The 71,488-nt window shown below is 43.6% G+C and overlaps 2 protein-coding genes across 4 annotated transcripts; one reads left to right on the top strand and one right to left on the bottom strand.

Annotated features, from left to right (window-relative positions):
- Positions 1–32,923: 32,923 nt before the first annotated feature.
- On the bottom strand, positions 32,924–45,514 carry LSM3 (LSM3 homolog, U6 small nuclear RNA and mRNA degradation associated). Its single transcript, XM_072598374.1, has 4 exons — positions 45,369–45,514; positions 44,042–44,152; positions 34,781–34,876; positions 32,924–33,312 (listed from the first exon to the last, which is right to left on the bottom strand). Exons 1-4 carry the CDS (start codon positions 45,387–45,389, stop codon positions 33,232–33,234), a joined length of 309 nt encoding a protein of 102 aa, XP_072454475.1. The 5' UTR covers positions 45,390–45,514; the 3' UTR covers positions 32,924–33,231.
- Positions 45,515–45,648: 134 nt separating this feature from the next.
- XPC (XPC complex subunit, DNA damage recognition and repair factor) lies at positions 45,649–71,228 on the top strand. 3 transcript variants are annotated; one of them, XR_011964686.1, is made up of 17 exons: positions 45,649–45,785; positions 49,842–50,034; positions 53,566–53,684; positions 55,169–55,292; positions 56,117–56,201; positions 57,087–57,244; positions 57,452–57,572; positions 59,297–59,386; positions 60,307–61,176; positions 62,495–62,655; positions 63,750–63,831; positions 65,554–65,688; positions 65,766–65,935; positions 66,788–66,881; positions 67,185–67,291; positions 68,646–68,735; positions 70,238–71,228. XR_011964686.1 is itself a non-coding variant. In XM_072598366.1 (16 exons), the coding sequence occupies exons 1-16, from the start codon at positions 45,713–45,715 to the stop codon at positions 70,451–70,453; spliced, it is 2,535 nt and encodes an 844-aa protein (XP_072454467.1). In that variant the 5' UTR covers positions 45,649–45,712; the 3' UTR covers positions 70,454–71,228. The 3 variants fall into 3 exon arrangements, 2 of the variants coding, with proteins under 2 accessions (XP_072454467.1, XP_072454466.1); XM_072598366.1 differs by lacking the exon at positions 67,185–67,291 and having other exon boundaries at positions 60,307–60,930; XM_072598365.1 differs by lacking the exon at positions 67,185–67,291.
- Positions 71,229–71,488: the final 260 nt, after the last annotated feature.

The following is a 71,488-nucleotide window of genomic DNA, read 5'->3' as shown; positions in this document are numbered from 1 at the left end:
TCCTCTCCAGGTAAATTAAAGTCCTGTTTTGTGACTCCTGTCCTGGGCATAAAAAATGGCTAGTTATGGTTCTGATCCCACTCTCTAATTTGCTGAGGAAACTGAGGCCCAGAAAGACTCCCTCAAAGTCACATAGCAATTTAGTGACAGAATTGGAACCAAGTCTCCTGACTCTTAGTCTATGACTCTTCCTACTTTACCCCTCTAATTCCCAGACTTTTACTACAGCCAAGATGGCTTCATCATCATCTTCTCCTTCATTATGATCAATAACATGTATATGATACTGCATATAGGTATGCCAAGAGTTTTACACATATGATACCATAAAAAAGCTCAGACCCTGTGGTACCAAGAAGACCAACCAGCAGACCAATGGACCAAACTTTTTTAGAGCATCTACTATTAGGCTCTGCCCTAGGTGAAAGGGATAAAGAGCTAAAATCAGCTCTGGAAGCAGCCCACTCCCCACCTCCACTTCCTAGGTGGAAGAGTGATTCATAAAAGGGTGTAATGGCATCTAGGGATCTTGGATCCCTGGAGCTGCCTGGACCCAGAGGCCAGGTTACTAACTAAGCTGATGCCAAGCCCTCACAGCAGGAATTCTAGCTCCAACAACCTCGAAAGCAGAGAATTCTACTGAAGGCCTAGAGAAGGTCAATGTCATCTATTTATTCTCAAAGGTTGAGTAGGCTGGGCTTGTGCCCAGCTGGACCATACATTCTGTTTAGTTCATATCAGGCTCTCTGGGTAGGGCAGCAAAATGCCCAGGGAGACTAGAAGAATGCCAACTGAGAAATGGCTACCTGAAACTCCAGGCCCTCCCCCCAAATAGCTCTCTTAAAAGCACTGACTACAGGCACAACGGTGAAGCTAGGCCCTTCAGGGCCCCTCCAGGCCCTTCAGCCTATTTTTGGTGCCTAGATTCCAGGCATAGCCTATGCCCACTCCTTCCAGGCACCATGATATCAGTAATAATGCTACCTATTTCTATTGCACTTTATGGTTAAACAGTATATCACATACATTACATCCTTTGATCCTTACAGCGGGTCTGGGAGCCAAGGAGAATGAGAATTATTAAGGGCCATCATGGAGGACTATATCAACAGTATTACTACTGGTGTGGTCCATTCCCTTTACAGAGAGTTCTAGCATGGCACAAGGGAAAGTATGCTGAATATTCTCTTTACAATTTTGGACAGGCCTCATAAACTCTGGGGGCCTCAGTTTCCTCATCTATAAAAGGGATTGAACCAGATGGTTTTGAAGGTGCCTTCAGGTTCTAAGTTTACACTCTTATGCTGGATGGCTGGAGGATATAACATCACCATATAACAAACCACTCACACTTGGTCTCCAAGATAGAAACCTCTAGCCCTCTCTTCTACTAAGAAAAAAACAAGTCTTGGTTAATGAGAGAACTAGAGGATCATTCAGCCCTGGGTCACTGTCCAAATGATGCTGAGCTTGGCACTGCTCACTGTGAACCCCAGACTTGGGAATGGGAGTCCTGGGAATATTGGAATCATATGGTTGATGTAGCTGTCTCCTGATCCTGTGTATCCTTGAAATAAATATCCCTTCAAACTACAACTCTGACTGCCTTATATTTCCTTCAGCCATTAGACTAAATATAAACCTGCAAATGGATAGACCAGCATGTCCATTTTATAGATGAGGCAACTAAGGCTCAGAGAGCTAAGTGACTCTTCTAGGGTCACACAGCTACAGTATTTAATGACAGAACTTGGATTCAAAACCCAGGTCTCCTGACTTAATATTCAGCCCTCTTTCTAAGGTAACATCTGAATAGTCCTGCCTCTCCCTAACACCCGCTCATTCTCAGGACCTAAAACCACACAAACACAAAGCCTTCCTGTGACTCATCCCTTCAGAACCTTCCTCTCCCACTTGTCAAAGTAGCAAAATAAACTCATCAGCCCTGGGAAGGCGAGCAGCTTAATTGGGGAGGGGAATGGGGGGAGGGAGGAATGGGGAATAATATTCTGGAAGATGATTTAGAAAGATACAAGAAAAGCGTAAAATGCTCTCAGCCTCTGGGAATCCATTCCTGGGATTTTTCCCCAAGGAGGTTATTGCCCTCAGGAAAGGAGCCACATGCACAGAAATGTTCATGTCTGCTTTCTTGGTGATAGCAAGAAACTGGAAACAGACTATTGCCCGATGACTGGGTCATGGCTGAACAAACTGTGGTCTATGAATGCAACAATATTATTCCACTGTTTGGAGTGATGAAGGGGAAGAAGTTAGAAAAATATGGAAAGGTTTGTAAATGCTTGTGCAGAGTAAAGACAGAAAAGCAAAAATATCTATATTATATTATCTTATATATAAATATGTACATGGGGGGAGAGAAGAGACAGAGAGAAAGGGAGGGAGGGAGACAGAGAGACAGAGACAGAGTGGGTGGAGAGAGAGTCTACAACAAGTAAGTAAAGTTAGCTTGGAGAGCCAACAAACTTTGGTGAAATGAACATCAATTTTAGTGACACATTTCCCCTTGCTAATACTAGATGACTGTTTTGGGGAAATACATTTTGCGTGTTTTGGAGAGTGGGAAGTTTTGGTGTTTTTTGGTATAACTAACCCATGTTATATAGAAGCCCAAGTGATAGGCTGGCCTGGGTTCCACTTTTAGCTCATGTTCCTATCCACAGTTTCTTCTGGGGAACAGAATTTGGCTCCTGTCCCTGAGTCTTCTGGTGCAAGTACTCAGGATAAGGGTATATAGTGAACATAGGACGGACTTGACTTTACCCCACAGAAAAAACAAACTGTTAAGAAGTCACACCCAAGCCCCAAAGTGGTCAAATAATACTTCTCTCTTCAATGAGTTCTACTTCCTATATTGTCCTCTGGACTTACAGGTAACTAAATACCTCTTAGACTTAGACTTAGAGATGCAGTGGATAGAGCCCTGGATGTGGAGTCAGGACAGATCAGAGTTCCAACCTAGCCTCAGATACTTGGCTGTATAAGCCTGAGCAGGTCACATAACCTCTGACTGTCTCAGTTTCCCCAAATGTAAAATGAGGATCATAGTAGCACCTATCTTCCTGGGTTTTTGTGAGGATCAAATGAGACCGCATTCCGAAAGTGCTTAGCAGTTCTTGGCACTTCATAGGTGCTCAGTGTTTGTTCTCTCCTCCCTTCCACCATTCTGTGAATAAGACGCCCCCAACAAGGAAACATATTTACTGAAAAGTAAATCCCCTCCACCCCTAAAAGCACAATCTGCACAATTCACAGAAGCAACAAAGGGCAACCTCTGAGTTGCTCCTTGTGCATTGTGGCTTTGTCCTGTCTCGGGGGTCTGTCTCTCAGGTCATGATGTTGCTCTTTTGTCCAGGAGTCTTGGTTCAGCCACTTGAATAGGACTTCTCTTTTCTTCTCTCCCCAGAACGAGGGTCTAAGAACAGCCTCCCTCCTCTTCCAGGCACTCCCTCCGTCCTTTCTTCCTTGACCCCAGTCTTCCATAGTGGCCATCTCTGGGGCCTAGAAACTCCCTGGAGAGGGGCATGCTAGGCAGACCACTCTGCTTCTGCAGCCTTCCAGGGTTCTTTTCTGTATGCAGTCCTGTTCTCATCTCTGACCTGACTACACTCAACTCTCTTAGCTCTGATCTCTCCAACAGAGTCATTTGTTCGCTCTAAAAGTCTTGACTTATAATACCATGATTCAACCAACCATTCTTAATGGAGTCCATGGGCCAACAAGTCCCTCGTAAAAGCACACTCATTCACGCTGTATTAAGGAGATGGCATGGATCACCTCACTGGTGGTGTTAATGGGCACACAGGCATGCTTGAGCCAGTTCATATTACTTGGGAAAGCAGATTGTACAATTTTCAGTGTGAGCATTGGAAATAGGCAAATGTAACAAATCAGATCTTGATTTATTGTTTTGCTAATTAGATTTTTTTAAAGTGATGGAGAAAATTTTAATAATATAGATTAAGCTTAAAAGTATATGGTGTATACATCCCCCCCAAGAGAGCTGATTGTTAAACATTTACCATCACACCTCTGTGTTCCTATCTTATATATGGAGATCTCTTCCAAACTAGAACAAAGGTTTCATCCTCAAGTCCTTTACCTTGGCAACTATCTAGTGGTTTGAAACAAAATGTATTAATACATTTAAAATAAAAATTAATTGGCTCCAGTGAGGTGGCTGCTCAACATTTTTGTCAAGGACTTAGATAAAGGCACTGAAGATATTATTGTCAAATTCAAAAGACGAAAAGTTCAGAAGAGGGGTTAACCTGTTGGATAGCAGAATTATGATGCAAAAAGATCTTAACAGACATGAGTGGCTACCCAAATCTAATTAGATGAAGTTTAATAGGGATAAATGTAACGTTCTACATTTGGATTTAAAAAAAAATAACTTTACAGGTAAAAGATGATGGAAGTTTGAGTGGGTAACTGTTTGTATGGGGAAAAGATGAGGAAGAATTTGGGTTGCAAGCTCAATTCCAGTCAGTAGTGTCCCACTGCTGACCAAAAAGCCAATGCTGTAAGAGAGGCCAAGCGTTCAGGACAAGGGTAAGCATGTTCCTGCTCATATCTGTTCTTGTCAGGTCTATCTGGTGCTCTGTACTCAGGCCTGGGGGTCCTGCCCGAAGAAATCCTGGACCTCCAGGGTGGAAGCAGAGAAGGATGGCTAGATGCTGAAGGATTAGAGGTCAGGTCACTGCAGGTTGAAGGCTGAAGAACCTGGGGATGGTTTAGCTTGGAGAAGGGAAGACATAGAGAAAACGAAAGCTGCTTTTGATAACTTGGAGGAGGGGCTGGATTTCTCCTATTTGTTCCCCAGAGAGCAGAATCCAGAGCAATAGTTGGAAGGTGAGGAGAGAGAGATTGCAGCCCATGTAAAGAAAAACTGCTTTACATTAAGTGCAATGACTGATGATATCTCCTCTATGGGGTTGAATAAGTATTCTTACTTGTTGGCCCATGGATAACACACTGAAAAAGAAAGAAGAAAGGAAGGAAGGAAGGAAGGAAGGAAGGAAGGAAGGAAGGAAGGAAGGAAGGAAGGAAGGAAGGAAGGAAGGTAGAAAGGGAGGGAGGAAGGAAGGAAGGAAGGAAGGAGGGAAGGAAGGAAGGAAGGGAGGGAGGAAGGAAGGAAGGAAGAAAGGAAGGAAAGAAGGAAGGAAGGGAGGGAGGAAGGAAGGAAATAAGTCATTGTTAAGCACCTACTATGTGTACTGTAAAAATATTATCTCAGTCAATTATCACAACAACTCTGTGAGAAAGGTGCTATTATTATTATTTCCATGTTACAGTTGAGGAAACTGAGACAGAGGTTAAGTGACTCGCCAAGATCATTCAGCCATTAAGTGTCTGAAGCTGGATTTGAATTCCAGTCTTCCTGACTCCAAGCTCAGGATCCTATATATTGCACCACCTGGTTGCCAAGCCATGGTTGACTCATGGCTATCATAAATCAAGACATTTTGACAATTGGAGCTGTCCAAAAGTTGACTAGCTTGGAAGAGAAGGGGATCTATGACTACTTGTCAGTGTGATAATAGCACTCTCCTGAATGACACTCCATTATATGATGCACTCAGAGGTCAAAGCTGGCCAGCACCTCAGAACTGCCATTGAGCCCAGTTCCGACTCTGCAGTGATTTACATGGAGCAAGTCTCTTCCTCTCTGGGCTCTGTTTCCTTGTTTGTTAACATAGGAGCATTGGACCATTTGATCTCTAGAGCCCTCTACCCCAGTTCTACTTTAGTTTATGGCTAATGAAAAGGAGGGTACAAAAGGATGAGTGACTCATCCAACATCATCCAGCTATTGCTTTTTTCCCCACATACCATGCTGACTTTCAGGACAAACTTTCCCAATGGTATTCCATGCTAATAACAAATTTTAAAAAATGAGTTTCTAGTAGTGGAATTTTAATTGTCATAGCAGGTATAAAGGGGATGCTATTTTAGGAAGGAGACCTTCAGGACCCCTCAAATTCCATTATGTGTATACCTGTCTACATATATACTGCTTGCATACCTAGGCTCACAGAATTAAGACTAGAAAAGTACTCAGAATCATCTATTCCAGGGGTTCTTAACCTTTTCTGCATCCTGGACCCCTCTGCAGTCTGCTGAAGCCTGTGGACCCCTTCTCAGAATAGCTTTTAAATACACAAAATAAAATGCAGAGAATTACAAAGGGCATTAATTATACTGAAATATAGTTGTCAAAATATTTTTAAAAGCATGTCCACAGATGCCAGGTTAAGCTTCAGCTCCTCATTTTCTATGAATTGAAAGTGAAATCCACTGAAGAGGAGACATTTAATTGAACAGTACAGCCAGGTAATTGATGGGAATGGCTTTCTCATGGATACACGGAATCTTCCTTCTCACACATTATCACTTCACAGGCAATAAGAAGCCAAGCTGAGATTCAAACCAAGTCAGTCCATAAGCATTTACCAAAGACTTTCTATCTGCTAAGTTCTGGGGTACAAGGAAAGTCAGTCTGTGTTCTCAAAGAGCTCATAGTGTAATGGTGGAGACAACATGAAGACAGCTCTGTACAAACCAGAGAACAGACAGGCTAGGCTGGAGATGGAGGGAAGGCACTTCAGGAGAAGTTTCTTGTAAAAGATGGGATTTTAGCTGGGGCTTTTAGGAAGCCAGGAGGCAAAGATGAGGAGAGAGTATTTCAGACATGAAGCAACCCCTGTCCAAGTCCCCAGAGACTGGAGATGGAGTCTCTTGTCCCGATCCAGGATGTAAGCCTGCTCACTGACTTTCTACCCACCAACCTTCCTTCAGAAATATCCTGATCTCATTCAAAATCAGCCATGAAATTGCCAAGAGAGGTCACAAAGACTCCCCATCTCTTTCTTCCCCATGGGGCTAAGTCAATCTGTCCCTGAATATACAGCCAGGAATCTGATGCCACAGCTTTGTTGCAGAAGGAAAGACTCCACCACCAAAGAATAATTGAAAGCAATGACTCCTGTAGCTTCATGGAAGAAATGAACCTTATACAACATGTTCCCTATGGTGATGGGGACTCTGATGGAGAGGCTTCCCCCTCACTCCTGCAGAGTTTTAATAGTTTATTTAACCAAGCAGGGCTTAAATTTTTTCTACTCAGTTTTTCCCAAGCATTGCTTGGTAAACAACTTGGCCATTGCCAGAAAACAAACAGGAGCTGTATGTGCCCCTGACAAGTGAAAGGATCTCAGCTGGGCAGCAAAGGAGACACTGAACAAAGAGTGCCATGCTTAGGTTAATGCCAGGAAAGGATACTGGTTCCTGGTGCCCAGCAGTAAAAAAAAAAATAAAAGAACACCACATTACCTGCTCCCCTTCCCCACCCCTACCTCAGGTTTGGGGATGGTACTAGAGTGGCTGATGATGTGGCTTCCATTACTGATACCAACTCTTAGAATGTCAGAGAAAGAAACCTTAGAATATGGAGCCAGAAGGGGCCTTAGAACATGGAATGTTAGAACACAGAATGTCCTTAGAACACAGATGGGAATTAGGACTTATTAGAAACCTTGGAGGTTGATACCATTTGGCAGAGGTGGAAGGGAAAGCATGAAGGGGGTGACTGGGTGACTTGTCCAACACCACACAGGAAGGATGAGCATCCAAGTCTAGTCCCCTAGGCCAGGTGCTGCTTCTGTGCCATGGCTGCCTGTCACAGGTTCCAAAGACAGCGCAGAGGCGGCTAGTGACCATCAGGTTCTGCTTCCTATTGCCTCTGGAGAGAGGCCAGAGAGATTTGTGCTGGTGAATTTGTTTTGGCAAATATGCAGAATAAAGACAGTGTGGAACAGGGACAGAGGTCCGATGGCCCTTCCAGCTTCACCTGGTCTCTTTGTTCTTGGCCTTTAGATGTATTTGCATACCAATTAGGGAGCACTGTAGGAGCCCTGTCACCACAGAGTTCACACATTTTCTGTTTTGGTGGCTACAGACTGACACCCGGGTAATTAACATGAGTTATAAGGAATTTTGTAATCCCAAATCAGTTAGTTGGCCAAAGGTCTTGAGAGTAATGGAGGAAAAACTGTCGAAAGAATAGATGTTATCTTAACCTGGAGGCTTCTACTGGTTGCAGAGCTATGCATTAACCAAAGCGTTAGCTCTCCTTGGCAGGGATGGGTTGAGCAAGGGCTACCTCCAGAAGATGGTAGCAGTGGATAAACTGAAGGACAGCTGAGAGGACAGAACAGGGATCCAGAAGAGGACACCCCAGAAATGGAAATGCCCTGTCCCTCTGTATGTGAAAGCAGCTTAATGACACCATCAGGAGACATTGGTTTGAGTCACCTTGGCCACGTGTCCCTACATATGTGCTCAGTGTGGGTCCTCCAAGGTCATGCGCATTTTCTTTGTGTTCTTCTCCCTATAAGAGAATATTCTCCACATATGCATGAAGAAATCTGCTTAGTCAGTTATCTTGCTAGGCTGTTGAATTGAACATCTTTTGCCTTAAACTAATAAACCAATCAATCAAAAAGCATCTATTAGGTGCTTACTTTGTGCCAGGAAATAGATATGTCCCTTCTGGTTGTCTCATGAATTGTAAACACCTTGACAGGCACTCGAGCCATGGCTCTGAATGGATGCTGATTCATACCCATAAGGTGCCCCAACCTGGGAGAGCATTTGGGAGCCCATTTGTAAAGAGAGGAAGGAGGGCCTTCCTGCTACACCTGTGAAATGCTGGACCTGGGTTTCCTAACATCTAAAAGGAAAGGGTCGAATTGGATGATCAGTCAGTAGGGTCTCTTCCAGCCTAGTGTGTACAGTCCTGAGAGAACTGTCACAAAGTGACCAGCCCATAGTCTCCCCCACAACCAGTCAGAACCTAAGCCAGAAAGTGAACCCCAGTCTACCATCCTTTCCAATGACACAGTGATATCTGGAACACTAAGGACCACAGCAGGCACAACAAATGGATGCCAAAAGGACTTTCTAAAAGCAATAGCGATTAAAAAACAACAATCTAACTGCCCTCCCTCCCCCCAAAAAAACCTCAGCAGAGATTGAAATACCAGAGAAACAAAGGGGCTGTGCTGGAGATTCTTTCTCCCTCTGCATTCCACAAGGACAGCCCCACAGGACTTGGCTTTATTTACTTTTCCCATGTTTAATGTTTGTCTACAAAGTTAACATTTCTAGCATACACTGTGGTGAGTTTGGAATTAATCAAAACAGATGAATTCAAGAGTAGTCATGCAAAGTTTGGGAATGCAAGGATGAGAACCAGTAGGCTCCTCGAGGTTGCAGGAGGAGAGACGGCTACACTATGGGCAGTGTGGACAACATGACTTTTGATGTCCCCTCAACACTACAATTTGTGAGAATGTTTGAAATCCGTACTGAAACACAATGGAAGAAGGCTCTTTCAGGGGGCCCTCTGACTTTCTCTTCCTACCATTGGCCAAGGCTCCATTCCAGGAGATTTGTACCTTACTGGCCTTCCACCATTGTCACCCCAACCCACATTGCTCCCTTGGCCTGAAATGCCTCATTTTCACTTGTTGGCCATGCTACATATCCCATGAAATCCAGATTAATACTAGGCTGGCAGCCAAGAGAAATGTGCTGGAGTTTCATCTTTGTCATAAATTCATCATATGACCTTGGACAAGTCATTTCCCTTTCTGGACCTCTGTAACATGAGAACATCTGAATTTAATTTCATTCAAGTTATTGGATGTTTATAAGATAAGTGGGTCCTGAGATTCCTTCCAGCTCTAATCTTCTGAGTTGCTTTCCCCAACTACTTTAAACAGATCAGTACTTTCTGTTTTCCTTCCTTTGAATTCCTACATTTATAACCTCTATCACCTAATCAAGATTTTGCTTCCTTACTTTTTTCACTGTTGAGTTTTTTCTACTCAATCACATTGGAAATTCTTCTAGCAGTCCACTCACATTGCCACCTTCATATTTTATCTTTCACCTGGCCTGTGATAATAGTCTCCTAATTGCTTTTTCTGCTTCTCTCCAAACTCTTCTTTGCACAGCAGCCAAAGTCATCTTACTAAGGCCCTTCAGGGGTACTATGGGGATGAAAGAAACAGAAAATAACATAAAAATTTATTTAAAAAATCTCCAGGGGATCCTTATTGCCCCAAGAACAATAAGCTTGGCATCTAAGGCCCTTTCCAGACTGGGTCCACACTGGCTTTCCAACCTGATTTCTCTTAGTAAATATACTCTAGTAGCCAGGTTCAGCTCACATGAGCCCTCTGCAGGAAGCTGGCCCGCATTCTTCATTACATTAAAGCCTTCCTCCCTCCAAAGTACTCTGCATCTATTTGTATTTACACATATCTATACATATACATGTTAGGGTAGGGTACATATACATACATGTATATATCAAACACATATAAAACACATGCATATATATGTGTGTATACATGTATATATACACACACCCATAATATATACACATATATACTATACACATATATACTATACACATATAATACACACACATATAATATACATATATGTGCATATATGTGTGTTTATATATAATATACATATATATACACACATATATAGTCTCCTTCAGCTAGATTGCAAGCTCCTTCAGGGCTGATGCTTTTGGTTTTGTATCTAGTACCTAGAATGTCTGGAATGCCCTTTTTCCTCTCAGCCACCTCTCAGAATCCTTATCTTTGGTCAAGCCCAAGCTGGAGGGCTACCTCCTTTGTAAGTCATTTCTAGTTTTCCCAGATGTGAGTTCTTTCTCCTTTCTCAATTTTCCTCATCTGTAAAGTGGGGGTAATAACATGTGCACTGATTGCATCAGAGAAACCATGGGGAAAGTGTTCCATATAGGTGTAAATACTATATGGGGAGAAACAGAGCAAAGTCAGCAGGAGCTGCGATGTCAGTGGGAGATGACCTCCCCAGAGCAGGTGCAGTGAGCCAACCTGCGGGCCCCAGTGAAGGCTGCTTCCTCCACAGCCAGGGCTGTGGGCTGCACAGCATCAAGGCCACTCTCAACAGACATGCCGAGCTGTCACTTCCCCAGGCCGGTGCTGGAGCATGCAGCACAAATGAATCATTTCCCCTTCTTATCTTGCTGCTTTTCAGAAACCAGAAGCCCCTGCTCAGCAGAGATGTGATAACCAATAATGCGACTGAGAACACTGGCATTATTCTCTGGGCTCCCAAAATAGCCAACTATCAGCATAACAGCCATGTTTACACACACTGAGGAGTTGCAGGGCACCAGAGCATCCAAACGATGCCATTGGTCCTTCAGTGAAAGAGGGGAGAGGAGCATGCTGGGTGCAGAGATAACAGTTTCCATATTTACCAGACACCTGCCCCTCCTCTCAACCACAGAGATTGCTTCCATTTCTCTAGCACTCAGGGCTGAATGAACAGCAGGCTTTCCTCATAACAGAACTGTGAAGGAGTCAGGGGGAGTTTACTTATCCTCATTTTATCGAGGAAGAAACTGAGGCTAAGAGAGGAGATGGGACCATCCTCTGGTCCCAGGGTTGGTAAGTGTGCAACTAGAGATTCAGACCCAAGTCTCCTGAGTACAAGTCGAGAACTCAACTCAGGGCGAGGGACTGCACCACACTGCACCACACTGCCTCATCTGCATTTCACCGATGAGGCCAATGACATCTGGAAAAGTCGGGATTCAACCAAAGTCCACTGGGGGTAATCATAATGAATAATAATGGCTGTTGTGAGGACCCAAGCAGATAGTGAACAATGATAAAATAATGAATCTTAAGGCCTTAAAATGCTACAGATGACAACTATTTTTATAATAATTGCTAGCATTTACATACAGCTTCGGGATTGTAAAGTACTTTACATATAGTATCTCATCTGATCCTCCCAACAATCCTGTGGTATAGGGGGCTATCATCACCCCATTTTACAGATGAGGAAACTAAGGCTAAGAGAGTAACTGTCTCAGATTCATACAGCTAATAACTATCTGAGACAGGGTTCAGACTCAGGTCTTCTTGAGTCCAAGTCCAGTGTTTTCTCCAATAGGCCCCTACTGCTGCTTTTCCTATGGAATTCATTATTTGTAACTCGTAACAGACCACGGATTCCTCTTCTGCCCTTGGGTTGGTCTTCAGCTTTAGTTTTCCAGAGACTTGGGTTGTCCTCATGGCTGCTCAGCTTCTGGCCAGACAGCATCACTGACTTCCCACTGGGTTGGAAGCTCCTTGAGGCCAGACTACTTTTTGGGTTATCATTGTATCCCAATCATTTAGCACAGAGCTTGCCACACAGCAGATGCTTATTAAATGCTTGTTGACTTGACTTGACCAAAAGAATATTGGTTTTACAGATATGGACCTTTGTTTCAGAGAGAGGCTTGGGATCACAAAAAGCTATGAGCTGTAAAGTAATATACACCTGTTTACAGATATATCATTAATAATATACATTTATATGGCACCTTGAGGTTTATAGCTTACCATTATAAGAGTAGTAATAAAAACAATAATAAACAGCTGGTGGAGTAGTCAATAGAGTGCTGACCTTGGAGTCAGGAAGACAGGAGTTCAAACCCTGCCTCAGAGTAACTGTGTGACCCTGGGTAAGCCATTCAGTTTTTCTCAGCCTCAGTTTCCTCCTCTGTAAATTGAGCATAATAATAGCATCTACCTCACAGGGTTGTTGCAAGAATCAAATCAAATAAGTATGTATGTGTTTGTGTATGTTGTGTGTGTATGTTGTGTGTGTTGTGTGTACATTGTATGTTGTGTGTGTTGTGTGTATGTTGTGTGTTTGTATGTTGGGCATGTATGTTGGGTGTGTATGTTGTGTGTGTGTTGTGCGTGTACATGTGTGTTGTGTGTATGTTGTGCGTGCATTTGTGTGTTGTGTGTTTGTATGTTGAGTGTGTCGTATTGTACGTGTGTGTTGTATGTTGGGTATGCATGTTGTGTGTGCATTGTGTGTGTGTTGTGTGTGTTTGTATGTTGGATGTGTATATATTGTGTGTGTGTGTGTGTAAATGGGGAGAATAATACTGGCACTATTTTCTCCTAGTTATTGCAAATGAAATATAAATTGTAAAGTACTATACAGATATTTTTTACAGATAACAGTATTAATAACACACATTTACATAGCACCTTGGGTTTGCAAAGACATACTACTATCCCCATTTCAGCTGAGGCTCAGAGGGGAAGGGATTCGCCCAAGGTTCTACTCATGAATTCGGGTCTTAGAATTCCTCCAGCTGCTTTGTGTTGCTGGGGGCTGCCTCTCAGGGCAACTTGTTCTACTTGACTCTGTCCTTTTTCTTTGAGCATTTTGATCATGGCATCCCACACACACAAGGGTGACTTTGTCCTCTGGTCCCTTCAGACACCCCCTTCTGCCCAGCTAACCTCCCTCCCCCACCTGATATTGGCCTGTTCTCATCCCTTCTCCCCTTAGGCTACTATCAAGAGGCTCTCCTGGCCCCTCAGCTACCTCTTGTGCACAATCTGTTTCTCTCAACTTTCAGGATATCTGAATGGGAAAATAGAGGGGAGTCATTCCGAATAGATAGCACTGTGGTTCCTTGGTTTATTTTAGAAAATAGTAAAAAGCTAGTTTTTCCATCATTCTCTCACTTGGAAATCTCTACTAACCAATGAAACAGAATGTGACATGGTGGGCCCAGGGGTGGTCATGGGAATTCAAGTTCTGCCTCTGATGTACACTTGCTTTGGTACCATGGGCAAGTCACTTGACCTCTCAGTATTCCAACTTGTTAAGACTGTGAGTTAGGGAGAAGCAGGCTATCTGTGGGGGTCAAGGGAGTTTGTGACTGTGGAGTTTTCTGCATCAACAGAATCACAGATCTGATCAAACCCCCCATCTAGGCAGCATTTGAATACACCCATTAGTCTGTTCTGTTCCCGATAATATATCTGAGGCTTTGCAATGTCCAGAAGGACCTTTGGAAGAATCACAGAAAGAATAAAGATGGTTCCTGAAGCTGTACTTTGTGGCTCATTTAATGAATGATAAATCTTTGAAAGATGGGCAGAGCCATGTGGTAGAGCAGGAGAAGAGCACAGAACCTGCAAACAAAAGAAACCTAGGCTTAAATCCAACTGCCAGCATTTCCTGGTTTTGCGGCAAGTCACGGACTCATTGATTGGGGTGCTATGAGGTACCTGTGAGGGCTGACGATCTGTAAGTCCTAATAAAGATGGTTCATCTCTCGAGTTTCGGCAGGATGAAGCCCTCCCCCCACTCTGGAAGGTGGGGATGGCTGGACTTTCCAGGTGCTCCCTGAGTCCCCACCAGGAAGGACTCAGTCTCTAGTCAATGCCCTCTGAAAGACTGCCCTTTGAGTTCATGGGGTGGGGGAGCCTGCGGGTGGTTAAACAGTAAAAAAAGGCGCTCCCAGCAGATAGCAATGGCATTTAGCTCCATTTTCAGCTGGGGCGTGGAGGGGGTGGTGGTGAATACACTTAAATGCTGCTTGAAGATTATACAAAATACAATAAGGAATAATCATTATATATCACCTACGTGCCAGGCATTTTGCCAATTGCTTTACAGTTATGATCTCATCCTCACCAATCCTGGGAGGTAGGTGCCGTTAGAAGCCCCATTTACATTTGAGGAAACTGAGGCAAATAGAGGTTAAGTGACTTGCCTAGGGTCACACAAGTGTCTGAAACTGAATTTGAACTCAGTTTTTCCCGGCCCCAGGCTCAGTGGTATAGTCACTGTGCTGGTTCCTATTTATCATTATGGAGTCCAGAAGCATTTATTAAGGGTTTACTATGTGCTAAGCACAGGGCTAAGCACTTGGAATACAAACATGAACAAAAACAAATGCAGTCCCTGCCCTCAAGGAGTTTACTTATATTCAAACAGGTAAAAGGTAGTTGGGGGAAGGGGATGGAGGTGGATGAAAAATGTTCCTCCTTGGAGTCATAGTGGAGAAATCTGGAGTCAGGAGAAGAGCCAACGGGAGAATGGGGACTGTCTCAAAATGGAGGGTCTAGAAAGGATTCACCAATTAGAAGAGCAGGCACCATAAGGCTGGAGGGATCTTCCATGGTGGGAAAGTCCAGAAAGTCAGAAGCAGAACCAAAGAGCAGTGAAGGAGTGAATGTGGCTGCCTGGGATTCACTTTCATTTAGTTCAGGATTCTCAACAGAGGAGGGGAAAAAAGGACTTCTTGTACCCTGACATTTAGACAGAGAAGGTCTATGTCCTCTAAGTCTCCCTTCACTGTCTCTTTCTCTGTCTTTTTCCTGCTTCCCTTCTCCCCCTCACTCCATGTTTTTCTTTCCCTCCCTCCCCCTCTTTTTCCCTTCCCCCCTTCCCCTCCACAAATAATGAAGGCACAGCCAGGAACAGAGAGAATCAACCTTTTATTTAGCTGGTACTTACTAAAACAGAAGGTATACACAGGTACACTTTGAAGTAAATGTCTGCTTTCTCAAGAATCAAGAAAGAGAGATGGGGGACAGTCACTTCTCTGTAAGGTTGCTATTCTTGGGAGTCCAGCCAGCCAGTACTGCGTAGCTCGGATGCCCTCTGCCCATGGAGAGGTCTTGGGGCAACCTCACTGTTTCACCACCCAGTCTTGCACGTCTCTTGATTCAAGAACAGTCAGTCACCCAGCAAAATGAAGCTCTTACTTTATTTCAGGTACAGAACTAAGCAATACGATTGGAACGAAAGGTAAAAGAAAACGCGGTGGAAGCCCTCAAGCATCCACCTTCCAGTGGGGAGAGACAACATGCAGATAACTAGGTGCACAGAAAATGCATACAACGATGGGTGGGAAGGGGGGAGGCGGGGGCGCTAGTAGGAAGTGAGCTGAGTCTTGAAGGAAGCTGGGAATCAGAAGTGAGGAGGAAGAGCATTCCAGGCTCAGGAACAGCAAGGGGAAAGGCAGTGTCCTTTTTGAGAAGTACCAAGGACAGGGTAGGTGCATTATAGAGTCCCTGTCCCTCTAACTGCCTGCTGAGTTCTGCCTCCCACTTGTGCTGGGGCATCCTCATGTCCCTCTCTGGCTCAGCCACAAGAGAGGAACCAGCTTAGAGTTGGCTTTCTGCTCTGAGAAACCTTGCCCTGTTACATCATAAGGAGGTGATAAGAAAACGCCTTTGTAAACTCCCCATCTCTTTTTCAATGTGAGTTTATAGAGGCTAACTTTTACCAGAAGCTTGACACCCTATCCCAAGGCTCCCCTGACCAGAGGCACTCACAGATTCACTGATATTCAGGAGCAGTGACAGACTCATTAAGGAAAGCACACTGTCAATAGGAGACATGATTGAGAGTGACAGGGATTAAGCTCCCCAAGAAACGTCCCACCTTGTGATCATATTACTCAGTATCTCACCTGATCTCCCAGGTCTCCTCAACTTGCCAGTACAGGCACCTGGCTGGCTTCACTTCTGGGGCTCAGGAGGGAAACTAAAGCTGCCTCTTTCTGGAATGTAGCTCCCCTGTCACCAGGGCAGTTATTTAATCCCAGCCCTCTTTGTTTTCTTCCATGTTCACAGACTGCACTCCCAACCCTGGCCAGCTCTTTTGCAAAAAGAGTTTTGCAAAGTTTTAGAAAGCTGTTTTGACAAGGGAGATTAGATGAGAGTATAGCTGGACCAGTAGGAACCCATCCTCTGCTGATGGAAAAATAACATATTCCAAGGGAAGAAGATTCCCTGGGCAAGGGAAGGAGGACTGAACTGAGGGTCAGGAGAAAAAGATCACAGAGCAAGATCCTAAAAAAATTACACACACACACACACACACACACACACACGTATAATGTATATATACATATGTGTTATATGTGTGTGTATATATATATCTTTTAGAAGAGATATCTATATACACACATATATGTAGGTATATTTATGTCTTCTAAAAGATATGTATATTAGGCTTCTATCCTCCTAGGCAGGGGTGGGGAACCTTTGGTCTTAAGGTCACATGTGACTCTCTAGATCCTCAAGTGTGGCCCTTTGACTGAATCCAAATTTCACAATCCCCAAAGGATCCCTCCAGGCCCAAGATTCCCACCCAGTAGGGCCCAATGTGGGTAAACAGTTGATGTGACCAATGAAATGAGTCCTGCCATTCCACAGCCCCCAGATGGGCAGCTTGGGTTGCATCAGTATGAGATTTGGAATCAGGAGTTGAAGTTTCAAAATCTGGCTTTCCATTTGCTACCTGTAGGACCTTGTCTGCTCAGGTCTGACTCCCTGGGACCCCATTTCTTCACATACAAAATCAAGAGGGAGGTTTGGGCCAGATGCCTCTGGAGTTCCTTCCAGCTCTTAATTCTGTCTCCCTGGACTCATTTCTAAGCATCAAGCAGCAGAAGCTAAATCCCAAACCAGATCTGCCCCCACCCACAGTCTCCCATTTGACAGCCACAGCTTGAGTCAAGAAAACGATTCCATGACTCATAACATTTACCACCTGAAGAGAAAGCACTGGCTAATGTCCAGAACTCAGCTAAGATCTGAAGCCTGGATTTTAGTTAAAGTTCTGTTGGGATTTCCCAGAGAGCTGGCAAAAAAAAAAAAACCATCCTTCTCAGGGGGCAGAGGAAGAGGATAAGTATGCTGAGAACAGAAAGCAATGCTGTAAGGAAACTACCTTGAAAAAGGTCTTGTTAATGCTGCTTTGGCTTCCTTCATACCAAAGATGGAGAGAGTCTTTGGATATGAACTTCACCCCATCCCCTACACTGCTGCCAAAGGGAGGAGCTTAAAGCAGGCATCAGTATGTTCCTGCAGAGCCACATCAGGTGATGGGGTGAGGCCTGTGCCTGAAGCTTGTCAGAACCCAGAAGTCATCTAGCTTAACCCATAGTTAACAAAAAATGTTCTCTTCATCATCCTACTATTCACTCAGTCATCACCTGAAGACTTTAAGTAATGGGGAACTTGTCAGCTTCTGAAGCAGTCAGTTCAACTTTTGTTTAAATCTGTTAAGAGGGCAGCTAGGTGGTGCCATGGATAAAATGGAGGGCCTGGAGTCAGGAAGACCTGAGTTCAAATTCAGCCTCGAATACTTCCTAGCTGTGTGACCCTGGTCAAGTCACTTAACCTTGTTTACCTTGGAATCTTTATCTGTAAAATGAGCTGGAGAAGGAAATGGCAAATCATTCCAGTATTTTTACCAAGAAAATCCCCAATGGGGTCACCAAGAGTTGGGAGCAAATGAAACAAGTGAACAACAACAACTGTTAGGAAATTGTTGTTGTCATTTTCCTTAGAGTAAGCTTAAGTCTCTTGCAATTTTCACCCACAGTTTCTAGTTCTGTCTTCAAGGGCCAGACAGAACAACTTTAATCTCTCTTCCATGTGACTTGAAAATAACTCTCATTTTCCCTTGAGTCTTCTCCAGGGTAAACATCCCAAGTCCCTTCAATCTGCCCCCATGTGCTTGGGCCCTTCTCTGTACACTCCCTATGGTGTCTGGGGTTATCTGGTCAGCTCATCACCTCCCTCAATCTGAGCATGATCCCTCCCTCTCCTGCTGCTGCCCAAGATCCTAGGAGTTGGTGGTGGTGGTTAGGGGGAAGATGGGGAGGGAGTGGATGTTTGGCTGCCATGTCACATTGTTGATTCACATTGAGCCCTCGATATGCCAAAAACCAAGGCCTTTTTTCCAGATGGATGGCTATCTAGCCACATTTCCTCCATCTTGTACTTGTGAAGACTTTTTAAAACAATCTAAATATAAGACTTTCCATTTATCCCTGTTACATATATATCATTATATCTAGGCCCATGTTTTGACTAGCTGAGATCATTTTGTATCCTGACTCTTTCATCTAGCAGGTTTGCCATCCTTCCCACCTTTGCATCATCTTCAAGTCTGATGCCTTTGCCGTAAGCCAAATAATGTAAGAAACTGTTAAACAGCTCAGGGCCAAGCACAGACTCCTGGGATAGTCCACTAGAGACATCCTTCCAAAATGATATTAAACCATTAATGTCCATTCTTTGGGTCTGGATAGTCAACCAACTCCATATCCATCTCATCCTCCTCCCATCTCACCCACATCTCTGTCTTGTCCAAAAGGACAGCAGTAAAGACTGGGTCGAACTCTGCCACCTCAAAAAGAGCTATAAATATCCTATCTACAGGATAACCTTCATCTCTCCCTCTAGTAACCCTGTCAGAAAAGGAAATGAGCTAAGTCTAGTGTCAATCAATCAAGTTAAAGCATTTACTAAGCACCTGGGAGCTATGAAAAGTGCTAGGGATATAAACCAGGGGAAAAATCCTTTCCCTCAAGGAGTTTACATTTTAATAGGAGAGACTGCATATGCGTGTATACATGTATGTGTAAACATATATTTGTATGTATACACATATGTATAAACACACATATACATAGATCTATAACAAATACAGATTAGATAGAAGGTAACCTTTAGAGAGGAAAGGACTAGCAGCTGGGGTAGGGGGGAAGGGGAAAGGGAGAGAAGCAGGAAAGTCCTTCTGTCAGAGCCGTTTTTGAGCTGAGTTTTAGAGGAACCTGTTCTTCATGAAGCCCTGCTCGCTCTGCATTCACTACTTTCTATTCCAAATGCTCACTAACTAGTTCCTTAATAATACATTCCAGAATTTTATCAAGAATTAAAGCTAAATTTTCTTGCCTAGAGCTTGGAGACTCCATTCTCTTCCTGTGTTTTGAAAACTGTCTTGAAATCTTATGAATATATATGTACTGATACACACATATAAAATGTATATATGTGGATATACATATAGTATATGTATATATGCAGATATATAGTATATGTACATGCATGTATATAATATACACACATATAATGTATAAATACATATATGTAGAAAGTGAGAGAGGAAAAGATGAGGATAGAGAGGAGGGAGAAAGAAAGAGACAGAGAAGAAAGAAGGGAGGGGGACAGTGAGAGACAGTGAGAGAAGAGAGAGAAGGGGAAGGAGGGAGGAAGGGAAAGGGAGAAAGAGAGAGAGAGAGAGAACACACCCATGAGAGCTGTTCTAGGCAAAGTTATGAAGTTCAATGGCATCATCAGCTTCATTCCCTCCTTTCAACCACTAAACTCTCACATTTATGGCCACAGCAGTGAAGAACATTCACACAGAACAGCAAAACAAGGTAATATATACTGCTAGGCACTTAGTCAATATCTGTTGAATGAACGTTCTGTATACGGCCACCTCCCAATACGGATTCTTCTTGAAACACTCCCCATCAGAGGCAAGAATTTATTTTCAAATCCTATATACAACTGGTTTGCTTTCAGAGGTGGTTAGGAAAACTTTCTTAGGTACAGAAAATCAAAATTTTGAGTGAATATACTACTTTCTGTTGATCTATGGGAGATCAATGTAGTTTAGAGACATTGTTTCAGAGTAAAAAAAATCAATTTTTCAAACTGAGAAACTGAGAGGGAAATTAAGTAATGCCCCTGTTGGTCATTATGTGCTAAAGCAGAAATAAAAGAAATATAGTCTCTCAGTGGGACTTAGATGCTAAGCCAACACATATTGGAGTAATAATCCTCTCTGAAAAATTGCTACCCAGTCTTGACTGGAAAACCGCCAGTCAATGGATTTAGTCACTCTTAGAGTTGCTCATTCAACTTTTGGGGTAGCTCTAATTGTTTGGAAGGTTTTATTTATGAGCTAAATCTGCCTTTCTGCAAATCCCATGCATTGCTCCAAATTTTGCCTTCTAGAACAAAACAAGACAAATCTAAAACCTCTTCAATTCCTTGGATGCTCAAGAACTATAATCTCTCCACTAAATCTTACAATAAATAGTCCCAGCTCTTCAGCTGTTTCTGACATGGCATCAACCAGCTGTCTATGCTCCATCTTGTCAGTATCTCTCCCAAATGTAGCACTCAAAACTGAACACAACTCTCTAGATGTGGTCTGAGCAAGGCAGAATAGGGTGGGATGACAATGACCTTGTTAGGAACATTATGCTTCTGGGAACAGAGTCTGGCCTATCAAGAGTCTATTGTGTGACCATGCCCCACTACTGATCCATACTGAACTTGCATTCTACTGAAACTCCCCATATCTTTTCTGGAAAATTGTAGTCTAGTCATACATCTAACATCTTACTTGTACATTTGATTTTTTGAGCCTAGCTTTACATTGGCCGCTATTCAATTTCATTCTATTCAATTTGGCCCATCTTTCCAGCCTGCCAGAAACCTGATCCTCTCATCTAATGGATGAGAATGAGAACTAAATCTAAAGGCTTCCTAATGTCCCTGCTCATGCTCAATCCAATAACATAAGTATTTCCAACACTGTCCCAAGTAGAGGAATTCAAGGCAGTCAGGTTGCACAGTGGTTAAAGCACTGGACTCAGGAGTCAGGAAGCCTTGAATGCAAATCCTACTTCAAAGTTTTACAAGCGGTGAAGCCCTGGGCCAAAGACACAGTTTCTTCATTTATAAAATGTGGATAATAATAGAACCTTCCTCAAAGGGTGGTAGTGAAGATCACATTCGATGACCTATGTGGAGCACTTAGCAAACCTTGATGAGTGGTGTAAATGGGAGGTCCCTACATGAGGATTCTCAAGGCCAGAACTGGTGGGAATAAGTCCCATTAGTAGTAGTAATAGTAATAGCTCACTTAAAATATAGAACACACTTCCTTTGTAACAACCCATTTTTCAGATGGAGAAGTTGAGGCCCAAAGGGGTTCAATGGCATGGCCCATTTGCATCAAGAGCCAAGGTCTAGTCTGGGTTTCTCCTGGGTCCCAGTCCAGTGTTTTCCCCATTACTCCATGATTTGGGGAGAGAGAGACTGGCAAGTCGGGGTTAATGGCAAATCCTGGGATTGGAGCAGGATCAGGGCGGGGTGACATGGTCCAGGGAAATGAAACATTTAGGAACTTGTCCTCCTTTTCTTTCATCGTTTTAATTCTTCATGCTTAGTCTCCCCTCTTATGTGTTTCTGAAGTAGGTCGTTTTTGTTTTTGCTTTCACTTGCTCGATCATTTAATTATATATCTAACTGCTTTTGTTTCTTGGGTTGGATTTAATTTGACCTTTGGTAAGAGAAGCCAAACAGTCTCTTGCCTTAACCCAACTAAATGGGGCTAAGAGTCTTGGGAAGAACAAAAACCTTAAAGAAACACTCCAGGGGTGAGCTGTGGGCCACCCTCTGCCTCTTTGTGGTTTGGAAGTGAGCTTGAATAAGTGACACGGCCTCTCTAGGCCTCAGCTTTCTCATCTATAAAATGAGAGGTTAGACCAGATTATGGACAAAGTTTCTAGCTCCATTTTCCATGGAAAGGATCAAATGAAAGGCATTATGGGGTAGTAACGAGTCAGCCTTGAAGCCAAGAAGATTGGAGCTCAAGATCCCCTTCTAACACCTGCTGGCTATGTGACATTGGGCAAGCCAACCATCGTGTAGTGTCACAGGCAACTTTCTTTCTTCTAATTCATTTTTTTCAACTGATAAGCATCTATCTTCTCTCTCTCCTATCTCCCCTTCACCCTGTGGGGGAAACACAAAAGAAAAAGAAAAACCCTGCAACCAATACAGATAGTCTAGGAAAATCAAATTCCATGTTAGCCCTATTCAAAAATGTGTTTCAGTGTGCACATCTCATCCATCACCCATTGGGCAGCACTGTAGGCAGGCAATACCATAAATCACTGATCCTCCAGAACCATGGTTGATCACTACATTGATAAGAGTTCTGAAGTTTTTCAAAATTGAATGTTTTTACAGTGTTGATGTTAGAGCCCAAATTGTTCTCCTGGTTCTGCTCACTACCTTATACCAGTTCAAAATGAGGTTCAAATGAAACTTATTCTTCCTGTTCCTTCCTTGCTTCTATAGACTTCTTGTGCCCTGAATAATGAGAGAGAATAAACATGCCCCCTCTCCATCCCTTTCCTTTCTTCATTTAAGATCATCAAAATATAACAAAAACCACTCCCAGGCATAGCTGCTAATTTGGCTGTATTTATGACCCCAACAGATATTATGGTTCTCATAGGTCAACCTTCCCCTTCCCAATTAGAATGGGAACATTTCGTGCCTACAAAGTCTTTTCTGATTGGCCACTTATATTTACCTTTTTATGTTACTCTTTACTCTCAGGTTTGTATTTCAAGATTTCTATCCAGCATGTCTTAAAAATAATGTTTAGAAGTCCTCTTTTTCATTAGAAAGACTGAGGATTCCATCCCTATCCAATCCCTTCTCTCCATAAGACTACATTCAATTTTGCTATGTCAGTTATTCTTGGTTGTGAGCCTGTATCTTGGTCTTTTGGATATCTAGTTGCATATTCTCTGTTACTTTTTAGTTCCCACACAGGTCCAGGCCAAAAGAATAGAAAATAAAACACCTCCTCTAACAGAACACCCTCAGGAATAGAATTTCCCTTAAGTCATTTTTTGTTTTTCTTTTTTTAACTTCTATGCTCATAGAATTCTAGCATTTGGGGACTGAGGAAGACAGGGGTCATGGAGTCCAACTTCTCATTTTCCAGAGGCGGAAACTGAGGCCCAGGGAGGGGAAGAGCCATACATTGAATGAGTGCCAGGTTATTGACCAGAACCCAGGCCTCCTGCTTATAATTCCAGCTCTTCCATTTCACAGGATTTGTCTAGACACTGAGATACCTAGGGCAAAAACTCAGAATTCTGATGTCTTAGCTAAGGAGAATAGTGGGTATAGCACTAGCAGAACCCAAATTCAAATCCAGCCCAAGATACTTATGATCCTAAGTAAGTCATCTCAACTCCTTCATCAAAAATTAGAATAATAATCACACTGACCTCCTTGAGTTGTGAGGATCAGATGAGATACCTGCAAAGCACTTTGCAAATCTTAGAGCACTTTATAAATTCTGTGATCATTATGATGCCTGTCAAAGGAAGGTTGGTGTGTGTGTTCGTCCTTCGTTTTTGAAAAAGACCATACCATCAGAGAAATAATGACATGACTTGCACTTGACTTTGTTTTGAGTGAGGGAAGGGTGTGCAGGTCACCAGGCTCACTTCTCCTCCAGAGTCATCTGAATTCAGTGACCACATATTGATCTGGAGATGACCCAGGAGGAGGCAATTGAGGTTAAGTGACTTGCCCAAGGTCACACAGCTGGTGAGTGTTAAGTGTCTGAGGTGAGATTTGAACTCAGGTCCTCCTGACTCTTGCACTGGTGCTCTATCCACTGCACCACCTAGCTGTCCTGAGGAAAGTTGGTAGTATAGGGCTAGAGAGGTAGCATGGAAGACAGTCTGGTCATGGGTATAATCACGCTAGAAATGCACTTCCAGGGAGTCCAGTCTGTATGTCCTTGTAGGGTCCTAGGAAAAGGTAGTATAGTGACAAGGGTGATTGACCACCCACCACAGAAGGACTACAAGGGCAGCAAACACCTGAGAGTGGAGGTAGGTGGAACAACATCCCAAGAGAGGTACGCTTCATGGATGTCTACGTCTAAGCAGAGCCATGGTCACCTCATACTGGTATGTCGAGATACTCAACTTTGCAAAAATTACAATAATCCAGGGGCAGCCCTTAGGGTATTTATTGCTTGTCCAAGCCTTAAGGTATCACAGGCTTAGGTAAGAAGAAGGACAGCCATTACCATGAAGTCTTGCTACACATAATGTAAGAGGGGGAGCTTCAAACACCAATGGGAATGTACAGGTGTACCCTGCTATAAGAAAACCTCAAATACAAAAATATGAATGAGAGAATCACATTACAAAACAATCTCTCATTCCTGATTAAGGCTGCACCCCTGGTCTTCTTTAAATAGCATGCATCCCCAAGGCATTCGAGTGACTTCATTGAGATACAGCTTTCCAGAAACAGGCAAACATCAGACCTCAGGGTCTCAACAACATAGATTCTAACCAAACTGAGGAGAATTTGGAGACTGTGCTGATGTGCCCCCATCACCCAAAGGGCCTTGTTTGGATGGAACACAGCTGTTGTTGCAGTATCCACGTTCTATTTTGATTCTGATAGGCCATAACCTTTCTTCTAGGAGAAAAAAAAAATTGCCGGGGGAGGTTTTGCTGTTATGAACATGTGAGGCAGCCAAAAGGGCCAGGGGGAAGTGGGCAGGGGCGGGTGTTATGCAAGCTTCCCTGTGTAATTGTAGCCACTCCTTCAGCCCTGCCATTTGACCTGGGTCTTGACAAAGCCCTGTCAGCTTGCCATGACACTGACCTGTACTTCCCCTTGGTAATTCTAGCTCTGGGCTTTTCCTGGGCAGACACCTCAGTAAGATCCCAGTCCCGTGATGTTGAGAATGACCTTGAACACAAGGATCAAACAAGAACTGAGAAAAGGCTGTAGAGGAGGAAAGAAGTTTCCCCGTCTGGCCAGGATCCCAACCCCCCAGCCCCCTCCTTTTTCAGGCATCTGCCTTAATTGGGCTGATTTTGGACTGGACTTGGAGGGCAGGCACCAAGGATCAATGAGAAGTGTTTTTGGAAAACTCTTACTATCAACTCCAATACACAAAGACTATACAGGATGTCCCCCAAATCTTAAAGCACTTTTAAGCTGTGGATGAAAGCTTCTTCATGGCACCGAGGCTTTGGGGACGTCCTGGATAAACTCACAAGACCCACTCTTTGGCCCTCCATTAAAAAAGACAAACGCATATTCATGAATAGCCTTTCATCACTATGGGCCAACCGCAGTGACCTGGGTGGAATCTGAGAGACAGGAAGCATGCTATGTGGGACCTCTGGACATAGAAGTTATTTTCCAGAGTCTGTTCCTTGGGTATTTTTCAAAAGCTCCAACCTCATGATCTTTTCTTTCCTAAACTGGTCATCCCACAGCTGTCCTGGTACCATAATAGAATGACAGACTTGCTGAGCTGACAGTGGTCTGTTCCAGTTCCAACTCCCTCATTTTGCAGTCAGGGAAATCAAGGCCCAAGGAAGGGAAAGTCCTTGCTTAAAGCCTGAAAACAGCAGAGCCAAGACTCTTTTGAGTTGGATACAGACAGCCTGTATGATACTGATACATTTTTATCTGCTCTTGATTTCATTTGGAACAGTAGCTCTGAAAAGAAACCTTGTATCCTGAGTGACTGGCAAGCTGCTGCACTGAATTTCTCTGCATTTAATTCGACAGGATGTGGGCACAAATACACACAAAACCCAGGTTTTCTTGCAAATCACTCTCGGGTGCTTGAACCACAAGAGGCATTTTCAGACTCCACTCTTGGCAAGCAACAGCTTTATAGGGTCACTCTCCCTGGGCAGTTTAGATTTGAGGAAATAAATGACAAGATAAGTAAAGTGCTGGCTGGCCAACCTCACACACGACCCATAAATCAGCCCAGCAGAACATGAAAACCCGAGAGAGCACAGCGCCATCTAGTGCTTGACAATGAGGCTCAGCAGTCAAAGAGCCAACGTCACCAAGCCCTGGGCTCTAAGTAGTCCCAGCTCTTCTGGGACAAAAGGAGACCCAGAATAAAGCCGTTAGGCCAAAGATCGAGGCAAAAGGGGGATCCAGCAAATAAGAAAAAGAGTAGCATAGGGGCCTAGGCCCCAGGGACCTCGGTCTTCTCAATGTCTCTAACATGGTCTCTGTACCTGGGAGATTTACAATCCAAGCCAGGAAACACTGATCCAGGTAGATACTGAGACCAGGTGGAACAATTGCTGGCAGGCATCCTGTCTCCTCACCATCAGGGGGTGACGTTCAAGCCTGGCTCCTCTTCTTTTCTCTCTCCTTTCTTTCCCTTTGGTGATCATCTTGGCTCCCGCAGGTTCAACAGCCCTCTCTATGCTAATTCCCAAATCTATCTATCCAGCAAGTCTCCTTCCAGAGTTCTGATTCAATATTACCAACTGTTCTTGGAACATTTCAAACTAGGTGTGCCACTACACTCCCAACTCAACATATCCCAAGGAGCATCAAGTCCTCTTCCAAATCGTCCCATTACTGTTGAGGTCCCTATCATCTTCCCAGTCACCCAGACTTAAAATCCCAGGGTCATTCTGCTGTTCCTACAAGATTCTTGTCACACACCATCCTCTCTCCACTCACACTGCCGCAACCCTAATTAATGAGTTAATGTTTATACAGCACTTTAAGGTTTGCCCAGTAAACCATCTTTTCTCATTTGATATTCACAAATACACTGTGCAGTGGGTTTTATGATTATCTCTCATAGAAAGTGAGGCAGAGAGGGGTGCTATTGACTTGCCCAGGGTCACAAAGCTGTTCAGTTATCAGAGGCAGGATTCCAAACCAGCTATCCTTGACTCACAATCCAACACCCGATTCACTACTTGACCTAGCTGCCTAATCACCTCTCACCCTGATTACTTTTCTTTCTAATTGGTCTACTTTCTTGAAAAGAACGGTTTTGAATGAATGATGAGATTAGAAGTCAGATTACAGAGGCTTTATTTTTTAACATTCTTTAAAAAAAACCAAAAAACTGAGTTCCAAATTCTGTCCCTCCTTCCAGCCCCTCCCTCAGTCAGAGAAGAAATGAGAGATAAAAGGAAGATGGCTTTTTCAAGTTTAGCCAAGAAGGGAAGGAGAGATGGGACAGTATCTAGTGAGGATGGGTGGATCAAATGAGGGGTTTTTAAAGACAGAGATTGGCATGTTTATGGGCAGCAAATAGGGGGAGATAGTAAAGATGAGAGATGGGAGATGGGATTGAGGGTGAATGCTGAGGGGGCTTGCTTTGGGCAAGGGAAGGGCCATCTCTTTAGATGAGAGGAGAGCAGACCGAGATGTTGGAGTGATAAGAGTATCCTGCTTTTTCTTATCTCCAGTGCTTAGCACAGAGCAAGGCACACAGTGAGAGTTGAGTAAATACTTCTTCATTGAGTTATCATCACACATTAAGTACTTTATGGGGATGGAGAATCTTGCAAGCACTTTGAATGCTCTTAGGATGAGGACTGCAGAAATGAATCAGAACTGTTAGCCTCCCAATTGCTGGCTGTACAGATACCGTCTCTACAGGTGTGACTTGTAAAATGCAGGGCTCTTATTGTTAAATGGTGAAGTGAGCTGGAGCAGGAAGGCACCATGTGTACAGAACAACAGATGTTTCAACAAGCCAAGTCAGGATGTCACCTGTTCGGTTGGGGAGGGGGTGGTGGTGCTATTAGGGGATAATTAATCACTGCAGTCCTGAGGAGTTTCAAGATACTAGCTGGGCAGACAGAACCACCCTAGGCCTCCTTCCTTCACTTCCCTTCCTCTTCCCACCTCAATTCAGAAATACATCTGGAGTAACCTAATATATGAAGAACATGGTGCAGAGCTAGACCAGGACACATCTAGGTTTGGACCCCGGCTCAGATGGTTCTTAATTCCGTGGTCATGGGCAAGCTCCTTAACCTGTTTCTCCAGCTCAAAGGTGGGGGCTGGGGAAAAGATGGTCCCTTGTACTGTTTGCATCTCCATCCCAGAATTTTATTGGGAAAGGGCTTTGTAAGCGTCACAGGGATTTGGCCATACTGTATGAGCTGACCACCTTTACAGACCACACCAAGTTGTGTTGTCTTCTTTAGTCTATGGGGCAAATAGGTATGATGTCACCAATGTTTCTACAAATAGCTAAGAAGATACCGTCCCTAGGGACAAGGGTCCAATGACACCTCAGTAGTGACCTTAATAAAGTTTAATGTTTTTGTCTCTGCTTCCACGTGAATTTAAATTTCTGTGAGAAAATGAAGCATTTGTTACTAGAACGTGCCAATATTGTTGGCTTACAGGATGAACAGGGTGGTTAGGAGAAGCAGAGATGGCACTGTCCTATTTAGGTAGGGCAGAGGACAAGATGTTGCAGAAAACATTTGTCAAGCTGCTCATCAGCGCCCATGACCTCCCATGAAATCCTAGCAACATGAACCTGGGTACAGATCCTGATCAAGGCACTGCAGAATGCAGGGCTCATGTCTTCAGCAACAAAGCTCAGAGGCCGACCTCCCGGGGGAAGGGGGCTGCAGGGGGACATCACTAAGAGGCTCAGTGGCACTGACAAGAGCAATCGTATCTTCATGGGGCTCCAGTTCAGAGCATGGCACTGATTCGGCTCCAAATTTAATAAAATTTGCTTTTGGCCCATGGAGAAGAGCAAGTCATTTCCTTGGTGACTTGGATGAGCAGGAGGCCCAAGTTTCTTGGCCTTCCTCTCCAGCCCTGTCACTGGGAGGGCGGAAGTTGCCTTAGGCTCAAATCCCCACTGAGGGACTGAGTAACACTCATGCACAGTCTGTTTCCTCACCTGAAACAGTGGGATACGACTGGTGAGTCTTCCTGACACAGGGCTGTGAGGAAAGCACTTTGCACTGAGGGTAGCCTGAGTGTGCTACAAAAAATGGGAGCTGTCACAAAATGCTTCCCTTTCAAAGACGGGTGATTTGCTCCACGGGGCTCCTCCCTCTCTCCTTAGCAGCTGCATTTCCAGAGTTGCTTTGTTTGAAAAATTCATCAGAACCTTGCTAGGAGGCTCTCTGGATAACATCACATAGCCAGTGTCCAGCTAGAGTTTACACTCTGCTAGCTGAGCCCTTGAGAAACCCAGGAGGTTAACAGAATGACACTTTACAAAACATACGAGATTCTACGTATGCAAGTCAATCTATGGGCCCAAACTCTGAAAGAAATTAGGACAAGTCCCCAAACTGTAAAATTATGAAAGGGAATTTTAGCAATATGGGAATATAAGATACACTAAACTTAGGAAATCCTAGCCCTTGGGAGTTAGGATATCTAGATTTGCCACTTACCAGCTCTGTCACTATAAGCAAGTGATAGCCTCCATGTCCATTTCTATAAAATGGGAATACCAACACTTTTACTATCTACCTCACAGGGCTGCTATAAGAATTGAAGGACAATATTATATATCATGAGGTACATTCCATTGGTTTTGTCACTAATAAAATGGTTTTATAATATCTCATTTGGTCCTCATAACAACCTTTTGAAGGTGGTTCTATTACAATAAACATTTTACAGATAGAGAAACTGAGGCAGGATCACATAGCAAAGTGCCTGAGGCTGGACTGGAACTCAGGTCTCCCTGAATTCAGGTCCAGCATGCTCTGTCCACTGCACCACCCAGCTGCTCACTGATGTACACAATACGCAGGCAGGCCTAGCACATCTAGTATGAAGACTTGCTGACTCACAGCCCTCTTAGGGCCGCTCAGCCACCTTTGGTGTCCACCTGGCACTCAACTCAGCTTGTGCAGTAGCCACACTCCAGACAGGCTAAACTAGGTTGAGGATAACTGACAGGTCTCAAACCCATCAGTGAGTTAAGGGGATGTCTACACTAAGCATGTGAAGATTTTCCCCGAGTTCAATAGGCACAGAAGAATAATTTGTTCCAGCAACTATGCAGGAGGCCAAAGTTGGCACTGTGGAGCACTGAGAGCTTGGTCAGACATCAAAAACACCAAGGTCACTCACGCCATCCCAGGCCTTCACCACTGGACTTCAATGACTCAAATCTAATTCAGTGGCGAGTCAAGATATCATCCCATGGTGTCACTGGTGCTCTTTGAAAAACAAAAGAGGCACAATAAAATGATAATGTGTGAGAAGGGCTAGTTAACACTGTGTAGGTTCTTACAGGAAATGTTTTAAACGAACGGTATGCTTAAATATTGCCATGGGTTAGTTTTTTGGCACACTGGAAGTCTTACCAATGCAGCTACTGCCAACACTATATTCTATCCTCTCTTAATTCATGTCCTATGTCCATTATGCATGACCCCCCTCTGGACACAGACAACATCAACACCCCTGCCATGGTCATCATCATCACCAGTTTAAGAGCTTTCCAAAGGTGACATCTGGGAGATGAGGATCAACACTGAGCCACGAAGCCTTCCAGAAAACAATAAAGATGAAAAATGTTCAGATACACAGCCTGCACAGAAAACCAGAGTATAATAGGAAGGGATGTGTAGGAAGGGATGGGGGGCAACCCCCTGGGGGAGGAGTGGGTATCAGAATCCCTCAGGCTGGGATGGTAGTGGGGAAGGAGGTGTCACAATAAATACTTCACTTCTTTTTCAGTCTTTTTTAAGATCCCAAACCCTGTGTGAAATTACCCAAGGGCTCTGTGTCAAGGCTCCTTTGCTTTCTTCTGTACTCCTGTGGGAGTACTCCTATGGGGATCTCATGGGTTCGATGATCATCCCTCTGCTGATAAATCTGCCCACTACACACACAGTCTAACCCTAAACGAGCTCTTCCATCTCAGCTCTAGATGCCTCCAGAGAGAGGAGCCATTGTACATCCTCCCAGTAGCCCAGGTTACCAATGTTCTCTACTTCTTCATCTCCAAATCACTTGGCATTTTCTTACTTTGGTACATGGTTTCCCAGCCCCAGGAGGATGTGAGCTCCTTGAGGGCAGAGCCCATTTCAGCTGTCTTTGTATTCCAGTGCCTACCACACAGTAGGTGCTTAATAAATGCTTATTGAATTCACTCACTGACTACCTGGTCAAGTAATCTCCTGTCTCTGTGCCTCTCTCCTCCTTTGTAAAATGAGAATGAGACCAGAATAAGAGTAGCTTAGGTCCCTTCTAGCTCTGACACTCCACAACCTTCACTAAGTCTCACGTAGACATGTAGAACCCAGCCCAAGCCTCACATCAGGCCTGGGTACCCTTCTATCTCCTAATTCCCTTGACTGAGGGCAGCCTGTATTCCACATGGATTCTCCAGGACACACTTAAACCTTCACAAAAAAGAGGCAGGACAGTAGAATAGAAAGCCCTGCACCAGCAGTCAAGACATCCAGATTCTAGTTCCAAATGACACTAACACACAGAGTGAATACAGGAAGTTTGCTTCACACATCTGGGTCTCGTTTTCTCTGTTGTAAAACTAAGAATGGATGATCTCTGAAGTCCTTCCCAGTCCTAAAAATGTGACATCCTAAGTTTCTGAAAGGCAACTAAACAATCAGAAAGTTGTAGATGCTGGCAGGGTCTCCTGCCATTGTTCGGTGCTCCACTGCAGAAATGCCATTACTCTACTTGTGATGGGGGCCCGGGCTATTCTAGAAGTCATTCACAGTTACAGGGGAGGGGCTCAGCACACTGCAGATGAAGACAAACAGAAGCAGTGGCCCCTCCCACCCAGGACAGCAAACCCACCTGTTCAAAACTGAGAGAGCTGCAGCAGAAGGGGGTGGTCCCTTCCCTCCTTGAGTTACTGCCTCCCCTGGGGTAGCCCTGTGGAAAGGGACAATGCCACACAGCAGGGCAGACAGAGGGGACTCACACCACCTGCTGCCAGGATTAGGAAAAACCATGATGAAAAGAGGGACCATTTCATATTATTACTGAATGCTGACAGAAAGTCCTTTTTAAAGCATATCACTCAAAATAACATGTGGCTCTACATCACACCTGATAACAAAAGAACGAGCACACACTCAGCAGACTAACAAATGGATTGGCCACAAATCAAGTATCATCCAGCCCCAGATGGTGCGACTCACTAAAGCAAGGAAAGATGCTTTCTTCCTCGATGATACTCGATGTGACTGAGAATCCACTAGGGGAAAAACAACCTAGCACATGATTTTCAGTGCAGCTTTAGGGCTGACTGGCTCTGTTGTTAACCACTGTCAAGTGAGAGGGCAGCCATGGTGGGCTGCTCACAAAAGGGTAAGGGGGTGTGGGTGTGGGTGTGTGCATGTGCGTGTGTGTGTGTGTGAGCAACTGCTTGAACTCATGTGTAGCCACTAAAACTAAGCACATGAGAATGAGCTCGGGCATGGAATGGGCAGCAGGAGGTTCCATGATTCCTCTGTTTCAGATGTGTGTGCCTTAGCATGCTTAGACATTTGATCTATATTAAAAAAAACTACTCTCTTAGACATGTTACTTTTCAGGAATCACAAGATAGCTGCCTGGTCAACAAAACCCCAAAAGGTAAATTTAATTAAAAAAATATAATTGCCTGAAAGATGAAGAGACAAATTAAGTCAGTGAAAAAAGAGTCCTGCCTTATGACGCTTACATAAATTGGTAGGTTTGGTATCTGAAATCAAGAATAAGTGTTATGCCAGTTAGATTAGGAATTGTAAAGGTGGAGGGTTCCTTGATTATTTCTAAATATCAAAAAGGTATCACAGGTTGTTCTTTTGAACACTAGCTTCTCTCGTAGAGGCCATTGTCCAGTCTTCAGTTTTCCACATGGGATAAAGTCTTGGTTTCAGCCAACTCTTAAAGGAGGGGCTACTAATACCACCCCATCGCCTCGAACAAACAGCATTGGAATGTTCCTCTTGGTTGACTGAGAGGAAAAACAAAGAAAAAAACTTTATAGAACATATTTTAAACCAATACTTAGGAATTTTTTTTGAAAACAAAGGGAAATTATGTGAATGTCAAAAAAAAAAAACCATATCAAAATACACATCTGAATTAGCCACAAATACCACAGAGAAATTATTTTAAAACCTGATTGTCTACATGTGCTTAGCCAAGAAAAAAAAATCCATTTTCACTACTCCACACAAACAGTCAAAACTCTTCTGAGATTTTAAGACTAGATGACCAGGAAATGAATATGACTTTAAGGAAAACCAATTGGAATATTTTGTGGAGGGAAAGCGGAAGATGAAGAGTTTGATTATTTGAATTGTTGGTCTGCCCAGAGATCCCACTGTTTTAGTGATTAAGAAGGTCCCAGAAACATCAATATATTGATAGCAACATTTTTTTGGTAGAAACAAGGTAAATGCCCACCAGTTTGAGGAATGGCTAAACAAATCGTGGTACATAAACAGAATGGAATATTACTGAGCTGTAAGAAACAAAGGGAAGACTATGCGGACCAACATAAAAGTTAAGTAAGCAGGACCACGAAAAAACTAACACAATAACTACAACAACGCAAATGGAAAAAATAAAAACCAAAAACTGAATGTTGTGTAATTATATGATCAAGCTTGACCCCAAGGACAGGAAAACATGCAAACTTCTCCCCTCTTTGTAGAACCAGAAACTGTCCCAGCCTGTCAGGCTCAGCTGAGGGGCTAGTTAGCTCTGGGGAACTGTTTGTTCTCCCTACTTTCCTTCTTTTTTTTATTCTTTGTTATAAGGGATTACTCTGGGGAGGAAGAGGGATTTATTTGAAAATAAATATGATATAAGACCAAAACATAGCAATAAAATTAAATAAGTAAGCACTGAATTTGAAGAAATGGCAAGACACCAAAGGGGAAATGTCTGGCAGGCAGATGGGAGACTTGGGATAGAAAGAGCTGCCTCTGGACACAGAGGAAATGAGTTCAGACACTGCCTCTGCCACTTTCAGCCTGTGTGACCTCGGGCAAAGCATTTATCTTGTCCAGGTTTCTGTGTCCTCACCTCTAGGAGAGGAGGTTGGACTAGCTGGCTCCTAGGGGGCATCCTAGCCTCCATCTTGGAAAAAATGACATAACAGAGCTCAGGAGAAGGAAGAGCTCCCAAATCGAGATTGAGGAAAATAAGATGAGAATAGACCTCTAAAAAGAAAATGTATAAAGAGCAGAAGGGTGACATGAGGGAAGCCGAACCAATAAATGTGAAGAGGAGTGACTAAAGAAAACTCAGTCTGTGAGGCCCGTGTTAGAGAAGCTGAAAGAAGAGAATGTGAGGAAGGAAGAGATTGTCTGAGGTATCAAGGGCTGCACGAGCAGGCACGAAAACAATCTGCTGAACTGAAGAATTCTATATGCTAAATCATTCCATTAGAAGGAAGAGGCAAGATAACTTACTTTATAGATCTCCTCATAAGTTTCTTCATCGATTTCTATAGTTGTCACAGTCTCTTCTACATCTCCCAAAATCATGTTTAAATGCTGATCATAAGCCTAGGGAAATAAATGCAGTTGAATTATTAGATTATGGAACATGTATAAATGAACACAGATTACAAATAAGTATATACTTGAAATTCAGTTAATATACAAAATGAATACTTAACAGTAAGTTAAACATGAAAAACATGCTCATTACTAATGATTTTTTTCTGTGTTCTGAGGTAAAGAGGTCATTAATCCAGTCCTGATTTATTTTTTTTGGCTAAAAAATTCCCTTAATGGACACAATTTTAAAATTTCCTTAGAACGTGTCAAACATAAGTATGGAGGCCACAGACCTTACCCATGACTTAAAGGAGGCACACTTCCCATGACACATAAGCAATTAAGAAAGCTCCAAAGAGAACGAGAACAGGTGCCTTTCCCAGCTTTGGTACACATGGTCAATGTATTTGTTTTCCTTATTTTTCCTTACCTGTTGTTAGTTCAATCTTGGGGGAGGGTAAGCAACAATAATGTTTAAATATGCATGTATTTTTCAAAAACAGCCAGTACACCCCAAAGAGATTAAGAAAGAGGAAAGGGACCCCCCCACACAAAACAAGTAGAGCAAGCAGAACCAGAGGAACAATTTACATAACTTATGTAATACTATAACAATCTTGGAAAGAAAAACCAATTCTGAAAGATTTAGGAACTCTACAGCAACCAACCATGATTCCAGAGGACCAATGCTGATAAAGAGGTGACAGAATCAAAGCGAAGACTGAGATATACATGTTCTAATACGGCCAATGTGAGAATTTGTTTATAGATACATATACATGTACGTATGTACGTATGTACGTGTGTGTGTGTGTGTTTTATGAGCTTTACTGCTGTTTTTTCATTTGGAGGCAAAAGGAGAAGGTGGAATGAAGAAGAATGTAATGAGGGAATCCTCAGGTGGCACTGAAACATCTTTTTTAAATGCACAGAAAAGAACACACAGAAGGTCAGAAGGATACAGAGACAAGGAGGACAACTTTGAAAGTTAAATATTGAATTTTTTTCTGTTTTCAAAAAAAAAAAACACCAAAGTGTGCATAATAGAGACTGTTTTATTTTGTATACAGAAATGTTTAGGTTTGGAACTTTTTTTAAAACTCAGAAATTTAAAAATAGGCAGCTTTAAGCTTGACATAAAGGAAAAATATTCTAACAATTAGAGCTATGCCCGAGTAGAATTGCTTTTGGAGGTGACAGATTCCTCTTCCCAATCAGGCTGCATGAGGAAGTCAGACTGACCTCTGACAGAGATGTGGAGAAGATTCCCACTAGGGAAGGTTGAAATTGAAGTCCCTTCCAACTCTGTAAGTTGGCTGAGAGGCATGGAGAAGGAAGAGTCAACCAACAAAGGATAGAAGAAGAGAAATAAGCCTTTTGAACACATGAAATTAAGTAGCTTTCGCAAAAAAAAAAACAAAAAACATTAAGAATCCCAAAATAAGTTAAACTGCTAAGTAAAGAAAAAAATTTAATTTGATCAAAATCACTGATAAAAGACTGAAATCCAAAATACACAGGAATTAAAATATATACACACATATATAAATACATACATACACTTCCCAGAGCCATTTCCAACTTGGTAGGTGGTCAAATGATATGAACAGTTTTCAAAAGAAATGTAAACTACAAACAACCACCTGATAACATGTTGCAAATTATTAATACTAAGAGAAATGCAAATAAAGAAACTCTTGAGGTTACATCTTGAAGAAGGGCAAAGACGACCAAAAGAACTCAACAAAAAACCAAGAAGTCAACGTGGGAGCAGTGAGGGGAAGGCAGACACAGTAAGGCACTGGCAGCAGGTCTGCACTGTGTGAATCGCTTCAACGATTCTGGATACCAATTCTGGACTATGCAAGAAACTGGGCAAAACTCCAAGGAAGTCAAAGACAGGAATTGGAGATATAATAGACTATCACTGTGCAGTAAGATATGAATACTAGGAATTCATCTGAAGGGCATGGTGCAAATAACAAAGCCAAAAAACCCAATATAAACGAGGCCTGCAACAATGTAAATGAGATCAATGAAAAGAAGTCAAACCCCAAGGAACTGAAAAAAGCAACGTTCTGGAAAACTGACGATGATGCAAACTGGCTTGTCACAGCGGAGAGGCAAGATACACAAGTGCAGAAGGTGGGTAAAGTTGCCAGATGCAGACACTACATCAAATGTTTGTGCTTCATTGATTTTCCTTGGTACCAAGAGAAGCTCAATCTGGGTGAAGGGGTTTTCTAGAAATGGCACTAATGTAAAAAAAAAAAGAAAAAGAATCAATAAACCTTTTTACAAAAATAATGCCCAGCATGTCCAGGTAATCCTATTTGAGCTACCTACTTCCATTAAGCCAGAAGACAAGTGCCTGAGAAACAATGTGTGTGCATGTAAGCTAACACAATTATGTGATACATAAATGCCAAAAGTTCGTTCCATCAACTTCACATTCCCTCTCAACCTTTCCTAGTGTCAGATTCCTCATTTGTCAAATAGGGACAATAATGGCACCTACTTCCCAGGATTGTTGCTGAGGATCAAAGGAGTTAACATCTTCCAGTGCCAACATGGCAGAGAGGAATGATTCCCCCACTAAGCCCTCCCAAACTCCCCTCCAAACAAGTAGAAAGCTGTCTCAAAACTGGTATAGGAGCAGGTAAGCAGCTTACCAGCACTCAGGAAAAGTCTGCCTTACTGGGGTGGGAGAAGAGAGAGGTCCAAGGGCAGAAGCAACAGCAGCCACCACAGCCAGCCTCACAGCAGGGGGCTGGCAGCAAGGCTCCAAACCTGGGGCAACCCCCCAGCAAGGTCCCACCCTCCTGTAGCAGCAGCCCCCTAGGCAAATGAGTAGTGTGCATCCTGGCAAGGACCTTCCCAGTGACTCCACCCCCAGCACAAGTCACCAAGGAGTCCTTGAGCACACTGCTGAGCAGTAGTGAAGCCCCCTGGCCAACACAAAGGCCCTGTGGGGACTATCAGAAGACAGAGGCTGCCTCCATAGCAACCCAGTAGCAGGGGCCCCACCCCTGAGGAAGGCCAGCAACAAGCTCCCTCCCTCCCAGGATCTTAAGCAGGCAAAGCTCAAGCCTTATTCTCATCAAAACTGGCTCAAAGATTAACATACATACTCAAATTGGATACAGAAATCTATCTTACCCCATAAGGAAGGGGCAGAGGCCACTGATAAATGGAGGGTGTACTGGGGAAGGTGGTAATGAGGAGAGAAAGGGTGGGGTGGAAGAGAGAGAAAGAAATAATTATAACTATATTTGGAATGGGATGAACTCACCCATGAAACAGAAGCAGACAGGACAAGGGATTAAAAAGAATCCTACAATATGTTGTTTACAAGAAACACATGTGGAGGAAAGAAATACACACAGGATAAAGGTAAGGGCCCGGAGCAGAATCTATTATGCTTCAGTTGAAGCAAAGAAAACAGGGGTAGCAAGATCTCAAATAAAGCAAAAGCAAAAACAGATAAAGGAAACTATATCTTGCTGAAAGGTACCATAGACAACGAAATAAGTAGAATGAGTTACAGAAGGAAATAGATAATAAAACTATACTAGTGGGGGACCTCAACTTTCAGAAGGTAAGGAGGTGAATAAACTTCTGGAAAAGTTAGATATGATAGATCTCTGGAGAAAGATAAATGGGAATAGAAAGGAATATTCATTTTTCTCCACAGTATATGGCATCTATACAAAAATTGATCATAAAACCCTCACAATCAAATGTAGAAATAGCAAACCCATCCTTTTCAGATCACAATGTAACAAAAATTATACTTAATAATGGACAGTGGAAAAAGATAAAAAAAATTCATTGGAAATCAAATAATCTAATCATTAAATAAATGGGTCAAAGAACCAATCATACAAACAATTGATAATTTCATTAAAGAACATAACAATAATGAAACAGTATACCAAAACTTATGAGATGCAGCCAAAGCAGTACGTAGAGGATTATATCTCTAGTTGCTTACATCAACAAAAAAGAAAAAAGAAGATCAATGAATTGGGCACGCAATTAAAAAAAAACAAACAAAAAGAAAACCAATTAAAAATCCCCAATTAAACACCAAATTGGAAATCCTGAAAAATCAAAGGAGCGACTAATAAAACTGAAAGGAAGAAAGCCATTGAACTAATAAAATTAAAAAGAAGAAAACCACTGAACTAGTAAATAAAACTAGAAGCTGTTTTTATGAAAAAAAATAGATAATCCATTAGTTAATTTGACTGAAAAAAAAAACAACCAAATTACTAGTATCAAAAATGAAAAGAGTGAATTCACCCTCAATGAAGAGTAAATTAAGACAATTGTTAGGAACTATTTTGTCCAATTATATGCCAACAAATTTGACAATCTAAATGAAATTGATTATCTACAAAAATATAAATTACCCACGTTAACAGTATAAAATAAATAACCCAGTCTAAGAAAAAAAAAATCAAACAAATTCATGAACTTCCTAAGAAAAATTTCCTAGGACCAGATGGGTTCACAAGCAAATTTTACCAAACATTTAAAGAACAATTAATTCCAACATTGCATAAATTATTTGGAAAAATAGAGGGAAGGCCTGCCAAATTCCTTTTGACACAAATATAGTGCTGATACCCAAACCAGTGAGCCAAAACAGAGAGTGAAAATTACAGATCAATCTTCCTAATGAATATTGATGCAAACATTTTCAATAAAATACTAGCAAAGAGATTACAACAACATTATCACAAGGATCATATAGTATGACCAGGTGGGATTTATCCCAGGAATGCAGGCCTGGTTCAATAGTAGGGAAATTATCAGCATAACTGACCACATCAATAACAAAACCAACAGAAATCGTATGAACATCTTAACAGATGCAGAAAAAGCCTTAGACAAAATACAGTACCCATTCCTATTAAAAATACTAGAGAGCATTGGACTAAGTGAAGCCTATCTTAAAATGATAAATAATATTTATTTAAAACCACCAGCAAACATGATTTGTAATGGAGCTAAGCCAGAAGTGTTCCCAATACAATGAGAGATGAAGGAAGGATGCCCATTATCACCTCTATTATTTAATATTGTACGAGAAATGTTAGCTATAGTAATAAGGGAAGAAAAAGAAATTAAAGGAATTAGAATAGGCAAGGAGGAAACAAAGATATCCTTCTTTGCAGATTATATGATGGTATATTTAGAAAATCCTAGAGAATTAACTAAAACACTACTTGAAATTATTAACAACTTTAGCAAAGTTGCAGAATACAAAATAAACCCACACAAATCATCAGCATTTCTATATATTTCCAACAAAGTCCAGCAACAAGAGATAGAAAAAGAAATTCCATTTAAAATAACTGTACACAATATAAAATATTTGGGAATCTACTTGCCAAAACAAATCCAGGAACTCTATAAACACAATTACAAAACACTTTTCACACAAATAAAGTTAGATCTAAATAATTGGAAAAATATTAATTGCTCATCAGTAGGCCAAGCCAATATAATAAAAATGACAATTCTACCTAAATTAATCTAGTTATTCAGTGCCATGCCAATCAAACTATCAAAATATTATTTTATAGAGTTAGAAAAAAACTAACAAAATTCACCTGGAAGAACAAAAGCTCAAAAATATCAAGGGAATCGATAAAAAAAAGCAGAAGAATGTGATCGGGCTGCACCAAAGCTCAAACTGCATCATAAAGCAGTAATAACCAAAGCAATCTAGAACTGGCTAAGAAACAGAATGGTGAATCACTGGAACAGACTGAGTATAAATTATGTTATAGAAAATGAACACAGTAATCCAGCATATGATAAACTCAAAAGATCCAAGTTTTTGGAACAAAAACTCATTATTTGGCAAAAACTGCTGCAAAACTGGAAAACAGTACAGAAGAAACTAGATGGAGAACATCTCATACTGCAAACCAAGATGAAGTCAAAACTGGGTACATGATTTACACATAAAGAGTGATACCATAAGCAAATTAAGAGAGCATGGAATAGTTTGCGTCAAACTTATGGATAAGGGAAGAATTTAGGACCAAAGATAGACCATTACAAAATGTAAAATGGATCATTTTGACATTTAAAAAGGTTTTGTACAAACAAAACCAATGCAACCATAATTATAAGGCAAGCAAAAAACTGGAGAAAAAAATCTGCAACAAGTATCTCTGATAAAGGCCTCATTTTTCAAACATATAGAGAACTGAGTCAAATTTATAAAAATACAAGTCATTCCTCAATTGATAAGTGGTCAAAGGATATGAACAGGCAGTTTTCATATAAAGAAATCAAAGCTATCTAGTCATATGAAAAACTGCTCAAAATCACTACTGATCAGAGAAATGTAAATTAAAACAACCTTGAGGTATGACCTTGCACCTAAGATTGCCTAATATGACAAAAAAGGAAAATGTTGGAGGGGATGTGGGAAAACTAATGCACTGTTGTTGGTGGAGTTGTGAACTCATCCAACCAGTCTGGAGGGCAATTTGGAACCATGCCCAAAGAGAAACAAAACTGTGCATGAGCTTTGATACTGCAATACCACTGCTAGGTCTATAGTCCAAAGACATCCAAAAAAAGGGAAAAGGCTCTGTTTGTACAAAAATATTTACAGCAGCTCTTTTTGTGGTGGCTAAGACTTGGAAATCAAAAGTATGCCTATCAATTGGGGAATGGCTAAACGAGCCATTGAACATAACGGAATACTATTATTCTGCAAGAAATGATGAGCAGGCAGATTTCAGAAAAACCTGGACTTCCATGAACTGATGCTCACTGAACAGAATCAGAACAATGTTTACAACTGCAGGAATGTTGTTTGATGAAGAACTGTGAATGACTTAGCTGTTCTTAACAATACAGTGATGCAAGACAACCCCAAAGGACTGATGATGAAGCATACTACCTGCCCCCAAAGAACTGATACTGTTTGAATACCGACTGAAGCGGGCTGTTTTTTACTTTCTTTCTTTGACTTTTCTCTTTTCAGTCTTCTTGTCCAAATGACTAATATGGAAACGTTTTACATAATTGCACACTTACAGCCTATGTCTGATTGCTTGCCATCTCAGGGAGGGGGAAGGGAAAAAGGGTTAGAATCTGGAACTCCAAACTTTAAATAAAAATGCTAAAACGGAATAGCAGAGTTAAAAAATGAGCTAACCTATGTGATGCTGCTTACAACGCCACAACACAAGCTACCACGTTCTGCTTCCATGCATTTCTGCAGGCTTACATCGGAATCCCCGTTCTCCTGGACCTGTCTGCAGCCTCTGACACTGCCAGTCACTCTCCTTTCCTTCTATGTGTTCAGGACACTGTCCTGGCTCTCCTCCTCCCTCTCTGACAGTTGCTTCTCTGTCTCCTTGGCTGGTTCTTCCTTCAGAGCACACCCTTTAATGTGTCCTGGGCCCTCTTCTTTTCTTCCTCTCTACTACTCCACTTGGTTATCTCATCAGCTCACATGAATTTCATTACCATCTCTATGCTAATATACTTTTCCTACTGCATTCTCTCTGCTGACCTCCAATCTCTGACTGCCTTTCAGACATTTTGAACTGGATGTAAAGCAGACATCCTAAACTCAATATGCCCCAAACAGAATTCATTATCTTTCCCCCTGAACCCTCCCCACTTCTACCTTCCCATACCCAGGCTCACAACCTAGGAGTCATTCTGGACTCCTCACTATTTCTCTCTCCCCTACAGGTCCAACCACATCACCATCACCCGTACTCAATAAACTCCAACAGCTCCATTACCTCCAACCCCAAATAGAAAATGCTGTTTGGCATTCAAAGTTCTTTATCATCAGCCCCCTCCCACCTTTCCAGTCTTCTTACAACTTACTCCCCACCACGTGCTCTTCAATCCTGTGACACTGGCCTCCTGGACATTCCACAAACAAGACTCTCCATCTCTGGGCATTCTCCCTGGCTGTCCACCAAGCTTGGAATACTATTCCTCCTCTGCTCCACCTTCTGACCTCTCTAGCATCCTTTAAGTCCCAACTAAAATCCCATCTTCTACAGTAAGCCTTTCCCAAGCCCTCTTAATCCCAGCAACTTCCCTCTTTTACTTCCTATTTATCCAGTATAAATAGCTTGTTTGTACATACTGGTCTGCTTGTTTTCTCCCTATTTAGATTCTGAATTCCTTGAGGTCAGGGATGGGTCTTTTTGTATCCCCAGAGCTTAGCACAATGCCTGGCACATAGTGGGTGCTTAAAAAATGTTTACTGACCAACTGACCTTTCTGATTCCTTACTTAGTAAACTTAAAGACTTGAGAATCATAAAGAATCTTAGGGGTCATCTTGTACAATGTCCTCACTTCATAGACAAAAAAAATGGGGCCCAGAGAAGTTCCAATGTCTTGCCTTAAGTCACACAAGTATAAGAGGTATAATCAGGATTCAAACTCAGGCCCTCAATTGGCAAACAAAACCTCTCATCTTCTTTCAGAGCAGGTATCCCTTCCCCCCCTGAAGTGTTTCCTGACATCTTCACATGCGAAGGTTCTCTCCTTCCTCAAATACTCTAGAATATTGTAATTAACTTCTAATTAATTATCTTTTAAGTGCCTGTTATGTGCTACACACTTCTGATGCAAAGACAAAAGCAAAAGCCCCTTCTGCTCCCAGTTAGATGAGGGAGAGAATTTGGGACACACACATCAGGCCACACAAAATAGACCCAAGGTCTGATCTCGCTGCCTCCCTTCACACCTTATTTATAATTACTGATGTACATGTTGGATCCTTCGAGTAGAATGGATGCCCCCTGGGGCAGGCACGATATTGTAACCTCAGCACAGTTCCTTAAACCAGTGGTGTCAAAGTCAAATAGAAAAGAATTCCTGTGGATCTCATTAATGTGATCTATGTTCTAGAGGAAACTACAAAGCCTACTGAGACACAGGTCAGTATGGTAGACAGATGGTCTTGGACTCAGAAACTGATTTAAGTGCCCCCTCAGACACACATACCTACTGTGACCCGAGCAAATGACTTAACATCTCTGTGATGCTGGCAAAGAAGGCACCGAGTTGCACTGATAGAGGGGGTTCCCCCATTTTCAGTTTTTTTTACTGATGAAATCACAAACCCCATCTGCAGTGTGCCCCAGATTCGAAACGCTTCACTCACATGCAATCTTCCTCGTAGTTCTCGGTCATTTCTCATTTTTACATAAATTCGCTCATCCAGACTGAGCCTGATGAGATCCAGCGGCTCCTCCACAGTGTTGGTGGTCTGTTGCTGTTAAAAACAAAAACTGCAATGATGCACACCCACCAGAAGAGCTCCAGCACATTACCCACCTGCTCTTTGTAGAACCGACACTAAGGCAATTATTTCTTCACTTACAGTTTCCACCTGACCTAGCTTACAAGAGGTTACTCCATTAAAAATGAATTCCTTAACTCCTCTTTACAAGAAGCCAGCCTGGCAAAAGTACTGTCACCTGAAGGTTGTTTAGGGCTCCCAGGGCAGGCAGCACAGCCAGGCTAGAACACTTCAGAGATAGCAAACGTTTAAGGGTGCTGTGCAGAATGTCACATTTTCAGCAACGGAGGGCCTGATGGTTGTAAAAGAGTGGTGGGATGGGGAAAACGTATTTGTCCCCTTTATCTGGCTGGGCTTTAGATACAGAGACAAGTGGCAACTAAAGCTGAAAATGGAAGGGACTTGCAGATGAGAAGGGAAGAGCTGGGGAGGAAGACACTCACTGTGTGACCCTGGGCAAGTCACTGCACGTCTGCCCGCCTGAGTCGGCTCAGCGGTCAAATGGGGATAACAACGCCCCCCCAGGTTGTTGTGAGGATCACATGAGACAGCACTTGTAAAATCAGCTTTGCACACGCTAAACCCCTCACACATGCTATTCTTATCGTTAGGAGGGAGGTCAAAGGGCATAATGATTAACGAGCACCCCCAAGACCCTTGTCACTACAAACGTGCAGAAGGAAGCTTTCCAAAGGAATAGACGGAGACGAGAGGTAAGGAGCAAGAAAGCCTGTCCACCCGAGGCAGGCTGGACCGGCGTGGGCTGGGGGACTCCGCGGGCACGCCAGGGGAAGGGGCTTCTGGGACGCTAAAGCCAAGCCTCCCAGGGCTGCGGACTCGGGGCGGGGATAGGGAGGGCAGGACAGACTTGTCCTCCCTCATTGGCTGGCTGAGCCGTAAATCAGGAGGAGGCGGTCCAGCCAACGACCAGAAGACTAGCCAATGAAAACTCCGGCTGGCTAGCCGGAAGGTGACAGACAGCTCAGCCAGCCAGTGACAAAGCGGAGGAGGGCGTGGCTTTCTCCACTCGGAGCCCAAGACTTTCAGAGAATCCCCGTTACTACAGAATTTCTCGGTAGGGTTGGCGGGGAGGGAAGATTTGACGGGATCCGGGAAGAAGGAGCAAAGGGCTGCTCCAAAAAGCATCCTGAAATAGCCCAGAGGAAAGGGAGGCTCTCCAGCAACGTACCTGATCCGCATCGTCCGCCATGTTTCAAATCCGGTTGCTTTTCCCGCTTCTCGCGAGATGACGTATACGCTCTCGCGGCAGCCAGCCTATCAGCGAGAGCAAACGTGATGACGAATGCCCGGGAGGCGTGCAGAGAAAGGGTTGCTGTTACCGGAAGTACGTAAGGAACGCTTTGCTCCTTGCGGTTCCCTGCGCTCGCCTAGTGGATTTCACTTCCACCTCGGGTCTGTCTGCGGAGGTCGGAGAGGGGGCGTGGCTTTAGCCGCCCGGGGAGGATTAGTGCCCCGCCCCCGCCCCGCGCCTGAGCCGCTGCCCGGGCTTGTTCCTGGGCTAGACCGTGCAGCATGGCCCGAAAGCGGGCGTCCTGCGAGGAGCAGCGGCGCCCCAAGAAGGCCCGGACCCAGGAAGCGGAGCCCGGTGAGTGGGGGGACCGGGCGGGGCGGTGGGCTTGGCGTCTCCTCGGGCTGGGGGGTGTGTGACTGGCGGGGGTGAGAACTCTGGCTGAGCCGCCCACGTGACGCTCCGTCTCCCGCCTCCGAGCCTTTGCCTAGGTTGTCCCCCAGGCCTGGCATGCACTCCCTACATCTCTGCTGTCCCTCAGGTGCTCGAGTTTCCTTCAAAGCACAGCTCAGAAGCCACCTTCCCTGAAGTTACTTTGCATTCTTTTTGTGTATATGTATATACACTCCATCCACCATCTCTCAATAGCTATTCCTTTATCCATTTTATGTCCTTTTCATCCACCCATCCAGTAGAATATCTCTCCATCTACTTAAATATTTATCATCCACCTAAATATCTGTCCATCTCCATATCCATCCATCTATCTGTCCCATTTGCATCTGTGTATCCGTTTATCCATCCATCCTTCCATCCGTCCATCTGTCTCATCTGTGTCTGTGTCTGTCTATCCATTTATCCATTCATCTATCCAAGAGTGTAGTGTAAGTTCCTTTGGCCCAGTGGATAGAGTGCTAGGCTTGGAGTCAGGAAAATTGAGTTCAAACCAGTCCTGACACTAGCTGTGTAACCTTGTGCAAGTCACTTAAGCTGTTTGCCTCAGTTTCCTTATCTTGTAAAGTGGGGAGTAATAATAGCATCTCCCTCTCCTTGTTGTGATAATCAGTCAAATGAGATATTAATTTAAAAATGTGTGACATGGTTCCTGACACATGTATTATGTAAGTGTTTATGTAAGTGTTAGCTATCGTCGTTATTATAAGTCAGTCAGACAGGTTTTTACTAAGCTGGACCCTGTTCTAGAGGCAGGCATTACAAGTGAACAGTGTACCTTCTAATGGAGAAGGCAACAAGTGCGTATAAAAAATGTGGACAGTGTCAAGATAAATTTAAGGAATACATCCCCATTTATGCCCAGATTTATTAAGTAAGAGATTGTTTGAGAGGGAGGGCAGCAGCAGTTTGGAGGATCAAGAAATGCTTCACGCAGGAGATGGTGCAGTTTCATATTTTCTTCTGTGGCCCCTGAGCCGGCACAAAGCTGACATTTAAATATAAATGGTTGTCAATTGACTGATTGTTGGATTAAGGCACTAAAGGATGGCTGAGCCTCAGTGTTCATTCAGTTCCACAAATACTTGTTAGGAGGTGTTCTCTGTGTCCTCAGCCCCAGAGAAGGGAAGGTCATGGCCCTGAAGGAATTTACATTCCGCTAGGGGGAAATTCCACACTAATGCGATCAGGTTGGACTGAGGTTCCAGCTCTTCAGTCTCTGAGATTCATGATTCTGTTCATTGTAATTCAAAATAAAACATAAGCAAATGCCACATCCAAAGAAGGAAAGTTCGTTTTCAACAGGCATCATCAAGGAATGTTTTTCTTAGAGGCTGGAAAAGTTTGATGCAGGTCTTGAAAGATATGTAGCATTTTTGCAGATTGAGATTGGAGGTGGGAGACAATAACATGTAGGAAACTGTTTGAGAAAAGTTACCTCCAGAGTTGGGAAAAAGCAAAAACAATGTATTGGGGGAGTAGTCCTCCATTTTGGCAGGGGGTGGGGGCATAGAGTTTGAAGAGAGGAGTATTGTGAAATAAAGCTGAATAGTTAGTGAGTAGTGCCACAGCCTTCAGGACCTTGAGTACTAGACCAGGGAATCTGGACTTTGGCACATAATAGGGAGTCATTGAAGTATTTGGGGACAGAACAGCAGCCTGATCGTATCTTTATATGAGAAAAATCAATCTTGCAGTGGTAGAAAGTATGGATTGAAAGATGTCATTACTTGTTTTAAAAAAAGGGTTGAACTGGATGAATCTTAAGGCCCTTTATAGCCCTGGCACACTATGCCAGTTATCTGGAAAGTTGTCCCATAGCATGACAGGTTCATTTTCTATTACCCCAAAGAATGTAGAATCCCCAGTAAGCTTATGTTGCATAGTATTTGCAAAGCTTAAATTGTGCCACTTATTTTGAGATTTTTACTTACAAATTCTAACTATAGTGACAGCTCTGAGGTAGGAAATTCAGCCTGGCATATACATTTTATGTTTATATGCATTCTATAAATAAGGAAACAGGTTTAGAGATGTTAAGTAGGTTTGCCTCTTGTCTCAGAGCAAGGATGTGTTCAAGCCAGGATTTGACCTGTTGTCCCTTCTAGAAGAATGCTAGATTTCTGTTCTAATTCAGTTTTAAAAAAACAAAACAAAGTGCTTACAAGAAATACACTGTATCACTGAGGGTACAAAGGAAGTGGCCAAGGCCTAGCCTATACAAGCACTTAAGTCAGGCTCCTCTGAATGAGTTGTGGTCTGACTGAGGAAGAAGTCACCGGAAGTGGTCCTCAGAGCTGTGATCAGATCTCCCCTGAGTCCTGCCAGTTAGAGAAGTTTGGTCCCCGGTCAGAAAAGCAGCAGATGCTCCCAGCGGGATCCCAGCCACATCCTCCTCAAGTGTAAACAAGGGCAGTGCTTTTTTTGTCAGTAAGAAGACACAAATCAACAGCCCCGGAATGTCTTCATTTTCATTTTCTTGTTCATATCAGGGCGCCTCTGTTTGCTTCCCAGTTCTTCTCTAGATTTTATGTTCTTCTTACAACTGTCAATGTAGCTGTTGTAGTCAGGGGTCCTTCTGGTCCATGGAACCATCACTGAGAACAGAGGGGCTTACGGCTTTTCTGCACTTTCAGGACTATCTCCAGCCCCGAGGCAGACATGACATACACAGGGTCACTTTTGCTAACTCAAAGAATGGTTCAGAGGTCATTGATACCTTTGGAAGAGGTAACATCCTTATTTTCAGGATGGAAAGACTGAAATACCTCTAACCTAGTCCAGTGGCTTAGGGCCAGATCCTGAAGTAGAAATCCTCATTCCCAGGCTGTTTCTCAAACTTATTAATTTAACACATATTCGTTCAGCAGGCATCTGCTGTGTGCCTACAGAAGGGAGTCAGTCCCCTGCCCTAAGGATATGTGCCTTTGGCCCAAATAAACTCCACCTAACCCGAGGACTTTAAGGAGAACTGAAGTGCTTAGAGTAGTCAGGAAGGGCTTTCCTTAGGAGGCACACCCAAAGGAAGCCGGGGGAGTCTCAGGGAGAGATTACAGGAGGCGAGATAGGGAGAGGGAGAATTTTGAGTTCAGGGAACAACAGGTGGGCCACTTTGGCTGGCATCGAGAATGCCCCAAGGGTGCCAATGCGGAGCACATCTTGAGCCAGACTGTGAAGGGTTTTAATGCCAAACTGAAAAGTTTGTGTTTTATCTTAGAGACAATAGAGAGCCATTGCAGGTTCTTGAGCAGGGGAGTCAGACCTGTCTCTCCTGACCTAGTCACACCCATTTGTTAGGAAAATTATTTGGCAACCCCATGGAGAATAGATTAGAGAGGAAAGATGGTAGGGTCAGGGAGAACAGTTCCGAAGTAATCCGGTGAGAGGTGATGAGACCTCAAACTAGGATGGAAAAAATATGAATGTGACAGATGTGGAAGTAGAATTCACAAGACTTGACAACTGATTGGCTGATGGGGGGGCATGGACAGGTGTTGAAAACTTGGATGAATAAAACAGCTTCTTCAGTACAAAAAGGGGAGTTTGGAGGAGGGGATTGTTTAAGGAGTGAAGATAATGAAGAGAAGGGAATACGGGTTTACAGAGCACCCATTAGGTGCCAGGCACTGTGTGCTGAGCACTTCTAAGCAATATTGGTACATTTGGTCATCAGTCCTATGTCAGGGAAATGAGCATCAGCTTGTTTTTTTCAATTGATCAATAAACATTAAGAGCACCTACTATGTGCTAAGCTCTGTGCAAAAAGAGGCAAATGATAGTCCCTGTCCTCGAGGAGTCTAATGCTTGTGCACAAGGTGGGTCCCTGTGGCTGTGGAAATACCGTGATGGGCTGGGGAAAGGTTAGAGACAAGGAAACAATTTAGGGCAGCAGTTTGACTGTCCTTACCAATCCCTCCCCGCCCCCACGCGCCCTTGCCTTCTCCTTCCTCCCTCAAACAGCTGTCTTTGAAGATCAGAAGCCAAAGAACACTCGTGTCCCCCGAGTCGCTAGTGGGAAAAGGAAAAAGAAGAGCAGTGACCCTGGGGGTCCCCGAGGCGGTGCATCAAAGAAGGCAGGAGTCAGAGCCAAGAAGAAATATGAAAAGCATCCCAGCGTGAAGGAGGAAGCCTCTAGCGACGGAGAAGATTTCACGTAAGATAGTTCTAAGCTTCTCTGTATTTCCCATCTGAAAAATGGCCATGTTAAGAGCTGCCTTTCTCTTCCTCACTGAAAGGCTCCACAGTGCATAGGGCACTGGGCCTGGAGTCAGTAAGATCTGAGTTCCAAGTTTAGCTTCAATATACTCACTAGCTGTGTGAACTTGGCAAGCTACTTGACCTTAGTTTCCTCAGCTGTAAAACGGGGCTAATAACAGCACCTGCCTCCCAGGGTGGTTGTAAGGATCTCAGAGAATGACATATGTAAAGCACTTTGCAAAGAGCTATATAACTGCTGTTATTAAGGCATTTTGAAATCTTCTGAATAAAAAGCATAGGATTATGTAATCTTAAAGTAGGAAAAATCTTGGAGATTGTCTAATTCAGACTCCTCATTTTATACAATGAGACTGAGATCCAGAGAAGAGACTAGGAAGAGCCACTACTAGAACCTGTCCCAGGCCAGCACCTTTCTTACTGCCCTAAAATGTTGGGCCCCAGACACAGTCACAAAATTTGAGAGTTGAAAGGGACTTCAGTCATCTATTCCAACCCATATGGGGAAAGAGAATCCTGGCTGTGACATCCCTCACCTGGGGCTAGTCAGCCTCCACTTACAGCAGCCATCTGTTCCACATGTGGATGGCTTTGGTTGTTAGGACATAAAGCATAAATTCACCTCTTTGCTACTTGCATTTTATTTTGTTCAAGTCTGTACTAGAGATGTGAGGCCATGCACAAGGCCATTCCCTGGATACCTCCCACCACTCTGGAGCCATCAAGGATTTCTTTTGTCACAGTGACTTTCACTTAGGATAGTGATGAGGCTTTGCTAAAATCTGGTAAATTATCCATAACTTTCTTCTGACCACTTCAGGAAGCAAGGTCGGTCTCACAGGACCAGTTCTTAGTTCTTTGTCGTCACTGCCTCCTTTTCTAGTTTCTCAGCCATCCCTTTAATGATCTTTCACAGAGTTGTCTCAGCCATTTGAGTCACAGTCATCTGCTCCTCACCTGCCGACTGCATTCTCTTCTCTTTTTTCTGAAAATTGGGAAAACCCTTCTGCTTCAGGCCTGGATGTAGGGTAGGATTTAAAGAAAGAAGAAACCTTAGAAATTCTGCCATCTAGTCCCCTCATTTTATTGATGAGGAAACTGAGATGCCCTGAGGTTAATTGATTCATCAGAGTTCAAGGCCTGGTCCTCTGACCCTGAATCTAGTCCTTTCTCTACTACAACACATCAGTCTTTAGGGACTTTGGGATATTTGAGTCTGAGGAGGGGAGAGGACTTAACAATTCATTCATTCATTCATTCATTCATACTTGGAGTGTTATTTTTTATTGTCTTGTTCACACAAAGGCCTTAGTTTTTTCACATATTGTAGGAAGGAGCATTTCTGTAGCCCTACTAAGCCCATATGTAAAGTGTGCTGAGCATTTTACACATATGATCTCGCAACCCTGGGAAGTAGGTGCTGTTGTCCCCATTTTACAGTTGAGGAAAAGGAGGTGATAGGTAACATTTATATAGTATCTACTGGATATGAGGTTGTGTGCTAAGTGCTTTACAAATATGATCTCATTTGGTCCTCACAGCAGCCTGGGAAGGAGGATATCGGTATTGTTGTTATTGTTATCCACATTTTTACAGTTGAGGAAACTGAGGTCAGTAGAGGTTAAGTGACTTGCCCAGGGTCACATAACTAGTCTATCTATGAGGCTGTATTTGAACTCGGGGCTTCCTGACTCCTGGCCCAGCACTCTCTGGCCCACACCATCTGGCAGCTGTTGGTATCTGTAATTAAAGCCTACTTAAGTTAGTAAATATTAATCTATCAAAGAAACCTTCTCTTGTGAATTTGCCAGTGCTTTGTTCCTGCTATGAACATGACCTTTTTTAGCCTCTGGCTAATCAGCCGGTCAGCAGGCTGACTTTCTCAAGTCAGCAAGCATGTATTAAGCACTCACTGTGTGCCAGGCACTGTCTTTAGTGCCTGTTTAGAAAAGCCAAACTCAGTCCCTGCCCTCAAGGGCCTCAATTCTAATGGGGGGAGACATCATGCAAACAACACTGTACGAACAAGACATGGGCAAGGTAAAGGGGCAGGCACGCGAATTAAGCGGGATTGGGAAAGGCTTCTTGGAGAAGTTGGGATTTAACTGAGACTTGAAGCCAGGAGGCAGAGACCAGGGGAAGAGAATCCCACTCACTGACTGCCCAGCCACTAAAAATGCACCGAGGCTCAAGCTGGGAGCATCTTGTGTGAGGAACAGCAAAGATGGCCAGAGTCACTAGGTTTCAGACTGGAGGGACCAGAAGGACTTCAGAAGCCAAACAGGATGTTATGTTTAATCCAAGGAGCCACTGGAGTTTGTTGAATGGGAAGAGAAAAGGAGTAACATAGACTTGTAGGATGGTCAGTTCTACAGCCTAATGGAGGATGGATTGGGGTGGAGAGAGACCTGAGGCAGCAGACTCACCACCAGGGTGATTTGCAGGAATCCAGTTGTGAGGGAATGAGGGCCTTCACTGGGGTGGGGGCAGTGTCCACGGAGAGAAGGGGGTGTGTTTCGAGAGATGATGCACAGGTGAAATCCATGGGCCTGGGCCACAGCTTGGATTTGAGAGGTGAGAGAGAGTTTTGCCTGACTACCAGGGGGTCCCTGGCCCAGCAAACATTGAGATCCCCAGTCTCAACAATAGACATTCCTTCTCTACTTGATTTTTCCTGTGATAGTAGTGAAGCCAAACTCCTGAGCAGTACAGATCTCTTCCAGGAGATTCAGCATTTTAGCGCTTGATACAGCCAGCACGGTGTCTTCTACAAACAGAAGCATCTGGAGGACTTCCTCAGTGCACAAGACCTCCTTTCTCACAGTGGCAAAAAGCATCATGTTTTGCCAGTAAAAATAAAGATGAGGCAAAAAACCAAAAAGCCAAATTATTTTCATTACCATGTTTGAATAATATGTTTAAGGAGCAAGAGCTCATGTAATGCATTTTAGAAAGTTCACATCCAGAATGGCTAAAGTACAAAAAAAGAGAATAAGTGCCAGTTACCTGGAAAATTCCTTGAGTATCTTCCCTAATTGTTAGGGAAACAAGATGAATTTGGCTCTACGGTTTATGCCCGTTGGCCAAGACTCACATGGATGGCATTTTTGTGATTGCCTTCATATTTATCTTTAACATGGAATGTTTAGAATCTTGTCTGTGGGCTTTTTTCCGTTGTTTTTTGAGGTAGGTTTGTTTATAGGTTCATCATTGTTGATACAGCACATGGAAGACAGGTCAGCAGATGAATTAATAGGAGATTCGCTATTAAAACTCAATCTTTTAATGAGAATTTCAGAAAAATACTTAAGGGAGACATCAGGCTCAGTACAAACAAATGTTTTTAGCCAATTGCAAATGACAGTTTTAAAGAGTCATCATTTCTTACCCTTAAATTTGATGAGGGAAACACTGAACTAATAGAGAGATGTTGGAACCTCTTGCTTGTTTCTTCCTGTGATATTTATAGTAACTTCACAAGTGTCGCCAAGAAGGAGGTCCAACCGAAGACAGAAGCGTCAGTGAAAAAAGACAGCCATAGAGAAAATGATGAAGATGAAAGTGAGGATGACTGGGAGGAGGTTGAAGGTGAGGCTCGTTGGCACCAACATGGCCTGCCCCTTAAATCTTTTGGTGGTGGTCTATTTTAATTGCAATCATGTAGTCTATGTTGTAGCTCTCTTGTTTTCTTGTGAATAAATATTTGTCCAGTTGACCTCACTGAGGTTTTCTCTAGGGCTCACACTTTTCAAAAAGCACCCTCCGTTATGACTGCCACGTCCAGGTATACTGACTAGTGGGATCAGCTCTGTGGCCAAGGGAACCTGTGGGTTCTGGTGACTCAAGTGGAATCCTAGGCTCTCGGGGCTGCAGGGCCCCCCTCAGAGCACCCACCCCATCCATGTGCATAGCTGCTGGCCCCCTCAGGGCCTTGAACACATCTTGCCTGTGCTTCTCACCCAATTCTAGCACAAGAAAGGTTCGGGATGGGTATTTGTTTAGGAAAGTCAGCACTGAGACTTAGACTTTCCAGAGATCCTGCAAGTAAGCAGCAAATTGTCTTGTTCGGGGTTACCTCAGGCTGTTGTTCAATGCCCCCAACCTTCACTCTTTCCTCACCTGCGCAGGAACTGAAAATCACTTGCGTTGTCAGGACTCTTGGATGACTTGGATGGGCTGGTCTTATTCTTGTATTTTAGGTGGTCCCATCCTGTCACCCCCACCCAGTGACTCCCCATCACTTTTCAGGAGCAAAATACAAAAATGCTCCGTTTGGCTTTCAAAGCCCTTCATCACCCAGTCCCTTCCTACCTTTCCTGTCTTCTGACGCCTTTCTCTCAACCTTTTACTCTTTGATCCAGAACCACTGACCTTCTGGATGTACCATGAGCAAGCCCCTCTATTCCTCAGCTCAGGGTGTTTTCTCCACTGTCTCCTTTCCCTGAAATGCTCTCCTTCATCTCCACCTCCTGACCTCCCTGGCTTCTTTCAAGTCCCAGCTTACATCCCACCTTCTAGAGGAAGCCTTTCCCAATCCTTCCTAAATCTAGCACCTTTCCCTCTGTTGAATACCATCTGGTTATTCTGGTGATAGCCTGTTTGTACAGAGCCGCTTGCCTCTGGTCTCCCCCATTAGATTATGAGCCCCTTGAGAGCAGGGACTGCCTTTTGCCCTTCTTTATATCCCCCGCACTTAGCACAGGGCCATGCACATAGGAGGTGCTTAGTAAATCCTCACTGACTGAATGAGCCAGAGCAACGGCCAGCCCTTGGTGACTGACTGACCAGGCTGCCAACGGGAGGCTGAGGCATCATCATGAAACGTTTCAGTAATGAAGCCAGGGGTCAGATTCATGGCTCCACCACTGAGTCACCACCTTGTGAATGGCACTCACAGCCCACCTTCTAAGAACTGTCAGATATTGTCACTGATAAAGCAGTTGCTCTCTCTCCAGAGAGGCTTTATTTAGATTGAGCTGCTGATATTTTCTAAACAGCAAGCCCGCCTTCTCGGTGGTATCTGCAGTTTTTCTAAATCATATGTAAGGTTAACATTCACCTTTGGTTGGTAGAACTTACCGAGCCTGTACCAGATGAAATGGGAGGAACCACAGCCTTCTTTCAATCAGCTCTGTCCACCAAGCCAGTGGAGATAGAGATTGAAACACCGGAGCAGATGAAGGCGAGAGAGAGAAGGTGAGGCCAGGTCCCCCTCTTTCTAGGTCTCTATCCCTCACAAAGCTGCAGCCTTTGAAAACCATGGGAGGTAAAAGGGGGCAAGGCAGCCATGGCCAAAATGTACCAGGAACCCCACAGGGGAGTCTCCAGTGGTTCCTCTGCATCTATCCCTGCCAGCGTGAGGCAGTGCTTCTGTCTATAAACCCTGTATGGCCTTGGCCGGCTCTGAGATGTCATAACCTGAGCCAGAGGCAGGGCTCCTCAGCAGAGCCCTGTGGTTTGGGGCACAAAATCCCCAGCAGATCACATGTAGCAGTCAATGTTCATGAAGTACGCAGCTATTGGAAGAGTAGCACATTGGAGGCTGTGCAGAAATGGCAGCCATACTCTGTGCCTACAAGGGGTTTTTAGGTTATTGGAGGCCAGGCACACACATATGAAAATACCTTAACTTACAGAACACAACCTACAAATGAGTGTAAATGTATGTAGTGCCCCCCAAGCACGTAATCAAGTGTGAAGGGTCATAGTTGAGTAATAAAGATGATAGGTTGGTTAGTCAGGGAGGGCTACAGTGCCTGGCACATAGTAGACACTTAATAAATGCTTGTCTGTTGATGTGTTCTGACCTGTACTAGGGAAGAGGATGGGAGATGAGCCAGACAAAGGCATAGAAGTGAGAATCATACTCAGTAGATCTGTAGGGGATCAGACTTGCTTAGGTGAAATGGAGAGTCAATGAGATGAGGTACGGTAATTAAGCATTTGTTATCTTGAGTAAGAGAGATAGGATGGTGAATCATGACCTGAGTTCAGCAATTGCTTTTGGATACTCACTGCAGAGAAAAAAGGCAGACGGAATTGGAGACGTACCTTCGGAGAATGATGAAACGTTTCACTAAGGAAGTCCGGGAAGAGACACACAAGGTCTGAGCCTCAGCATTCATTCAGTTCACAAAACATGTATTGGGCCCCTTCTTTGTGCTTGGTGCCAGGCAAGGTTCTGGCCTTCACAAAACTCACTTTAGGAGTGCTCTTCACTTGCTGAAATGATTTCAGATGCATCAGTTCTGAGATTTCTTTGAGATCTCTGATTTCAGGGGTAGAGTCTGGTCTGCTTCCCCAAGGTCAGAGAAAGAGATCACTACGAACATGAGTAGGAGGGTGAGACTGGAGCAGGGGACTTGATGATGTGGACAGGCAGAAGGTAGGAAGTGGGAAAGTGTAAACAGACAGAGGTAGAGTGAGTTTTACCCACTTGGAAACAGCCTGATTAGTTTTGGAAATAAGACTGGGTTGCTTAGTGAACCTGATGTGGGGTATAAATGTCAAGGGGTGTACTTTGAGCTGTGTCTAGGAGGCCCGAGACTTTGCAGGGGTGGGGAGCCTCTAGGTCTTCAAGTGCAGCCCTTTTACTGAATCCTAACTTAATCCAACAACTCCAAGGATTTGTCTGTGAACTTTGGATAAGGTTCCCCCCCTGCACTAGAGAGTTCTTACTGGTTCTGGGGCTGGGGAGCAATGTTAGGTCAGTGGCATTTTCAGCAGACTAGCGTAGCATTCTAGACAGACTGGAGGTAGAAAAGCTGAGTGGGATTGTTCCTGTAATCCCGGGATGAGGTGAGGAGATGCTGAATGTGAAACCAAAAAGGGAGGCAGAATACCAAACCTTGGGGAGGACACAGATCACAAAAGCAGACATATTCCAGGCTAAAATGGGACATTAATTTGACAACTCAAGACTCGGCTTGCTTTGGCTCAAGGGTTTTTTTTTTCTTCTTGTCTCCCTTGTCCTTATTCCCCTGCCAATAGGTACACCTGCTTTGTCTGCTAGCAAATGGGTTCTTTCGGAATAACATCTGTAATGAGCCAGATCTGCAGGCTTTCGGCCTCTCCATCATCCCAGCTCGCTTCACCAAAGTGCTTCCTAATAAAATGGATGTCCCTTACCTTTCCAGCCTGGTAAAATGGTATGATCCTCCATTCCTCCTCCGGCCTGGTCAGAGCCAGAGGCTTTCCCTTTAGCCTAGAGCACAGCCATCTAGTCACCTGACTCTCAGGAGTCCACAGAAAGGCTGAGGTCACTTGTGAGGGAGTTCCCTTTCCCCTATCAATGGAACAAGTGGCCCGTTTGATCCAGGAAACCAAGAACTACTTCAGTGCCTTGTTCCCAACAGGTTCATTGCCACGTTCACTGTCAATGCAGAGCTTTCAACAGATGAGCGAGATGACCTGCACTCCACCTTAGGAAGGCGTTTTGCTATTTATTCAGCGCGGGATAATGAAGAATTGGTCCATGTAAGTGACTCAGTAGTTGTTAGGCTGTGCACTAATGTTCTTAATAATGCTAAATCTATGTAGCGATTAACTTGGGAGCAAGGGATTTAGAAACTCTTTCATAAATTATTGAGTAACAATATTTAGAAATCCCAAGATGCCCAGTTTAGTTCACATGCTGGATTGTAGTCTTGGATGCTGAAGGCAGACCGGTGTTCCCTGCAAATAAGCATGCCTCCGGTCATTTGGATTTGGAGCAAGAGTGCACTGAGGACAAGTTTCAGTCTATTGTCTTTGAGACTAGAAGAGATGAAATAGAGAGGTCCTCACACAAGCTTTCCAGAAAGACTGACTAGGTCAGGCTCGTTTGAGTATAGCACAGCACAGCTGTGTGTTTGGCTGCCTCAGTGATTTCTTGCTCACCTTGGAGACATACAAAGCTTCTGCTGCTTTGGTTCTCCTTTGGCCAGGCTTTCCCAAATGGCACTAGCTCCGTAGCACCTTGAGTTTGCATCTGCCCACCTTGATTTGAAAAGCCTGAACTCGACTGAGCTCCCTGATCATGGACATGATGAAGAATGACTGGCCATTTTCTTTTTTGACTTTTTATTAATCTGTCTTATCAATTGTTAAGTTCAACTCTGTTATGTTGGGGAGCTATTCAGTGAATATTGCTTGGCAACAGTAACTCCTTGTAGCTTTATTGCCTTTTCACACTCATTGGCTCTTCTTCAGGTCTCTGTGTGGTAAGCAGGTCACATATTAGTTTCCAGACAAGAGGCGTGGGACTCAGAAGGGTTCAGTCACTTGCCCAACATCACATGGCTTCTTAGTAGTGAAACCAAGACCAGACTTCTGGTTTTCTGAATCTAATCAGTGCTTTGTTGCCTCTGATAGGATCATCTACAATGGGCCTACATGCACTAGGTGGGAGGTAAAGTTGTGCAAAATGGGGCCCTGTCCTCTTTTAGCAAAGGCCCTCCCTCCTATGTTGACTTTCCATCTGTTATTTTCTTTTGGTTATTGTCATTTTTCTGGGTGTGAGATGAAACCCCAACATTCTTTTAATTTATAATTCTCTTATTAATAGTGATATGGATCAGTTCTCCACCTGTATTTTTAATTAAGTGAGCAAGGTGCTGTTTTACAGACTGTTGAGAATACAGTCAGGAACAGATCATAACCTTTCTCCAGAACCTTATGATCACAAAAGAAAATTAAGGCATGTATATGAATAACTATTTTCAGTCCAATGAAGAGTCTCAAAGAAGGCAGAACATGGTCAAACCTGCCATGTTGAAGGAGGTATCAAGAATGTGTGATGGGAGTTAAATGAAAGACAAAATTACATGAAGTATGCATTGGATCAAATGACCCCTTCCTAGTCTTAGATTCTCTGGCATTTCTCTTCCAAAAACTGTTTATTCCTATCTTTGACAGCTTATCTATGGAGGAATCACTTTTTTATTTATCTCTTTATCCACCAAGATATTTAGCACAGGGGTGAGCCCTGAGCTCTCAAATTAATCTTTGTTGAGTGAATGATCATTGTAACTCAGTGGGAAATGATTTACATTAATGTTAATCTTCACAGTGTTGCATACTTATCTTTGTTTTTGTGGTTCTTACTGAAAGAATTTGTGTGAGAAATTGGGTAGAATTTTGCGTGAACTTTATGTCTTAGTTCTTTATATGAACTTTTGTCTTAGGTAATGAGGCTTTAGAATCCTTCTTTTTCTGCACAGATATTTTTATTGATTCTACGATCACTGCAACTTCTCACCCGGCTGGTGTTGTCCCTGCAGCCCCTTCCTCTGAAGTTGCTAGCAGCAAAGGTGGGATTTTATGGGGCCCCAAAGTAAAGGGGTGGGTTGTCACGGAGAAGTGAGAACAGTTATCTCACATTCTTTTAAAAAGGATAGCTTTTGGCACCTTAGAGTTGGGATTCCATGATGTAGCTTTTTCCAGATCTACCACACAATTCACTAACAGGGAAACTGATCAGATGGTTTGGGAATTGGGAATTGCATTCTAGTTTTAGCTTTGTCCTTAAGTTGTCAAGAACCCACACACAAACCATGGCCTCTCTTGGCCTTCTGATCTCCCTTCTGTGAAATGAGTAACTGTCCTCTTGCCTCCTTGAAGATTAAGGTGATGAAGGAGTCTGTGGGACAGACACTGAGCTGAGTAAGACATGCTTTTAAGACTCTCAGGTGAAGATGCCAGGTTCTATCTGTGTGGAGGTTCTGGTTCTTATTTTTACTACTGTTTTCTGAAAACGTGTTGATTTTATAGTTTTCTAACTTCTCCATTTCCAAAATTTCACTAGAAAGAAGGGTTTTCTACAGGGTGGCTAGTGCAGTACAGAGGGATAAGTGAGGGGAAGGGGCTTTTGTCTCAGAGATAGGTGATAGAAGTTGCTTTTTGCTGTGTAGTTGTTATGCTTATGGGACTCTTGGCTTTTCTATAGTTTGTTAAACTGGTGCATTTGCTCCATACCAGACTGACTAAATCCGATATGAATAAACTGAAAAACATCTCAGATTCCTTGGGTTTTCCTAACAGTCAGCAGCTTGGTCATATTGCTGCCATAGTTCCTTGAGGGCAAGGACTTAGTTATCTTTGTATGTTTCCTAATGCCTATTATTGGACTTTATATATAGTAGATTTCATAAATGTTGAGTAAACAAATGTATTAATGCTCATAAAATGAAAAAAAATAAAAGCTAATATATAATCACCTTCTCTGTTCCAGGGCAAGAAAAAGTCCCTAGAGAATCCTGGAAGTTCTTCTCAGTCCCCCAGCCAAAAGGCCCAAACTCAGATCAGATCAAAGGCTAGCACAGGACGAGCAGCAGCTTCTGCTAAGAGGGCAGCAGAGGGCAAAAAACCAGAGCCTCAGAAACCAGCAGTGGGTAGAAAAAAGCAGTCTTCTCCTAGTGAGGCAGAAGACATGGTGGTAGAGAAGGAAGGAGCCCAGAGACCTGTAAGGGAAAGTCGGAGGACTTCGAAGGTGTGCTACAAAGAGGAGAGTGGTAGTGATGGGGACAAAAGCAGCTCTGATTTCGAGCTCTCAAGTGAGAATGACAGTCACTTATCTAATGAAGATTCTCCACCTGGTACCCAGAGACCAAGGAGATCAGCTCCAGCCCAGAGGATAAAGGCAGCATCCACGGTCAGTAGAAGGAGAGTCAGAACATCAGCAAAGAGTAAAAGAGATGGTGGTCAGCCTTCCATCCTTTCAGCAGCATCCCCAGAGTCTTCAGGCACCAAGAGGGGCAAGATCATTTCTAGTGAGGAAGAAGAAGAAGAAGAAATCGGGAAAGCAGTTGGTGTGGACCAGTGGCTAGAAGTGTTCTGTGAGGGGGAGGATAGGTGGGTATGTGTCGATTGTGTCCATGGCGTGGTGGGCCAGCCCTTGACCTGTTATAAGTATGCCACCAAGCCCTTGTACTACATCATTGGCATTGACAATGATGGGTGTGCCCGGGATATCACACAGCGGTATGACCCAGCCTGGATGACCGCTACCCGCAAGTTCCGTGTAGACTCAGAGTGGTGGGCTGAGACCTTGAGACCCTACCAAAGCCCTTTGGGGGCAAGGGAAAGTAAAGAAGAAATGGAGGTAAGCCTTGACTCCTGGGAACCTAACTGCCCCTTGTTAAGTGAAGGTGTTGCAGCTGGTGTTTGTTCACATGACACAGGTAATATCAAACGAAAGATGTCTGAGAGGATGAGGAAGATATGACTGCCAAATTAGACTAGAAAGAAAAGAGGCGGGGCTTCTAGGAAGGAAAGCAGGTACTTTATTTAGCTCAATGTCCCTGAGATGTGAAGGCCAGGCAAGGGAGTGACCTTATCCCAAAACAGGACCTTTCATGTGTTAGATGATTCACGAATGTTGGAAAAAGGAAGGAAAGGGAGAAAATAATGCAGTGAGTGAACATGACTCTCTTTTAGATCCAAAGTGAAACTGGTCCCATCACATATTTGTAGTGAAAGCCTTCAGTGCCACAAGAAAACACAGAAATGGCCAGTCACCTTATTCATGGTCACTGAGACCGAGCAAAATGTGATTTTTTTTTTTTTTAATGTGTCTGGAGCAGAATAGTCTTGTCGCAAAGAGAGCTTGCCTTGGGCTGGCTCTTTCTTCATTGTTTATAAGCAACTATAATCTAACAGTGATTCATAGTCTACTCTGAATAAACTGAAGTTCATCCAAGGAAAATTAACCTTTCGAGTCTTATGATGTATAACCTTCCTTCTCTAGGTGGCCCCTGCTTGAAAATTGGATCCCAGCTTCTTGCCTCCTCCCCCACAGAGAAATAGGGAAGCATAGGGTGAGAAAGAAAAAGGCAGCGATAAAAGTTACTGAAAGATTGGGAGTTCAACTTTATAAAGTCTTAAAGGAACTCTGTGGAAGGGCTCATTTGCAAAGCACCATTGAGTAGCTCAGGCAACTGATTTTTCTGTTTCTACTAGGAATTAAACTGGAGGGTTAGCACCTTCATTTCAGTAAAGAGGCTTAAGTTAGACATTAAAGAACTTTTTGGTCGGCTTCCCAAAGGAGGTTGTACATTCTCTTCCAATGAGGACTTATGATCTGGACACGCAGATGATCAGCCATCCACCCAGAATGGTTTATTTACATGTGTAGCTGCAGAGAGTGGGTCACATGCCTTCTAAAGTCTAATCTGACTCTAAAATTTTATATTTATTGAAAACCTGTTTGTTAGTGGGACAGAGGTAAACTAAGATCATTGCAAAATTATCAACAAACTTGATCATTAATCCATAATAACAGTTGGTAACCAACAAATGTTGGTTAGTTGAGATAATAGTTGGATAGTCGAGAGAAGTCCAAATTTTATTTAAAAAAAAAAAACAAAACTTGCTTTCTTTAACAAAGACCTTACTTAACATTTTGTCTCTGGCCTGTGCAGTTTCAGGCAAAACTACAGAGCCAGCCCTTGCCAACTGCTATCGGCATGTATAAGAACCACCCTCTCTATGCCTTGAAGAGGCATCTCCTGAAATATGAGGCCATATACCCAGAGACTGCCGCTATCCTTGGGTACTGTCATGGGGAAGCCGTGTATTCAAGGTAAGAGGACGATTGTCAGTGTGCAAGTCATCCTAGCTGGTAAGCAAGAGGCCAGTTTCAGGGACGAGGCCTGGTGAGTGAAAGAGGAGAGTTCGTTGGGGTGAGGGGGAAGGGTAGAAGAGGGGGAGCACATGATCACTGGAAGAAAGTGGGTAAGAGACAAGACTTGTGAAGGGGTAAGTGAGTGGCAGGGTCTTTGGGAAAGAAAGAAACCCTCCTCAAAAGTTAAATGTTTTATCAAGGATGTGGTACACCAATAACAAATTATCTCTCACCAATCAAAGTACTCCGCTGTAAAGGGAGTTGAGGGCAACGGTCATGCTAGTAGTGTACATGTCCGCATTTCATTGTTGAACTGCCATTCAAATAAGAGAACATTTGTAAGGAACTTAGCACAGTGGTTGGTACATAGGTGCTTAAGAAATACCTGCTGAGTGTTGGAAGTATGATTGTAAGATGATTCCCAGGGTTGTGGTTTAGCTTTAACCCCAGGAGTGGGAATGGCCAGGAGTGTGCCTGCCATCTGTTATGGCCTGGCTCTTTACTACAAGTAAGCCCCTTTGCCCCAGCTGGATTGTATGTTTTATGGGAACCATGCCCTTTCTGTTGTTTGAATCCCCCCACAGTGGGCATCAGAGGCTAGGCATCTACCATGTACTTGGCTACTATTGCTACTTTTGAGTAGTCCCAACTCTTAACACAGCATTGTCTGTATGTGCAGAGTAGATGGTGGCTGCAAGGGGCCCTTGATGGCAGAGGACAAGGATAGCTGGGAAAGGGAAGGGAAATCCAGAGGCTGGCGAGACAGACATGTGTGTCTGGGGCCTTTAGATGGACATGTTGCCAAGCAGGACAGGAGGTCAAAGTCAGGCATTATTCTGCCTAACTTAGGCAACCCCAAAGCCCATTCCAAGGAATTATTTCATGTTCTTTCTGTAGATAGATATCAGAGATGATAGTTTCCTTCTATTAAATCTACTAATTAATATCTGTACTTATGGAAAATGACTGACATGTTAAAAAAAATATAGGTTTCTGGTTAGTCATGGAATAACTGATTTTTCCCATATATGTCCCCCTGGTGACGTCTTTAGGGACTGTGTCCACACCCTGCACTCAAGGGATACCTGGCTGAAGGAAGCACGAGTGGTCAGGATCGGGGAAGTTCCATACAAGGTAACTGGGCCCTGGCTGGTTTGGCAGCTTGATCATAGCAGTTTGGATATCAGGTTTGAGGGAAAGGGAAGATGTCTAGGGGCTGTTAAATGAGAGGAGACTGAAACTCTGCCTACTGTGGAATGAGCACCAGAGGAGGGCCTGCAGGCTTAGAGAAGGAACCAGTGTGTCATTTGAGAAACTCTGGCCGGGATCTGAGTCCAGAAAACAATGGCCAGATGTAGTTCAGGGTCAGTGTGGAAAAGAGCAGAGCCCTTCTGACTGTGTCTATTGATAGCAAGTGGTCATTTGGTGATTCTTCCAGCATATCAGAGATTGTCAGAGCTAGGCAGCTTAAAAAAAACAACCCTGAGGCCCTGATTCCTTTTACAGGTTTCCAGCCTTCCCAGATAAGCCAGGTGTCCTATAGAAGAATCTTGGGTTAAACCTATGGGTCTGGCTGGTGTTCATAGAGAGGAGGGCAGAGCTGGAGTAGCTCACCAGGGCTGGTGGGGATGCAGAAACCAGCTTGTTCATGTGCCCAGTCCACGGCTGCTGTTCTAAGCAGAAAATGACTTTTAGATTCTACTTTTTGGAGGTTTATTACATATGTCTGGTTCTCCTTTCCAATATTTTCACTAAGATCTAAATCAGGGCTTCTTAAAGTTTTTCCATGCATGACCCCTTAAGTACTTCTTCAACTGAGAATCGCGGTCCTATATGGGATCACAACCCATAGTAGAAGAAACATCAAAATGAAATGCTAGGTTTTACCTTTTAAAAAAATATTTGCTTGCCCCCCTCATATTCCTGAGAAAGAAACAGATTCGAGATGCAAAATAGTTCCCTACAACTTCATGATAGAAACATCACTAGAAATGAGTATTTCTAATTTCTAGTTCCCAGTCACTTGTTCCTTGAAGCAGTCCTTGAATGTCCTTGAAGCACTGTGAAATGCCCTCAGGCAAAGTCCTTGGCTGAATTTTTAGCATTCAGGTTAGCAGCACTGATGGTTGGGGCAGAGGGGTCTAGAGTAAGGCAGCCATCTACGTGGTGAGCAGTTTCAGACTGGCGTGGGGCAGGGAGAAGAAGTTGCTCTTCAAGAAAGCCCCCACTCTCTGATGGCTCCCACCTAGAAGCCAGTCACTCCCTGCTAGAATGGGGAAGGTGGGTATGGAGAGGGATTCACTTTCAAGGGAGGATGTGGCCACGACTGGCTTTCTTCCCATCAGCCCTGTCCGTGGGCCTGGGCTGGCTGTTCCCATGCTGTGCCCTGAGCATTCTCTGGAGCCTAGGGCCCCTACAAGATCCAGCTGCATCTGGGGATCCCCTTTTTCTGTTTAGACTTTCCCATCCTTTGGTCTTCACAACTGGCCACCAGTAATTTCTGGCTCTTTTCCATTCATTCCAGACCATTCTCCCTGCATTTCAGTCCCTGGTATTTCCTTTCAGGGGTATTCCCACATTTGTTTCTGAAGCCACCACCACTCTACATTAACAGGGTAGAATGACTGGGCTAGCCTGGCTCTGGGAAAGAAGCCCTAGCTTTCCTACCAATGCCTTCTGCCCTGAATAAAGTTATTCAGCTTTTTCTACCTTCTCCTTGACTCCCATCAAGTGAAAATAGAGGTTTTGTCTCCAGGGACTATCCATGAGATCTGGACAGAGGGTCCTCATTGTTGGTGCTTTCTCTGCAAGATCTGTCTGTGTTGTTCATACGCTGCTGCTGTCCTCCTGATGCAGATGGTGAAAGGATATTCCAATCGTGCCCGGAAGGCCCGGCTGGCTGACCCACAGTGCCGGGACAAAGATGACCTAGGTCTCTTTGGCCACTGGCAGACAGAGGAGTACCAGCCGCCCGTGGCAGTGGATGGGAAGGTAAGTGGCCAACAGAAGAGTGGGGTGAACCTCCCCCAGAAAAGAGAGGGAGCCTCATCATCCTTTGTCTGTGGCAGGTTCCTCGGAATGAATTTGGAAATGTTTACCTCTTCGTACCCAGCATGCTACCTATTGGCTGTGTCCAGCTGAAACTGCCCAACCTGCATCGAGTTGCCCGAAAGCTGGGTATCGACTGTGTCCAGGCTGTCACTGGCTTTGACTTCCATAGTGGCTACTCACATCCTGTGTAAGGAAGACATCAGACCAGCTGGGGTCCAGCTTAAACACCAGGATTGAGGTGGTTTTTAGTGTGGGAGTAAAAGGTCATTTTGGGGCCAGCATGGATGTTAGTTAGCCCAGGCTTGGCTGGAAAGATTGGGGACTCCAGGAAATGAAATGGGGGCAGTTTAGGCATGGCTACTTTGGCATGCCAGGGGGTCTTGGTGGCTGGATGACAACTCTAGGGAATTCTAGGAGAGGACTTGAATGATTCCATGCCTGTGGGATATGGCTGGGATGAGGTGCATTGTTGGACAGGAGCCCTCTTACTGCCAAACCCTGAGCTATGTGTTGACCTACCCCAGGAAACAAAGGCAGTTCTCTCAAACCTGAATATTTAGACGTGATTCAAAATACTATTTTTGTCCTCAGCCAAAATCCCAGCCCTCTGTCATGGATGCAGCCAATCATGAGACTGTGGTACTATCTTGAAAGCCCAAAATGAGAGATGAGGATGGAGAGGGAAAGAGGAATTGAGACCCCAAGTGCAGGGACAGAAATGTCTGTTGTAAGCAGTGAAGATTGGTGATACATCTGTGTTTCCTTGTTTCTCTCAGTCTGTATGGAAGAATCTTTGAAGTACGAATCAGTGCCACCATCTCTCCCCCAGCTCCACCCCAGTGTATTTGTCATAAGAGGGCAATGAGTGCCTGATGTCAAACTTGACATCTCTCAAAGCCAACTCCAGTCCTCTGCACCCAGTAGGCACCAGATAAGTGCTCGATGGCTGTTACAAAGTAGTTATTACCAAAAGAAGGTTAGTCCCCAGTAGGAACTCCTCTGCCTCCCAAGAATACACATCGTGTTGTCTTTTCTGCAGAACTGACGGATACATCGTGTGTGAAGAATACAAAGATGTGCTCCTGGCTGCCTGGGACAATGAACAGTCACTTATTCAACAAAAGGAAAAAGAGGTAATGCGCTTCCACCTTAGAAGCAGTCTGGGCACTGTGGCAGCACAGAGAAAAGCACCAGCATGAGGCTCTGGTCACAAACGTGCCACTCCCCAGGCCTTGGATCCTGCTATCAAATGAGCGAGTCACATTAGAGGATCTCTGAGATCCTGAAAAAGGATGGGATCCTAGCGGATCCCTCCAGCCCCGAGAAAGGACAAGATCTTGTCATGCAGGGAATGCAGAGAAATAATGCTGTGTAAAACACAGTGAGGAACCTAAAGCTTATGGAAAAACAGAGCATTTGGTACTTTGTCATCACAGAATGTCGACTCTGGAAGGGACTTTGAAAGGTCAGTCTGACCTTAGTTTACAGAGGAGAAAACTGAGACTTCTCAAGGGGAAGTGACTTGTTCAAAATCATGCCAACAGTAAGTGCCAAAGCTCAGACTTGAACTCGAGTCTTCTGAGAGTTTTGTTTCCAAGGCCAGTGCTCTTAGCACAAGGTCCCACTTGTCCTGGTCATGGGAACTGCATGCTTCCCCTTCAGAAAACCAAATATCAGGCCAAGCGAAGCTGCCTTGGGTTGTGGGAAGAAGGGTGACCAGACCAGGCCTGGGAATCCTAGTCATTCCCTTGCACTGACCTCGAGGGACCTCAGAATTTTAAAGACAAAAAGAATGTCTGCAGCATGTGGGTCAGTATATCCCTCTGTAATAGCCCTGGGACACGAGCATCCGGCATGTGCTGGAGACCTACCTCCAGTGCAGGGGGACCAGCCACATCCCAGGTCTGGGATAGGTTTGGTTCTAAGGAACTTTACCTTCTCTTGAAACTTTTTTCCATTAATTGTTTTGCCCTCGGGAGCCAAACAGAGTAAACTCATCCTTCTTTGACATAACCCATCTTATCTCCCCTGAATCTTTTCTTTTCCAGGTCCTACGTTCCTAGTTCCTTCAGCTGGTCCTCATGATAGGAACTTTGTTTTTCCTTATTAGCTTTCCTCTGGACTGTCTCTGGCTTAGCAGCATTCATCTTCAAATGAAATGCCCAGAATTGAACACAATATTACATATTGGGTCAGCCTGGGGCAGAGCACATTTGGAACTATCACTTCTTTATTTCAGAAATTATTTTTCCCTTCATCAAGCCCAAGAGTGCCTTGGCTGCCATATTAACTGTTGACACATATTGAACTTGCAGTCTACTAAAGATGCAGATCATTTTTGGATAAACTCTTATCTGGGCAAGTTTCCCCCATCTTACAGTTACAAATCTGGTTGGTTGGTTTTTTTTTATTTAAATAGAAGTGTAGAACTTGACATATTTCCCTAGGAATTTCCATCTTAACTCAGTTTGGCCCAAGTCATAACCTAGCACAATCTTTTGGGATCCTGACTTTCATCCAGCCTGTTGGCTTTCCCTCCTACCTTTGTGCCCTTTCTGCCTTTATCGAAGTGATTAAGAAAAATATGAAACAATGCAGGGCCAAGCCCTGATCCCTGGGGCTCTCCACTGAAAACCCTCCAAGTTGTCATAAAACCTTAATGATTCCTCTTTGATCTGGTCTTCAAGAATGTCACAGAGTTGTAAAAAATAATAATAGTTTAAAATACAATTTTAGGAATCAGTTAAATTATCTAAAATTAGGTCAGATGTAGAATATTAATTTCTAAACTGAAATCATTCACATCCTTCTAGAACCCTATCTTTATTTTTACCCTGAAAATGCCAGCATTAACATATAACTTTCTTTCTTTACTACCATTTTGTTGTACAACATAGAAAAGAGAGAAGAGAGTCCTGGGCCACTGGAAGTTACTGGTGAAAGGGCTCCTCATAAGAGAGAGGCTGAAGCAACGCTTTGGTAACAAGGTAGATATGGGTTCTTCACACACCTGCTTATGGGGAAAGATCCTAGATCAGATTTCTGAGGTGATGGATGCATTAAACATCTGAGTGGCTGCTCCACAGTATAAACCACCGAGCACCCCTTGAAGTCAGCCTGGTCTCCATACAGGCCGGCACCACCTAATGCTAGCAGATTTGGAGAAAATACAGTCATGACCCAGTATTATGGGGGCAGTGGTCCTTTGGGGTTTCAGTATGATGGCTAAGTTTAGGTATTAATTTTATGCTGGTTGGAGGACCTTCCCTGTATGTGGACTGCTAGACTAGCTGGGTCCCAGATAAGTTGTTGCATCAAGAGGTTTTCAGCAAAGGAGAGTCCAGAGAGCTGGGCAGCGAGGCAGGCAGCTGTCTGTTGCTCTCTCCCCTTGAGCTCTTGGGCTGCAGCTCCTTGGATGAGTTAATTCTGAATTCACTCTAGATCGGGGGTCAGCGAACTGAAGTTTATATCCGCAGTCTGCTGTTGTTTTGAGGTAATTAAACCTCTCAAGAGTTTGGTTTTAGACTCATCAGCAAAATGAGGAGAGTGGGGAAAACCATGTATCCGTGGTTTCCAGCCTTTTCAAATATAAAGACCACTTTCTGATGTCAAAAAGTTTCACAGACACCTTTCGCCCTGTATGATATTTGTATTTTTCCTTCACATTTTGTTAAAAAGTGACCTAAATATCAAAACAGTAATCCTAGGAGTGTACGTGGACTTCTGCACTAACACTTAGGGCTCTCAGTGGGTGCAGAGTCCACAGACTTTCACATCTCTCCTTCCTTTCCCTTCCCCCCCTTCCCTTTTCTCCTCCTTTCCAAGACCTAGGTCTTCCTAATCTTGCCCACAGTGAAAATACGATGGCCATTAATGGAACACGTCCCAGTACTTAAGAGCATGGCAGCTGTAATCTTTCTGTTGATAATGTTATAGTCATTGCACAGATTATTTTCTAGGTGGTTTGCTCTACTTTGCAGCCATTCATGTAAATCTTTTCATTCTTCTGTAGTCATTATGCTCATCATTACTTATAGTACAATAATGTTCTTTGACCTTGACATACCAGTTCCCAAATCAGTGGGCATCATCTTGGTTTCCAATTTTTTGACACTACGAAAGGTACTGCTATAAATATCTTTGTACACATGGGGCCTTCCTTTTTTGTCACTGACCTTCCAGGGGGATATATGCCTAGCAATACAATCTTTTAGTCACTTTTTTAGCATCACCTTTTGACATTCTAATGGTCCCAGCCTAAAGTGGTGGAACAGATGACCACTGAATTAAGTTAAGGAATAGTGTGCTTCTTACAGATCATAACTGGTCATATATGGGTCATTGTCATAATGACATTGCATGCCGTGTTAAGGTTTTTTCCCAGCAGCCTGTGAGAGAGGTGGTACAAGTCTGTTATCTCCATGTTAGAGAGGACACAGTGAGACTCAGCTGCAGCCTTTCTCCTGTGATTGTTCACTTGTGTTTCTAGGATGAAGCTGCTGGAGCAACTTCAGAGGGAGGAGCAGGATTCTCGTCGGATGAGGAAGGGACCAGCTCACAGGCAGCAGCTAAAAATCTGGCTGCCTCCTGGCCCCAAAACCGAGAAACTGAAGAGCAGCGGGAAGTGAAAGGAGCCAGGAAGACCAGAAGGGAAAGGAGAGGGGAAGCCAAACACCTGTTCCCCTTTGAAAAGTTGTCATTTTGAGTAAACAGCACCCAGATACTCCCACTGCCGTAGCCATACGGTCCCCTGACTGCGCCAAGTAAAGGCAGCTGGGCAGCAGCTCAGTAGATTTAGGTTGAGGAAAGGAAGAGGAAGCTGTCCCCAGTCCCCTAGGTGGCTCAAGTGCTGCAGGACCCCTCCTCCCATGAGGCTTTAGCTTTCACTCAACCTCTCAGCTCTGAAAAGTTTTTAAAGCCAGATATTTTTCTACTTAGCAATCTTAACTCTTAAGTGGTATCTTTCAAGTCTGACATATGCTGAGTAAATGGATTTCTTTGGAAGTCCTTAGGAACTTGGGGCAAATGCTGGATAATTTTCTTTGTGAGAAGCACCAGATTTTAATAGATTCTGCCTATGTTCTGCAAATGCAAAAGCCCTCTGCTGTCAGTTTAAACAGAACTTCCATTTAACAGAGAGCCATCTTACCTTGCTGACTTGTCTCATCTGCAAAGGTTTAATGCAAATACCTCTTCCCTGGCCTTAACTGCATTTTTTTCCCTGAATTTTCATTACAGCTTAGTTCCTACAATATTATAATCTTTGGATTCACTTCAGGATGTGAGTACCTATGAAAAAAGGCTAAAATCAGAGGGAAATAAATCCCACAATGTAGAATACTGAAGAAACAGAAACCATCTTGAGAGAGCCCCCAACTGTGGTCCTGGTTAAATAGAAAATGTTTTACATTGTAGGTAGCCAAGGAGGATAACTTTTTAAATCACTTTAGGGGGACCAATAAAGCTTATATAAACACTGATTTCATTGTTTTCTTTCATAAAAACATGGTAAAAAAAATCTGAAATTATCTGGTCCTGTTCCAGGGGTGGGGAACTTGTGGTCTTGAGGTCATATTTGACCCTCTAGGTCCTCAAGTGCAGTCTTTTGACTGAATCCAAATGGTTCCCCACCCCAGTCTTACTCCCCCATTTTACATATGAGGAAACTAAGTCCCAGAGAGGGAAGTTGATTTGCTCAGGGTTACCCAGACAGGGAGGGGCAGAACTAGTTTGAGAACTA

This window comes from Notamacropus eugenii, chromosome 3, assembly GCF_028372415.1.
Source record: "Notamacropus eugenii isolate mMacEug1 chromosome 3, mMacEug1.pri_v2, whole genome shotgun sequence".
In the NCBI taxonomy this organism is placed as follows: Eukaryota; Metazoa; Chordata; class Mammalia; order Diprotodontia; family Macropodidae; genus Notamacropus; species Notamacropus eugenii.
This window is presented reverse-complemented; position numbering and strand designations above follow the sequence as displayed.

Bases quoted from the DNA above. Each gene is read 5' to 3' on its own strand.
- LSM3 (XM_072598374.1), bottom strand. From the start codon at position 45,389: ATGGCGGACGATGCGGATCAG. The intron at 44,153-45,368 runs GTACGTTGCTGG...TGTTTTTAACAG, and splicing joins TGGCGGACGATGCGGATCAG to CAACAGACCACCAACACTGT. The intron at 34,877-44,041 runs GTGAGTGAAGCG...TTATTTCCCTAG, and splicing joins AACTACGAGGAAGATTGCAT to GCTTATGATCAGCATTTAAA.
- XPC (XM_072598365.1), top strand. From the start codon at position 45,713: ATGGCCCGAAAGCGGGCGTCCTGCGAGGAGCAGCGGCGCCCCAAGAAG. The intron at 63,832-65,553 runs GTAACTGGGCCC...CTCCTGATGCAG, and splicing joins TCGGGGAAGTTCCATACAAG to ATGGTGAAAGGATATTCCAA. The intron at 65,689-65,765 runs GTAAGTGGCCAA...TGTCTGTGGCAG, and splicing joins CCGTGGCAGTGGATGGGAAG to GTTCCTCGGAATGAATTTGG.